This window comes from Cinclus cinclus, chromosome 8, assembly GCF_963662255.1.
Source record: "Cinclus cinclus chromosome 8, bCinCin1.1, whole genome shotgun sequence".
NCBI classification, from domain to species: Eukaryota; Metazoa; Chordata; class Aves; order Passeriformes; family Cinclidae; genus Cinclus; species Cinclus cinclus.
The window spans coordinates 12218219-12290307 of record NC_085053.1 but is presented as its reverse complement, the minus strand read 5'-3'; the positions used below and the strand labels follow the sequence as shown (position 1 = coordinate 12290307).

The 72089-nt window shown below is 38.6% G+C and overlaps 2 protein-coding genes across 4 annotated transcripts; one reads left to right on the top strand and one right to left on the bottom strand.

Annotated features, from left to right (window-relative positions):
- Nucleotides 1-27661: 27661 nt before the first annotated feature.
- On the top strand, nucleotides 27662-54668 carry PALMD (palmdelphin). The gene is made up of 8 exons (XM_062497320.1): nucleotides 27662-28005; nucleotides 33258-33338; nucleotides 38820-38950; nucleotides 44103-44217; nucleotides 45098-45131; nucleotides 45228-45338; nucleotides 46005-47102; nucleotides 51272-54668. Exons 1-8 carry the CDS (start codon nucleotides 27961-27963, stop codon nucleotides 51313-51315), a joined length of 1659 nt encoding a protein of 552 aa, XP_062353304.1. The 5' UTR covers nucleotides 27662-27960; the 3' UTR covers nucleotides 51316-54668.
- A 2443-nt stretch (nucleotides 54669-57111) lies between these two features.
- FRRS1 (ferric chelate reductase 1) lies at nucleotides 57112-71132 on the bottom strand. 3 transcript variants are annotated; one of them, XM_062497318.1, is made up of 17 exons: nucleotides 70750-71131; nucleotides 69840-69987; nucleotides 67115-67310; nucleotides 66748-66884; nucleotides 66020-66114; nucleotides 65136-65286; nucleotides 64134-64313; nucleotides 63217-63315; nucleotides 62545-62692; nucleotides 61907-62023; nucleotides 61002-61117; nucleotides 60630-60716; nucleotides 59611-59708; nucleotides 59379-59437; nucleotides 58490-58633; nucleotides 57340-57401; nucleotides 57112-57234 (listed from the first exon to the last, which is right to left on the bottom strand). In XM_062497318.1, the coding sequence occupies exons 3-17, from the start codon at nucleotides 67308-67310 to the stop codon at nucleotides 57142-57144; spliced, it is 1782 nt and encodes a 593-aa protein (XP_062353302.1). In that variant the 5' UTR covers nucleotides 69840-69987; nucleotides 70750-71131; the 3' UTR covers nucleotides 57112-57141. The 3 variants fall into 3 exon arrangements, with proteins under 3 accessions (XP_062353302.1, XP_062353303.1, XP_062353301.1); XM_062497319.1 differs by having other exon boundaries at nucleotides 70867-70889; XM_062497317.1 differs by lacking the exon at nucleotides 69840-69987 and having other exon boundaries at nucleotides 70867-71132.
- Between the last annotated feature and the right edge of the window lie 957 nt (nucleotides 71133-72089).

The following is a 72089-nucleotide window of genomic DNA, read 5'->3' as shown; positions in this document are numbered from 1 at the left end:
CTGCAGAAAGGAAGAGGTGTCCTTGCAGTGGAATGAGGTCTATGATCTTTATATTGTAGCACAACCACTGAGAAGCACAGAAATCTGCACAGCTCAGTCTCCAATAACAATCTTTTTACAGAAGGAAGGCAAGGACAGGCTGAATACACTTCCTATATATACTGAAAGAGGGGATAGTAGAGTTTCTCATTTGCATCTTAACCACCTTCCCAGTAGTAAAAACTGAATCAAGGCTCTCTCCTCCCCCCACCCCTATTTTTATAGCTAAGAGAGAAAAATATTGGCAATATGGAATGCCAGCCAGCAGCTGAGGCTGCTAACTCAGCCATTATAACCACAATATTTAATAGCTCTCAATTAAAGAGCCCTGATATTTATACGCAGGAACATATATCTGAAGGTCAGTACATTTCATTAATATTTTTGTTTATGAGAGTAGTTTCAGTTTCTAATGCTTTCCAGTTAACAAAGCAAAATTTTGAAGCAGCTATTAGATTGGTAAATAATACAATTTTTAAAATTTGCTTCATTTGGAAAGCTCAGTTTTATTCCAGATTCTTCAAGGCTTCATTGAACTGCAAAGAGGAGTTAATAACGCACTGCTACAGTAGCATCTCTGTGAAGCTTATTTCCTGCTTAAGAGTTCCAGTGAGAAACAAAAGTTACTAGTGTGTTTCACATCTGAAGCCCGTCAAGTATTTTGTGAGCTCAGTTCAAGCCACTTGCTTGGACTGAAGTTGTAACTGGAGAACACTTTTACCACAGATTATCCTAATTCTGTAGAACAATTACCTAAAATATTAAGGAGGATCATTTTATCGCTTCCTTTACTTAGGTGCTAGAGATACACTGACCTCAGACACATTAATGAGTGTTAGCTCCAAACATAGTAACATTAAAACTGCAAGTACTAAATCATGATAAAATTTAGAAAACCAAGATCAATTTAAAATGTCTCTGAACTGTCCTATAGGCACCAGCTCTTTCAATTTAATGAAGATATTTGATCTCAATCTATTCAGATTTGAATATTATGCACTTTCTATTCCAGAGTTCATTGCAATCTACAGAGAACTGCTACAGAGCAGGGCATAAAAGAGGGAGGAAGAAGGTGGCAGAGGGAAACAGACAACACACAGGACAGACAGGACCAAACAAAAACACCAACCAACAAACACACACAAAAAATACCACACCAAAAACAGATTTGAGGAAGCATTAACAATTCAATTTCCTAATGTGTAGCTATGATTTATACCTAAAATCTCTACTACATCACGTGTGTAAAGCTTACTGTTTTCCACAGCATACCTACATCTCAATCTGCAAACTGCTTTTCTAATTTAACCAAATTCAGCCTATTAATAGTATCATATAAAGGGCAGCATTTTCTTTATCGCATTAAAATCCAGAAATTTGCTGTGCTGCCTTGCCATTAAGTCCTTGTCAGAAACATTTCATTGGGACTGCATTCATTCATTATTGAAATACATTTTTCTTTTAGTCTCGCTAAAATCAAGCTTTATCAAAAACACACTACATGAAGAAACATGGTATCTGAAGTTCAGCCTCTATCACTTCTTTTTTTGAAAGGTTTTTGGAAAGGCAAGAAAGAATATGGAAGTGAAAATCTGTCCCAGAAGACTCCAGAACTGGTTATTTATATGACATAAACAGAGGATGATCTATTTTGTCACTTGCAAATCCCCCTTTGTGTCTCTTTCCTCTCCCCTACTTTTGTAGATGGGGCAAACCTGAAGTTAAGCTCCAGAAAGTACCTGGGGAATGCTCTGATTCTGGGGATAATTTGAACCCAAACACAGCTGATTCCAGCTTATCCAGTTTAAGTAAGCAGAACCTCAGCACTGAACAATCTGACATGAACACAGTAAAATCTCAGACTGGGCTCTGGCAAAGACTTGATTTCCTTCCTTCTTCCTTCCTAATATAGGGAAGTGCAATTGGGTGTGTGGCTCCAGAGAAGAGTAATTGTTAAGAGACATTTCCACAAGGACTTTTAAGACCAAAGAGTCAGAGACCACCTCTGCTAAAAGGAACCATGACAAGCCAGAGGCCATGTGCTCATCAGCAAGGACTGGGGTTCACTGGGAGCAGAGCTGTGCAATGAGACACTCTGGTTGGTGCTGATGACCTGAAATGCTACCATGAATATTTCATTAGGGCTTATCTCAAAAAAGAACAAATCTGGGCCTGTTAGGGACTGAATGCAGTCAGTGAGCATTGAAAATGCTCTTGGAAAACATTGTCCTTCTAGTTTAATCTGAAAGAGATCCAAAAAAGCACCCCAAGACTTCTCCATGATATGAATCAAAACACATTTACCAGGGACAAGCAAATTAGCTTCAGAAGCACATTCCTGATCTGAATTAAACTACTAATCTAGACACACTATAAATTCTTCTGCCTAAGATCCTAACAGCACAACATACAGATGGAAAAAAAATTATTTTGTACTATGCTCAGAGATGCACCTTTAAAAACTGGAATCAGGATGCATTTTCCAAAGTAAAGTGATGCTATGTAAAAGCCAAAGAGGCAGACATTTTTTTTTAATCAAAGATAATGGAAGGAGGCAATTTAAGGTAATTTTACTCCCTTTAAGAGAAAAATTGCTTTTACGTTTCAATCAAAAGAGGGCATCTATGCAGCATAAGCCACAGAGCTAAGTACTAAGCAGTATCTCCCCTAGTGTCTTGGATGTTTCTCCAGTGACATTCAGGTGACAGAAGAAAAACCAGGATTTTTAGAGGCTTAAATCTTTGGCACTCTCAGCTTTTTTTTTTTTTTCAATCTAATCACACAAAATTAATTAAAGGTATTTTGACATGCCTCAATGGAAAAAGAATTCTTTTTATTCAGACAGAAATTAAACAAAGTAACAAAACTCCAAAACAATCTATTCTTAGCACTCTTTGAGAGGCTAGAAGACAATAGCAACTGTGTATATTTACCTGGAAATGTTTACAACACACTTAAGAATTTCTCTCTTAGTTAGGAATTTCAAAGTTACTAATGTCAATGGTGATCTGGTGCCAAATGAAACACAATTTTTATCCACTGCAGTTGCTCAGTTCTTAGTGATTATGGGTAATACTTGCAAATCAGTAGAGACTTCAAGTCAAGCTGTGAACTTGCATTTCAATATCTCAATATTTTTACCCAACTTTAAGAAAATCTAAATACACACTGCTCTTAACTGATTAAGTGGCACTACACTACGTAGAAAAGTTGAGACTTTGCACACTTGCTTCTGCCTCTCAGACCTGGCCAGTAGAACAAAAAATAATGCAGCATAGATCCATTAGCTGCCCTGAACTGTTCAGTTATTTTCTATTCCAGTTAAACTGAGCAACAGTGAAAACGATGATACCATAACAGAGGAGGAAAGGGTATTCTTTTGCTTTGAAGTGGTTTTGGGTTAAAATTCAATAGTAGCAAGAGTCAAAAGAAAGTAATCGAGAAAGTTTCATGACATCTGTAATATGGTGTACCAATTCTGGGAACAAAAATCACCTCTTCAGACAAACAAAATTCCTGTAGTACAGCAAATAATATTAATTTCAAGCTACAGACACTACTATATCAAGACAATAGCCTCGGTATAACATGAAGCCAAAGTGGTTAATGGTCCTTAATGGACATGTGCTCATAGTTTTGACTGTAGACCACTGACTGTATGGTCCTGCCTTATGTATCACATAGATGCAGATAATACCTTCATGAATAAACAAAAAAATTATATTACGGGGGCAAATTTTCTTACCAAAGTCTGGTAGGTCCATCACTGCTCCAGTCTTTCCTCAGTATTTGTATAAGTTCATTACATTCTTATCCTGGTTTTAATATCATCATTCAGGCATTTTTTTTTTTACTCAAAATTGACCAAACCGTCCACAGTAGAACAGAATTAAACCTTTGTAATGCTTGAACATGGCACACAGCCAGCCTTATTTAAAAATATAGATACAAGGGATGCATAAAAATTTTATAATTATACAATTCCTTAACTTCTGACCCCCTTTTAAAAAAATCTGACAGGCCAGTAGCCTATAAATAATGGCAGTGTGTGGTTTTGGAGACCAATTAAGAAAGAGTTCCGGAGGGAGATGTTCACAAGCGAGCTGTAACGGGGGAGCCGCCAGAGGGAGAGCTGGGAGCGCCAGAGCGCGGGGAGCCGGGCGGGCGGGGATGGGCAGCAGCGCACACACACACACACACACACACATACCCCCACACCCACCCACCCACCCACCCACACACACACACAGAGAACTCTTTCCAAAGGAAAGGTCTGTCAAATTGCAGCATTCGGCCTCCTGTGCAATCTAAAGATGCAAATCTCGACCAAAGGTGTTAATACTCAGCAGTGTTAATTAGACTTTTAACCTCCTTTAAAATTATTTCCTTACTAGTATTTAACATATTTTTCTTCTCTTTTCCCGAAGAAAAAACTAGGGCAACACAGAAAGGATCTGTAGGAGTTCTACCTGGCCAAGTGAAGAAAGGACATCTACAAAACCCTGTTTTGCACTTCTTTTATGTTTACCAACCCAAAAAGATGGGAAGAAGTCAAGAAGGAAAGCTAGGAGCTAGAGTTCACCAGCCTTCAGTTTCTGCTGGTAGGATGCCAAACTCTATGCTAGTGAGTCTCAAAAGTCAGCAGATCTCCCCATCAGCAAGGAGCAGACTTAATTTCTAGCTGGCAACCTCAGTCAGCAAGAGTTACCTCTGGGAATTGGGGCACTCTGCTGGCAGAACACATCAGCCAAGTTGTGTGGATTTGGTCACAGATTGCCACACAGCTGGTGTTCTGTGCTAACCAAAGCCTGTGCCAAGCTACTTTTGCTCATACTACAAAACATATAACAATATCCCAGCTGGCTTTTGAATATTTCCACACAGCAAAGAGATCCCACATGGCCAAAATGGAAAGAATTACAAAGACTATGCCTTTCTCTTATAGTTCAGAGGATTTACCAGTCCCTTAAATCTTCACTACAAAGGGCTATGGTCCCTCACATTTCTGACGTATTCACTATCTCCCTGCTTCCTGAGCTCTTTGTTTCTGACACATCTATTTAGGGAAGCAGTTTTCCAGATTATTGAATCTGTCTCATATACAACTTGAATAGTTCAAAATTAATATTCGTTTGTCTAAATCCCCTGCAGATTGGATGGAGATACTCTGTGTTATGGAAGTGTATGTGAATCCTGCAGTCTGAAATTTGGCTCAGAGGGCACCCTGTCAAAAACAGGGCCATGTTCCTTCTCGTTCTTTCCACACAACTAAATGGATAAATCCAGGTGTCATGAAAATTGACACAGGAAAATCCAACAGGTGCCATGAAATTATTGCTTTCAAAGCAATTTTGCATGAAGCAAGACATGTATTGATTACATATGAAGTACAGCATTCTCATTGTATCTATAAGAAAATTCAGCATTCCTGATCACAGAAATTCCATTTTAGAATGCGTTTGCTGTGTTTTTTTCCTGAGGATTGTCAAGACACAACTGTTTTCATTGAAAACAGTTCATCATATGAAAGTTTACCACTTTTTTTAAAAAAACAACCTTTAGCACCTGCCTAGCATTTTTATCTGTTCAGAAATTACAGTAAATCACAGTCTTTACCTCACCTGCTGATTTAGCTAGGATATGTCCAGAACAAAGGGCCACAATAAATGCCAAAGTGAGGGCTACACCCATTTATAAATCATACAGCACCAGGTCTCTTAGCTAGCAGGTTAAAAATTTACTCGATTTTAACTGACATACAACACACGCAGGTTCCATCAATAACTGATTTATCAGAGGAAAAGTCTTCAGCAAGTATTCCTTAGTCCACCGTGAACATTCCTAAAATGGCTCTTTTCTTCCATTTATCTTAGCCCCAAAAAACACTTTGCCTGGATAGATGTGTGCATGAAGAAAGCACAATAACATAGCATCAAAAGGATTTATAATCTCTGACTTGTTGTCAATTGCAAAGCAGTGGCGATAAATGTGACATCAAAATGCAGTCTCACACTTTGGTTTCTGAACATCAACAACAAAAAAGGTAAGGTCACTATTTCTTAAAATCTGTTTTCTTAAGAAATGTGTCTATCAAAATCTGTCTTTACATAGTATTTTTGTTCTCCTCTTCATTCTGCTTTTCTTACTGAGAGAAGCTTCCTAGTTTATACATCTACGGTTATAATGTGGATCTGGAGTGTGAGTTCTTATGCTTTCAGATGTGGGAGGAAAGGACAGAGAACTGTTTGTATGAATGTACTATAACTTCAATGCATTTGTGCCAGCTCACAATGGATGAGTATCTATTTTAAAGGTAGAGTTACACAAATCTTAAAATATATGTGGGCATGCAACTGCAGCTATACTTAGGAGACAAGGAGGAAATGGTGAGAGAGGACAGAAAGACAAATCAAGGAGAAAGAAGATGGTGTTATTGAAATATAGGTGGATTGAATCTAATTGTTCTAAACCTGCCTCTGTTACATGAAATAGCATGAGAGTGACTTTGAATACAGAAAAATACAGAGTGGTCACTGTGCTGATTTGTCTATCAGTAAAGCAGCAATGCATAGCAATAATTCAAATTTACATAGATACACAGAGCCTGTGGTTTTGTCCTTAATTTAAACTGTTTTTTTTCACTGTCAGAACAAGAATAATTTATTTTAATAAGCAAGTCTAGTTAGCCAGTTCTAGTTATTTAAAAATTCTGTATGATCAGGAAAAGCATCAAAAAGCAGTGTGAGGAGAGCCATGACCAAGTAACAAATATATATATGTATAACAAACGTATAAACAAATACTACTGCTTGGCTCTGTGCATATTCTTCAGACCTCAGAGCTATGTCCAACAATGGACATAGCTTTAAACACCCCCCACACTGAGTTTCCTTGCTGTCTCATGTGATGATTCCATTATCAGAAGTCACATTCTCATGAAGATTTTGTCTGACCTAACTTCTCAGTCCCTAAACTCCATAAATTACAATTCCTGCTCAGCTTTTCTCACTCTCAAAACTGGTTATTTCACCTTTCAAACACTCTAGAACATTAACTTCCTCTTTAAGTTGCTAAAAAATGTAATTTAAATCTTTTCCTTCTCATCTTTCTAAATTATAACCTCAGATTGAAATAAAAGGACAATCTCAATTTTCTCTGTTGTATTTTGCCCCTCCCCTCCTTAGCCCCCAACCTGTCTATAGATGCCTGCACAGGCAGAGCTTTTCTTTTGCATGAAGGAGACATTTCCCCTGACCTTTTACCTTTCTGTCACACCCAGCTTTAATAGCGATGCACAGAATATTCATTTCAGATTTAAGGCTCAGAAAAGAAAATTAACCACCGTGATTTTTGCCTGGTTGTGGTAAATTATAGCCTTGGACATTCATTATTTTGTATCTGTTTTGGTCAAGACATTTGTCTGTTTTAGGAAAACAAGCAGATGAATTAGGAACTGGTTGAGAAGTTACCAGATTTCTCCCATGCTTTCACTATAGATGTTGGTGGTCATTATTTCATTTAAATCATACACAACATAAGATATGGAAATTTTTTTTTAAATTTTAAAGTTACAAATCAAATCAAAGTGCTCCTGTGCAAATTACCTAGGAATGTAGAATCTCCACCTACTTTTATGGTGGAGTTTGCATATGGAATTGGTAGAATGGCATTTTCCAAAAACTTCTAAAAAATACTGTCATGAAATTAGTTTAATCTCAGGATAACTATCTCAACAAATAACTCCTCCACTAAATTCCTGCGAGAGGGATTAAGTAGATGCAGGTTAATGTAGTGAAGAGTTATATTGACTATGGTTTTAAAAATATCACTTATTAAAAAAATTACAGTACATCCAGCCCCAGGCACAAAGAATGCTGTAATCAAATTCTGGTGATTTTAGTCCAACGAATGGCTATTAATTTCTATGGCCTTTTTTTTTCTTGAGGAAAGGACATATAAAATTGTCTCAGTATTTGTGTGCTTCTGTTGGCTAAATATCATGGTAAATTCCTTTCAGAAAACCATGACCTAGACAAACATAAATGTTTTCCAGATTTTCAGCAGTGCTATAGTACCATTTTTTTCCTAATTTGCATCAGAAAAATGTTTTTAAAAAAAATCCTGGTGGAACTGTGTCAGAAGTCACAGAACATGGCTCTACAGAACAAAAGGCAGAGCGCAAACAGCAGCCCTGTGATTGCCTGGCACTGTCTGTGTCACCTTCAGCCTGGGACTTGTACAAATCAGTCACAACCAGCTCTGCAACTGATAGCAAGGTTTATGTGCACACAGAATAACAGGAACTTGTACGAGTTCACTAATTTAAGTACTTGGAAGCAGGAAAGAAAAGGCATGATAGTCTTGCTGTGAAAGTCTGAAGGTAAAAGGGACCAGGGGAGGGTAGGAAGGCTGGGTGATGAGGGGAAGTCTGGACTGACTCCGAGTGACAGCCTGTTCCACTGCGGTCTGCCAGTGCACACCATTTCCAGCAGCGCTACAGAGCTGGGCTCAGCAGTGGTAATCGGAGCTCAACACCTTTCCAGCTGTTTCCAGGTGCTGGTTTTTGTAACAAAACAGAGTAACTTTATGAAAGCATTTGAATCAGAGTAAACAGGTACTCACTGAACATGTTCACAACTTGAGAGATGCTTCCATTTGTTTAAAGACACTTCAAGTTTTGAAATTCCAGTGGGATTTCACAATCTGCAATGGAAATACAGTGTCACATTCTCCAGTGTTATGCATTTCCATACATGCCAAAGGACAATGTGACTCCTAGCAAACACTACAAAGGTGTGGCTACAGGGTTTTTCCTACCTATAGTTTTCTACATTTTCTACATCTTCACTTATAATTCCAGAAAGTATTCCTCTGCTTATGCTAAAGCAAACACACTTCCCCTATTCCTTTTAATTCCTGCACACCTTGAAGCACCTTTGTCCATGCTGATTACTAAGGATGTTCCAAGAGGCAGGTTTCCTGGAGGCTGATGGCAGGCAGTGAGTACAAAAGGGAAGCTGCCAGTGAGCAGCACTTATCTATTAGCCATGAGCCAGGGAGACTCCCACTCCCATCTGTTGCCTCAGAGAGATTTCAATGGAAAGATTACCCAGTTTTGATATGGAATATTCCCAGCTTGGGAAGGACTCATGCTTAGTAGATGGTAATAATATTAGTCTAATATTTAAAGTGTGTCAAGCAGTTAAAGCAGGTTAAAATATTTCATTATGGATTCATTGAGGTATAAATTAACTCAGGGGTGTTATGCTGATAGCTTAATTCTTAAATTCATATGTAATTTTCTACTTTGGATGGACCAAGAGTTGATTGAAATGGTCAAATAAGGAAAGAGGAGGTGAATTTTTTTCAGGTTTACTGTATAGCACTGTATTTACTTTCAGTCTACAATATAATTCCTGAGATGAGCATACCAAAGCAATTTTCAGAAAATTAGCACATATAGGAAACACTTTGGAGAGATCATTGACACAGCAAATATTTGACAGGCCTGCCAGTCAATGTTCTTATGAAAACAAACACAAAGAAGCTACTGGGAGTTCTTTCTCAAAATGTCTGCTGTGGTCGAGACATCAAGTGATGGCTGACTTGCCACACCCTATTCCTACAGTAATTACAAAGTCCATATAAATATGCAAGTAAACTTATATGAAACAGGACTTTTTGCCGGTATTTTTACTTGTACTTTTCTAGAAAATGCCTCATGGAAACTGCAGAAAAGCATGGTTCCCTCTGTAAGATAGATACACACACACACACACACAAACCATTCAGTTAATAATCCATTTCCATTTTCTAACCAGATTTTAAGGCAGGGACATCACAATATCTTGATACTTAATGATGAAATCTGGTCTGTCTAAAGCTTGTTACAGAAAGCTGGAATATTGAATATTTTTACATGTCCATTTACTTACAGCTTCATTTGTGCAGCTCTATTTAAAAATGTGCAAAACTGCCTTAACTAAACAGTTATTGCATACAGTCAGTGAATCTAAGAAATAACTCAGGATAGCAGCATTTTCTACCCTGAAAAAATTCTGTGCAACTCCAGCTGCAAATTGCAGAAAAGGAATAAACACCACTTGTGCTTTTTTAGGAAGGCTGCCTTGAGAACAAAAAAGGCTAGATTTGTAAGATCCTGAATCCCTGTCAGAAAAATTACACAAGACATCTCTTAAGTAGGTTACAGACATCTTTGTCACTGTGGTTGCACCCATAATACCTGACCCACTCCCAGTTATAGAACAGGATCAACCAACTAAAAGTGCATCAGGACAAAGGCTCAGAGATCCTTGCACTTCAGTGGCTGTACATGGAGGTGGATAAGTGGCCCTTGAGCTCAGTTCTAAAGTTTCTGCTGATGACTACAATGGAATTTGGGTGTGAATCCATTCACATTCAATTCCTCTATCTAGAATGTGATAAGACCAAGCCAAAGATTCAGGCTACAGTTGTGCTTGTACTTAAATGCCTTCTGTTCCCGTTTGCCACATTTCCCTTTTTAAAAGGCCATCCTGTGGGAATAAAGAGGTCAAAAGCAAAATAAAATAATAACCTTTTGCATTTCATAATGAGATGTTTAGAGCACTCATCTTCCTTCACATCACCAAACATTTTTCCAGCTCACAGCTATTTCAAAGATGTATTTGAGGTGTGGGCACAAACAGTGCTTTGTTTCTATAATTACGGTAAGATCTTTGTATGTAAAGATTACAGATGTTTTCCATTTTCAAATAGATGGCATTGCAACTTCACTCAGAAGAAAGTTTCCATTACTCTGGAAATAGCCAGAGTTGGCAGTGCTAGCTGAGTAAACTGGAAAATATAGCAGATGTTACATGAGAGAGAATAAAGTAGGAAAATTAACAAGCATTTGTCTCCAAGCCTGGGCTTGTCCATCAGTTAGTTTCACTGTGATGGGCTCCCAGAAGCAAGTACTTGAAGGCAAGTATTTGTCTGGTACATAAACTGGAATGCCAAGTATTTGCAACTTGCTCTAGGTTGTAAGAGATGTGAGTCAGTCCTGTTGAAATCATTATAACATGATGCTAAACTTGGGATATTGGGAAAAACTATCATAGGGATTATCTGGTACAGAAAAAGCAATTCCCCAAGAAAAAAGGCCATCACAAGGAATACAAGGCAGCTAGTGGAAAAAAAATCTGAACATGGGTTATGCTCTCCCCAGTGGGATCACACAAACATTTATGCAGACAACTTCCCTTACTTTTTGTATCAGCTTAAGATATAGATAAAATAAGTCACTACATTAAGAGTTAGTGGAAAGGGAAACAAATATTTTTCTCTGCCAGTAACCTTGACTGCAACCTAGGTGAAAGATTGTAAAGACACCAGACCTACCATGAGCTTTTACACACAGCAGAGAGGATCAGGAAAGACACAGCAACCAAATCGTAAAAGGAACCCTATGAAGTCTTGGGCATCAAGAGACCTTTAAATGCAATGACAGAAACAAAACATTGTCATAGAAATGCCTTTTACCCTAGCTGACCCATCTCTTCATTTTCCCACAGCACACTGATGGGCCTAGGCATGATTCTTAATTGTTTCAAGAGATGATTCTGGGTTTTTTGTTTGTTTGTTTTGTTTTTGGGGTTTTTTTTGTGTTTCACTGAAAACTGAGAAGAGGCAAAACTACGTGTTTGCAAATGCGGCTTTTGAACAGGTAGCAGCATAACTCATCATGAATAATGAAAAGCCATGCTAAACACTGCAACCATTAGAGAAAAACTCTTTTTGAAAAGGGGATTGTCCTGTGAGATTCAGCACAGTCTTTGTACTAAGAAGTTTGGGACTTAGTACAGTTATAACTCCTCTGGCTTCAAAGATACCCAAAGAATGAATTAGGTCCTGTTTGTTTTGGTAATGGCTGACTAGCCAAAAGCAAAACCCAAAAGGCTCAAGGAATGTCAGGGTAATCTTATTTCCTTTCCCTCTCGTATAGCAAGTACAGAGCTCCCAGCTGATCGCATAGTACCTAGGATGATGTGTCTTGACTGTCATTTGTCAGTGCTGCTGCTGCTGATAGAAATCAAAGATTTATGTTCTCAAAAGAGCTTTTTGGCAGAAACTCCCAATTGTGCTGCAGGGTAACTCAATATCCTGAAGCACATCAATGTAGTTTGTTTTGTGTATTTGCCCCCTGCCCAAATAGTCTTCTACAGACTTAATATTTAGCTGTCATTCCCCATATTCTCTATCTCCAGGCAACAAGCATGAACTTGAATCTGCCCAGACAGATTTTGTAATTATATGATTTGAACAACAAATGCTTAATTTATAGCTGCTCTTTACCTCCTCAGCTCCTGCATTAAAGAGATTACCATGCCCTGGGATTGCTCAATTGAGTCCAAAAACAGTCAGCAAATTCCTTACAACAAGATGAGACCTTTTTCTAATTAATCCTCATATTTCAAGACATTGTTTTGCATAGTGAAACATAACTAAAATCTATCAATGTATTACTCTATTTCAGAATTAGAATTCAGAGATGCTTAAACTAGTAATGGATGATTGCTGTTTTGGTATTTGCATTATGATCCATGCAAAACTGAGCATAAAGATGGAGAGAGTCCATTCCCTAAGTGGTATATTTGCTTGAAGTTCAAGAAATTTTTTTCAAAATAAACACTTCCTTTTCAAGACATTCACAAAGTACTCAGAAATTACCTTCTTGAAGTAGGAATTGCAGAAAGAAGAGATTAATTCTCATCTACCTACCCAGAGTTTTTCAAGGGCTTCCAAGTACAGGCTAAATTCAGGTTATTACTCTCGGCATAACTCTACAACATCTCTCAAAATAAAAGACCATGATAATGTTCTTTACGAAGTCAATGTTGGGGGAGTAAAGATTGTATGTGTCTTTACAATCACACTCACAAGAAACATTGTTTTAGAAAACTACCCCCAGGAGTCTATGAATGAGCCAAAAACTACCTTAAGCATGCCACTGAAAATTACTTCTAGCTTTCCAGGCAATTTTGAGCACTGCAAGAGTAATGTTCCTTTGGCTAACTACCTCAGTGAAGATGAGGTGCTAAACCCTTTGGCTGGCCCCTCCATCAGCCCAAGCTTGCAATATTCCAATGGATGCTATAAAGAAATTACACTGCACAGCCAGAACCTTCTTTAATAAATGTGATCTCTATGAATAATTAATCTATTCCTCCCTGCCCCCAAACCCCAGGAGCAAACTTTATGCTCAGAGGACTAAAGCTCTTTGGAACCTCATGCTGCTTGACAGTCCCCAAAACTAATCACAAACAGACCTGATTCTGTGCATTGTTGACAGAAAAGTGACGGATCCACAAGAGTTTTAGGGGACTTAGATGGGAACTGGTGAACAGACACAGAGGGTCAGGCTCTATAAATTGAAGATTCATAAATTTCAGGTGCCATATATATAAGTCCTAGACACATTGAATTGTTAATAACAATTTCCCCATGATGCAGGCTGGAAGGATCACAGTCACCATGAAGTGTATGCTAGTGCCCACATGGCTCACAGAGTAATGGTGTAAAGCACCTACAGGCACCTCCTTGGCAACATTAGTTTAATCCAGTATAGAAAGCAAAGGGGACTGCTGGGAGAACCATTATCACATCAGGACCTCAAAAGAGGAAGAACCCTCTCTTACATTCGATGCCGTCTCAAGCAGGGTCTTCCTGCTCTCCATAAGTTTCGTGTGGTCTGATGATTGTGTCACTATGTTGTTGCCACACAGCTGTGTCATCCCATACTTACCTGTCAGAACACAAGGCAGCCCTCTTTCATAGGCAGTGAAGGTGCCAGGGTCTGACAGAACATGTCTAGAATCCCCCCACCCACCACAGACAGCCAAGCTCTACAAGCCCTAGCAGGTTTATCCCGGGAGGAATGCCAGTTTCTGTGTTTCCTTTTTTGCAAGTGCTTCCTTCACTGCTGCTGAGCAAGTAATACCAGATGTGCTGTTGGTTAACCTGTCCATGCTCTTAGTTCTCCTGCAAACAGTGGCTGATAGAAGTTTAGTACTGTTTTTACTGATGCCACACCAACTCCTGCTCTATGTCCCTCCTGTAAGTCAATTTCTTTGTCAGAATGAGGTATCAGCTGAGCAAGCCCTGCCTCATTCCCAGTGTGGGAGCTGAACTGCTGATCAAAGAGCTTTCAAGCTTTGTTATTATATACCTGATGAAGGCCAGACAAAAGGCCAAACTATAGATCACAAAACTGCTTCTTCAGCAACTCACTTTCTCACGTATCAGTTAACTTCTTCCTAGTGTTCATCATGATCTCTGAACCTCATATCTTCCCTGGTTTACGTGTTCCTGAGGTTCCAATTACAATTAGCTGTCTTCCAGAAGTTCAAGCATGATCTATTTGAATGTTTCCAGAGGTGCTAAGGTACATCTATAAGTTAGTCATTGACATGGAATAGTACTGCAAATAAAATCAAAGCAAATCAAAAGCAAGTAGCAGACGTCCTGCATGCTTTCCTAATTTTTAATTTTTCTGGTCTTAAATACACTTTCTGGGGTTAATTCTCCCCTCTTCTTGTTCATTGTTAGTACTATAGTCCAGAGAAATGTCCCAATACCAATGACCATTTATCAGAAACATCAGTTTACTCTCACATTTTGTGTTTGGGACCATGACACACTATGCTCTACCCTTCCATTACATTTTATAGTCTTTCAGGTAGTGAAATGTTCTGCATCTATCCCAAACTGGAAGGGATAAGTATTTTTTAGGATTGTTAGGTAAAAACACCATAAACACTGTAAGCTAGGCTATTGCCTAGAATACATACAGATAGCTAAGTCAGAAAAGGATTTATCTAGTTACAATTAAAGTTAAGGAAGTAGAAGGTTAAGTAATTCCAGCTAGTTTTACATAAGGTTTGGTCACAGTAAACATTGAATCATGGTATGGGATTTAAAGTGCATTAAACATGTTTTCTAGCAGCACACTGTGCCTGGTATTAATAAGGTCTCTGACATTATCAGAAAAGGTAGCATGTACAAGGCATCACAGATTCAAAGTCCAGACTTTAATGAAGACTCCTTTAACTTGCTTAGTTTAGAAGCTCCCCACTGGAACGATTGTCTGCCCAAATGTTTGTAAAATACCCAGTTACCCAGTATGCAACACCAGTGATAAAAGTCTGCACAGACTGTGCTCTGTCAGTGGTCAGATCTCTGAATGAATGAGCAGTGAATTTATAGAGATGCACATGTAGAAGAGTATTTATGAATTTTACATTCCTAATACACATTTTAGCACTATGCAGGCCTCATCACTAAACCCAACACCATCATCTGTTAACACATGACATTGGACTGGTTGCTCATTTAGAAAGGACAGCAGATGAGATCATAGAGTCACTAAGGGTTGGAAATACCTCTAAGATCAGCTGAACTATAGCCCTCTGTGAGGATAGCCAGCCTGCTACACTCAGTGTCAGCATGCAACGAACTGAGAAGTCAGCCAAGCCACACAGAGAGACCTTTTTTGAGAGGGACTAAATCACATGACAGGACCTCCCCCTGGCAAATCGACAGGCTGCTTTTAGCAAGGGCAGCTACTCCTGAAAAAGGATGGTAATGGTGTAAAATGATTAACATAGGGGACTGTTCAAGGGCAAGGCACATTTGCTTATGATAGTACATTAGCCTGCTGCTGGGTCCATGCCATCCAAAATAATTTGTTAAAAGGTAAAGATCTGGACACCAACAAGGCACAGAGGCCTATTACAACAGAAACAAATTAGAACAGAGACATCCTTTGAAACAGGCAGCTTATACTTCATTGGGAGTACTTGCTTATGAGTTCCAGGGTTTTCAACAAAAATCAAGCAGATGCTTCCATTCTCTTCTGGGCTGGCCTGGCCTGAATTCTGGTAGCAGAGTTGTGGTGGTATTATTACTGGTTGCAATTATGGCTGGTTTCAATTGTTTTTCTTGGACATCTATAAATCAAAAGGCTGTTCAAAGTCATTTTTTTCCCCAGCATTTATTTTACCAAATGACCAACCATCATTTTAGGTACATTTCAAATTCCAACATCATCTAAATGACTGTGCAAGGAACAGTCCATATTCAACAATGGCACACTTCTCTGTGAGCTAGGAAAGTACCATTCTGCCCATCTGTCAGATGGGAAGTTGGAAATACACAGAGAAGCAGGGTTGATTTTCCTGACTTACAGATTCATTCACAAATTTGCCTTGGCTCATGAAAAGACAGTGAAAAGACACCATTAGATGCTCACATTTCTTGATTCATGACACCAAAAAGAATGGCAAATTCAATCTCTATTTGAAAATCATTGGTTCTGGGTTATAAAAGGTCACTGCTTAAAATGTACAAAGTTCCAAAAGGAAGGCTGCAAGCAAGTGGATCCAGCAGCAACTGTCACATGTCTTGTAAGTACATTCTGTAACTGGTACAGGAAAACTGTAGATGATATTATAATACTGACAGCCAAAATAACCATCTACCCAGGATAAATAGCAAATTGTGAGCTGTTAAAATTTTTAATAATTTCTTCAGGATATGTGGAAAGTCAAAAGAATATGAAAAAATACTAATAAGAGATCTTTTTTAATTTCCCTTGATTAAGCTGTTTTTGTATTGTCCCTCCTAAAAATCTCTTCTTGGTTGCAGTAATTTTACCTTTTAACATCCAGTCACTGAATTTTTTTATCATTTTGCCATTTCCATCAGTTAGAAACTGTGCCTTCCGATAGAACCAATTAACTTTCTATTTAATGAGTTATACTAATTTTGTAGAACATACTTTCTATTAAATTGTTCTATTATTCTTCTCATAACATTCCAGTCAGATTTCAGCATCTTTCTTGAAATATTTCCAGCAAAATTGGATAATCTATTTCCCACAACAGTTGCACCCATCCTCAGCTCAGGAACTCTCAAAACTCTGAGGAACTCTCAAACTCTTTAGAACATTAGCCATTCTAGCCACAGGTTTACTATCAAAATTAATATTCATCTGATGATTCAGTATGACTCCCAAACTTGCCTCAGAACCTTGACGTGTCAGGGCATGCCTTAATCTGAGGAATTTCATCCTTCCTAAACACACAGCCCTGCTTTTGATAGTATTCTTACACATGTGAGCCTTAACAAAAAGAAATAAGATTCGCTTTCTTAGAACTACAAAACACATATAGAGCAGGTTTGTCATTTCTGTATTGCAGAGGGCCACAGCAAAGTTCTATTTGCCACATTCAGGCATCATTGTCAGCGAAAAAATATTAAACACTGCTAAGGAAGAACCTTCATGATACCCAGAAGTGAGAAGGAAAATAGAAATCTTCAGCTATTTTTACATAAGGTTTTGTTATTGATATGAGCCTTGTGAACTAGAGTTTTAAAGAAAAAAAGCCCAAAAAACATTTTTTTTTTTTTTAGCAGTTCTGTATTGTCATTAAACAGATTGGAGGCAGAAGCCATCAAAGACTCTCTGTAAACTTCTGAAGTGCTGAAATTTACCCAGGCATACTATTAATTTAGCCTATAGTTCCAGAATGCATGACAGATCTGAAACTTTATTAATCATCCCACATAGACATGGAAAGAGGCAGCACCTTGTTCTTAAATTATTGTAAGCCTTTTTATTGCCCAGGAGGATCCAGTTATTTGAAATGATAAAGGGACAAAATAATTAAGTAATCAAAGTGGTACAAACCAAAGCATTAAACTAATTCCTATCCCACCTTGTTTCTGAAACTGAGAGCATCTGGATAATAGAGGGAAACTGAAAATTAGAGAGACTAGTCATTGTTCTCAATAGCTAGGACTGTTTCTATAAATCAGGCAAATTTTATTGGCTAACAACTCAAATGTTCAGGAAAAATAAGGAAATTAAAGTCAAAACTAAATTTAGAAAATAAAACTAAAATTATAATGGAGGAAAATAAATGGTGGGATCTAACTGTTTTAGGATTCATTGACAGGATACAAATAGCATTAAAAAGGCAGTGGGGGGGAAGAACAGAACTGAAGAAGAATCCCAAGATGTTGTTTTAGTGCAGGAAGGTTTGTGTCAGCTTCTAGTCGTTTATGTCAAATGCTTTTGACAAGCTCTACCACAGTTAGCTTTTACCTCCAAGAATTAGAAAATCACAAGTGAATAAGTACATTCAAGAAATGTTAATTAAATAATTTAAAGTAATTTTGTGCAAGAGAAACAAGAAGAATCAACAGTCAGGATGTTTTTCTGATTGGAATCTCTTTGTAACCAGGATATAATTCCACTTGCTTGAGCCATGCTCATGATCTTTCCAAGTCTCTACACCACTTCTTGCATTATTCATGTTGTTTTCACACATTTAAATTTCACTAACTCAAAGACAGATCTTTACTACAAGCATTATACTCAACAAAACCAAAAGGACCAGTATGTAAAAAACATTTTCAGACCATCTTACGAGCACTTAGGTGTGCTCTGTGCATTTCATAACTGCTTTTTAGGGACAAAATGAGGAGATTCAAGCTGTGGTCAGTTTTTTGCAGCCTGTCAGTGCAGACAGTGCACACTGGGAGCGGTCACCCTGGACCTTCTTCATCAAATACTGACAGAGGTAGGCAGATTTGCTCAGGGTTTATGGGATTAATATAGGATAGGAGAGAGACTGAGGATTAGGATAATGTCTAGCTGAAGTAGGAGGAGGTAGAAGGGGTTGAGTCTCTCATAAGGTTTTTTTGGAAAGCAGGCATTATCAGTTTGGAGAAGGTACAAGCCAGGACCTGAGGTACTGCAGTCAGTTCTGCTGAAGATATCATATTATAAGGCAAATAAGAAAAAAAAGGTTGCAACCAAAGGAATAAGGACTGGGAGGAAGAGTTACTTTGGAGGCTCCCACCAGGGGCTTCAAAGAGACCCATTCCACGACCAGCATTGCCAATTCCAATTTGCATATGGCAGCACACATGCAGTGTTAGATCAGCTCTGGAAAACCCCCTTAGTGCCAGTACAGGACACACACAGCTCTGAAAACCCCCAACATAAGTATTTGTCAGGTCAAATCTCTGAGTCACTACCTAAACACAGAGAAACTAACTTAATCACAGATAGGAATTGTCATAACGTGTGGAAATGTCTCCTTCTCTAATCTGTTTTTCACTTCTTAAGAATTCAAGCGCATGTTTTATGGAATTGTTTCAGCTAGCTGCAGAAAGCCAGTAATCAGATCTCCTAGCAAAAGGAGCTTTTTAACAAAGTTCCCTGAAGTCAAACGGTTGCAAAAAACCACTGCTTTTGCCATGAGCTGCCATCTCCCAAGAGATCTCTCATTTGCAGAAGTTGTTCAATTTGTGGTGGAAGAGGGATACTCTTAAAAAATGCAAATTCACTGTATTTTTTTAGCCAACCATGATACAGCAAGTATTGAAAATAGAAACCTGAAACCATGGACTGTTTATTGAAATATCTACAGAATTATTAAATTAATGAGAGGCTAGAAGAGTATATGAGAAATATGCCTGTTTGTTTAAAAGGTACTAAGTTACATAAATATGACACATGTGAAGTGAAACTGTCAATCATGAAATACATTCCATGCACTTAAACTGGTAGACAGAATCACTTCAGAATGATACAACATTGATGTAGGACATTTCTTAGAACTAAAGAGAGCTAAGACCCCTCAGCTGTGTTTAAGGTCCCATTTCCTTCAGACAGATGATTAGCTTCCCCCAAAGTGCCTCCCTCTTCCACTTAGAGGTCTAAATTGGTGTTATTGAGGTTTTTGATCCATCTAGCTTTAGCTTTTCGATTTCTGAGCTACAGCATTAAACAAATTAAAAACAAATCACTGAGATTTATGGTATCAATTCCAAGCAATACTAATCTAAATGGCTGTCTCCTAAGAGAATCAAATAATAATATGAACGTACCAATTACTTCATACAACTAGAGAAAGGATATTGCCATAAAGAATGTTCCTGAAACTCAGCAGAAAAGAATATACAAATACAAATAAATTCATTATTAACTTCTACTGGTTTTTGAAATGTAGACTATGTGAGAGGATATTAATACTACTTACACTGATATGTGATATTCCTTCACTGAAAGGACAGATTGCTGTGCCTGCTGCTCATGTTTTGGTTCTTCTCCCATTAATGATAGCCCACTGGAAACTGAGAATATAAAACTTGTCATAGAAGTTCTAAGCAGTCACGACATAATGACAATTTTGATTACAATCCTGAACTGCATTCATCAAAATAAGAGAACAGACCAGCAAAATTAGAGGATGATAGGTGTTAACTAGTGTGGTTAGAGTGTTTCTGATTTTTCTTCTAACCACTGTGTCCAACTCAGTGTGCTTATAAGCAAGAAATGTGAATTACATTACTAATACAAACCCCAAGAACAGGTTTCTTAATGTCTGGCAACTGTATCAGCTGTATGCCTGACAATACAGCTAGATCCATTTGGCAGCAGGCTGTTATAACACTCAGTGAAATGAGAAATTACCTGACAAGCCCCTTTTCCAGATTAACACAGTTCACCAAACCCTTTGAAAATAGTCATTTCACCTACAGGCTACACACTATGGCATTTACAAATTTTCAAAGATTTTGTAAAAGTAGGTCATTAAAATAATATTTAACTCCAGCCTTTGCAGGCCATCAGTCTCTCCAAGTGCATTTGGACAGTGAGAAATCTATAAAGACCATAATAGATCTTCAAACCAACTACAGGTCCTACTTGCCAGGCTGCAGATAAATTTGCAAAGACACTCTTCAGAAATTATATCTAATTAAGCAGTGCCATCTCATGCAGATTAGCTTGGCTCTCCTTAAGTCACTGGGTAAAGAGCCCATTCACATCTTAAGAAGATATGGCTAGAAAAGAACTTTTATAGTCCCCAGAATATTCTTTGCATTCATGAATGGTAATAAAATATTAACCCTTTGATGTGACAAGTGTTTCAAAGGCCTATTCAGCCTCCGGGGGGGGGGGGGGGGAGAAAAGGAAAAGAGAAAGTTTCCACACATTGTGTTACATCGTCTGTAAAGATAAATTTACATTTAACAGCTTAGTTTATCTGACAGTTTACCATCACTTTCCCTTTCTTCCTACTTGTCCCTCCTCTTCTACTGCTCTTCCCTCCTCCTTTGCATTTTCCGGTAGCCACAGTTTCACCTTCTATCCTCTCTCTACCACATTTTGGCACTCCATCAGGCTTCCCTGGGCAATGACTGACTCATCAGCATAGCAATAGCCACCTTTGAGCTTGGTTAGACCTCAGCCAGCTTAGTGAGCAGATTCAATTAGCAGGCAGTCACATTAACTGTGGGAATATGGGATATAGAGGCAGAAGCAGGATGTTTCCTTCCAGCTCCAGAGAGCTGGTATAGCAGTTAAAACTCCTTCCAAAACTTCACCGAGAGCAAATACCAAGCAAATAATAGAATATCACTAAGAGGATCCACTTCAGACTCAGGCGAAATTGAGGACAGTAATATCTTTATGATTAGAAAATGTAATTGTGAAACAGGTCTGCAATCTTGACAATCAGAACAAAACTTACACAAAAAATAAGGAAACTGTAATATACTAAGTTTTTTTCTCTTAGTTAATAATCACCACTCTAAGGTAAAGGGTTAAGTAAACGTACAGTGCTGTGTGAAGCTGTAGTGAAATATTTGAATCTGTTGAAAAACAAGAGTTGGTGACACACTGTCACAGGCATTCGGATGACTGCTCAGGTTCAGCTGCTGGCGCTGCATCGCTTGGCACTCCGCACAGCCGGCGTCAGCTGGCCAGAGCCCCATGTCATTGAGATGACCTCCCTGGCACTGGGAACGAGCAGGGGACAGCTGATGCTAACAGTTGGAGTGACTGACAAGCTGAGAGTTTTTGCTCAGCCACTGCTTCCAAATGACAAACTCCTCAGCAAAAAACAACAAGTCTTCACTGAAGAAACTAGGCCTGTATTTGCAACACGGCATCATCTGACATAAACAATCTTATCACCTCTGCTAACAATAAAGTTTTTGCATAATCTTATCATGTTTGTTTTTTTTCCCCCCCACAAATACTTGGAAAGGCTTACGCAAAGCAAATTGTATGTGGGATATTTTTTGCCCACCCACAGAAGAGTATCTGGAAGTACAGGAAGGATTGCCAGAGTCTGAAGTCATTGTGTTTTCACAGCAGTTTCAAGCTTCAGATAAATAGCTAAGCATAAATGCTTGTCATATATGTCACCATGAGGTCTCTCGTGGTCCCTGGTCCACTCAGTAAGGTAAAAAACCAGAGGTCTGCAAAGTGGCTGAGTTCATCTCTCTGCTACCAGAAGTCACATTTCCTTCATCTTTCTCCTCTTGCTGCTTGTCTCCTGATCAGAATTGGAGTTCTTCTCACTCCCTAATACCATTGTTCCTGTCATCTCCTATTGTGCCTGTTCAGCTCACTGACACAGTGGGTACTTGTAGATTTGGGAGTTTAGGTTTGTTTTCAAGTTTTCTTTTAAATTACTTTCCTGACAGATTAGCAAATATAATTGCTTCACAGGTTAATCAGATGAAGGGAAGTGACAGGAAAATGTGGCTGGAAGTGTGGGAAGAGAAAGCAGTAATTCCTCTTTGCTCTGCTGGGAGTTATCAGATAAGGTTCATCTCATCTTGTAGAACGTCTGAGCTCCAGTGCTACAGGCACAGACTGGTTAGGCAGCTTCTCAAAGGAGCAGCGTGAGAGCTCTGCCCATGCCTCAGGAGAAGGGAGCCAGCTGAGGAAACCCACACAGGCTGCTGAATGGCTTCACCACCTCCAGTCTTGTCCCTGCCTCTTCTACATCACTTTTCTCATAAGGAATTCCTACTTCAGCTCATCTTCTAGAACAAATTGCCTGTACTTTTAAGGCTTTCACCAGCAGCACTTGGTACTGTGGCACTGGTATGCCTGGCACTAAGTGTTCACAAAAATATGTCTGCAAGGCCCTAATTTTGCTCTGCCATCTTACTGAAGTCTGTTAGATCCAAACACCACAACTGTTCTCCAAGAGCATCATAAAATAAGAATCAGAAGAATATGAGATGTAGTTCCCTTACTATGGACAGCATGGTCCCTGTTTGTGTTTTCCTACTTTCTCCAGGATTTGGCTCTGATTATGGCTGTTTGTTTTCACTTAATTAAACATAACCAAACTATGCAATAACTAAAGCTGGTTCTCAGAGCCCTGCTAAAAATTTCCCACACAGTTGGCTGGGTAGGATTTAAAACTCTACCCTATTCTTAGAAGTGCATATCTGCAGCAGTTGGAAAATGCTAACTTGCAAGCAATACATTCCACATGTTTAAAGCACCCATCCTGACTATTTCAGATTCTTTGTAGGTTTACTTGTTTCAGTTTACATTTTAAAAACAAACAAACAAAAAAACCAACCAAACAAAAAAAACCCCACCACAAACAAACACAGTCCTATTACTTATCTGGGCACCTGAACACTTTATATTAAGAGTGTCACATTTGATTTTTAGATGAGACACAACAGTGTTAAAGATGCTTTGGAAAACTTCCCACATCCAGAGGTTCATATAATACACAAGACTAAGAACTGACAAGTCTGGAAACATGAAAAAGGCTACACAAAAAATGGTTAATTGATTAAGAAATTATCAGTACACTTCAACCGAGTTCACAGTGTAATTTTAGAAAATATTTAGCACTTTTAGCTGGGTTTAACTGCACATAAAATAGACCCCTACCACACAAGAGAGTCCTAAGCCCATGCTGCATTCTGAAACCTCTCCATAGCATTGAAAGATGTCTGAGCAGCAGATGTACCATAAAATACTATTTTAAAAATCAATGTGTTAAAAAAAGCTGAAGATAATGACAAATAGCTGTTTCTTAAGTTTGAGTTTAAAGAATTAATATATTTATAGTTATGAATAGCAACAGGAAGGGAGTTGTACCAACTGAAACATAATAGTCCAAGGCTTTTCCTCCCAGAGATTCAGGGTGTGTATCTACTCAAACAAGCAAATAAGGTAGTATTTAGCTTCATAAAACTGTATAAATCTGACATATTCAGATATTGTTTTGCTTCAGTGAGAAGATCCAAGAAATTAATTATGTTAAAAGACCTGCCTAGTAGAGCATTACTGCTCCAAAATTTGCCTTCAAAGCAAAACTTAATCCCTCCTGAGAGCTGGCAGATGTGTTGTTATAAACTTCCTCTAAGATCCTAAAATGCATACAATTTTTAATAGTTTCAAATGTATAATTTGATGGAGGGACATGAGCCTTATTTAGATTTTCAAATTTCTCTTTCTTCCTGGCTTATTTTTAGTTTCTCAAATTTCTATTCCTTGCTGGTTTATTTTCGACCTGTAAAATGCAAACCCATGGTTCTAGCTGGAGAAGAGACTGTCTCTCAATCAACTGAGGCACCCTCGATAACAGACTTTCCAGCCAGCTGACAGGATGGCTGCAGTAAACATTTGTACTGAGACACCTTGAATGAAATTTATCTCCTCCCTATGCCTGCTGTCAGAGTTAAGGCTACACGTAGACAAATGCATAGGGGCAGTACATTTGCCCTCTGTAGGAATGAATATAGAATTCCTTTTTATACTGGGTCCAAAACACCCTTTTTGTGTTTCAAACATTTACCAAAGGCAGCTCATCACAATGAAAAAATATCAAACTAGTTATGATGAACAAAATGTGAATTAATGAACTCAGTAACCACTCTTTCCAGAAAGTATAGGCTATGTTTTCAGCTGATAATCTAATCAACTCCATTCACTTCAAACTCACTTTCTGAAAAAGTGAAAGCTTCTTTCTCCTTACCTTTAATGCGGTATTTCTTCTCAGAGGCAATTGTTTGCTACTAAAATAATCTGTATCTCACTGTACCTTGGGCTAATTGTGTCTCAAAAGAAATCCCAATACAATGAGCAAGAGTGGAACCAAGGCTGGTGTTTTAAGTAGAGCATGGCCAGGGAAAGCCATTGCAGTTCTGAAGACCATTTCAGGACTCAGACATTACTCCAGAAATTAACAACAGAACTTCCATTTTCAGCTGTCAAAGTGCTTCTATGGTCCTCCTAGATTTTGGTTCATGATATTGCATTCTTCTGAATTACCACCCCCTTTTCTGTAAGGCTTCATAATGGAACTCTCTCACTATGTGCTGTGGATTTTCATTATTATTCCTAAATTAGGTACACAGTGCAAAAGGGAAACAAAGAAGTACGTGAAGCCAAGAAATCCAACCTGTATGACCCATTGTAAGATACACAAACATTTTCTGCATCACTCTGAGAAGCTATTCTACCAAAAGAAAAAGAAACTTTTTCTTAAAGTCGCAGAATAGGTAGACAGTTTCCTCTGGATATGTTCCTGGCAAGCAGGTTCTGAGAAACCTTGTTCCAAGAATCCTGCAGACTGAAAACACAGCTGTTCAGATTCACTGCTCTATCCTTTACTCCATGGATACCCCTACTGGTAAGGCAGGCTTACCGGGCAGACAAAATGACAGCTGGTCCATTTCTTCTCTTGCACATAAATCCCAGTTAGAATAGGATTAAGATAACTGGAAAACAACCTATTGACTGAACAACAAATCCTGCCTAGCAAGGGGATATATATGATTCAAACAATTTAAAATATTCAGAGTGGGTTTTAAATACTTTCTTAATAATGGCCATCTGAAAACAAAAGCAACATTCTAGAAAACCTTTTTGGGTTACCTCAATTTAGTTTAGATTGGAAAAAGATGCATTAAATACTTTTCCAGTCTGTAACTACAGAACATCCACAAGCAGGGTTTTAAAAAACAAATAATTTTCAAGCATGTATTTAGGAGAATATTTTAGATCATAAAAATTCTAAGTAATGCAAACCCATTGATTTTAATTTGATCTTGAATTACAGATCTAATTCCTCCACCCATTGAGTGTGGATCCCATTCATTTCAGAGCACAGATTATGGCCCAAAACAGACATTGTTACTTCTGGTGTAATCCTTTCCTGCTTTAAATATTTTTAAACATCCTGAACTCCACGTACACACTTAAAATTTAGGATGGACTTCACAGAGGACAAAGTTAAAATAGGTTGGTTTTGGTTTTTTCCAGTGTTTGGTAAGGCAGGTTATACTAACATATGAAAGCTTAAACAGAAAGACTGTCTCTATTGGTTTCTGCAGTAACAATTTGTTTCTTTTCACAGGGTGGTTGAATTTATTCTCTTATCCATAAACCAAATTTATTTAAATTCCCATGTATATCTGCTCGTGATACACTTCAACATACTTGCCTTTGAACTTTGCATTTGCTTTAATATTGTAATTTTTAAAATTTCAGGTGCTGACCAAACAAAGCATGTATTAATATTTACAAAATAGAAATGAACTCTTCACTGGAGAATTAAAATGGGGTCTTTGCAAGTTTGAGCAAAACCTCAGGGTGGATCAGAGTATGCAGAAAACATTAATTAATCCTTAATCCCCAGTGCAGAGGGGGAAAATCTGCTCATGTATACAGAGGAGTGATGAAATACTAGAAAGGAAGAAATCAAAATTAAATATTGGTTTCTATTGAATTATAAGGCTGTAATTTCACCATCAAATGTTCAATTCCATAGCATCTTAGAATTTGCTAATAATGAGCTTGATTTGCCACTAAGCTTCAGGTCACTGTACCAACATGCAAAATAAACCCTGTCACCAAATCCTGCTGAGTTGAGTCATGTCAGTGAATTAGCAGGAAAAACTCAAACATGCTGACACTTCTGCTGGTGTCCTTACAGAGACTTAACTTACATGATACTGAAGGTAACAAAGGGATACCGGATTCATATTGTGCCTTTATACTGTTTGATTTGCTTAGGATTTTTTCCACAACTGGATTTTACCAAGGCAGTTACACTTGTTCTGCAAGTTTCCTGGATTGATTTTGGATGGCTGACTCTCACTCAGGTAAATGGGAAGGTCAAAATGTGCACCATCCCTTAAGGCACAGAATGCTGTTTTCAGCAGAAGTCTGCAGCAAGTCAGCTGAATAAAAAATCCAGCCTGAGAACCACCAGCATTTTAGATTCATCTCGGTAACACTGCAGTGATGATCCTGAAATCCTTACTTAGACAAAGCTTCTCCTGAGTCCCAGATAGCTGACCAGTAATTGCACAGATTAACACTTGCATTTAATGAAAGACCTGACTGCTTAAAGTTTATCTTACTTCAGGTTAGCAGTTCTAAAACTCTTCCAGCTAAGAATACAGCTTTTGTAAAAATTCCATCTAATAAACTAAATTGAAACAGCCACCTCAGAAAAACTCTATGCCATCTACAATGCTAATATAGCAACAGGTTAAAATATACTGGTGAAATAAGAAAAATAATTTAAATAATAAACTTCATCAGCTTAAATAAATTTAATAAATTTTAAATATCAGTTTGTCACAAGAAGCATAGAAAAAGAGAAGAAAGAGGAATAGAAACATAATTAAAGTTTGCTTCAACCATGGTGCTGTAAGAGTCTGTTTTGGGCATTTAACAGTTAAAGAAGTAATGGCACGCTAACCGAGCACATTAAAACAAAGAGTTGGCAGCTCCTGAAGGAAAAGAGCCTGTGCTCCACTGTTCCAACTTGTCAGTCAACTCATGCCAGCACTCTCCCTGTCTGCCTCTTCTCCACACCCTCATTACATGTGTCTGTCTGGACTGATCTGCTCATCTGTTCAGGGACTCTTCTGACAAATCAAAAATTCTGCCTCTTTCTGCTCTGGAATTGGATCAAATCACCTCAGCTCCTTTTATTTTTTTTTTTTTACCATAGCCCCACCAGGAGGTTTTTTGCTTATGGTCTCATTCTGTTTGCCTTCAATACCTGTCTGTTTTTGATTTGTAGAATGGAGGAAGCTGAACTGCTGAAAGAAAGATTCCAAGCCATAACAGTAAGTGCTCACAGTTATAATTCACTATTAAAAAAAAAAAAAAAAAAAAGCTTAGAAGTAATATTATTAATGAGCTGCTGTGTTTGCTGAGTAATGATTTATCCCAGGACAGAAAAAGAAAATACTTTATGTCTGCTTTAAATTGTTGCTTCATAATTCCAGTTTATAAGATACTGCTTTAAGACAGCTAAGTTGAAGTTGACTGTACTGACTTTATTATGGGTTGTATTGGTTGTACTGTACTTTAAAATTTAATTCAAAGCAGTGAAAGTGTGTGTGCAAATCACTACTGGACAATCTAAAACACACATTACTGTCACCATACTGAATGTTTGCCTGAAGGTCAGAAGGCAGCTAGAGCATCCAGAACAAATCAATTTTCACATTTCACAATGTGAGATTAGAGATTTTTCATTTGCACTGTGGAATTAAATACAGTTTCTGAATTCTTAATGACCTGTCATAAGTATTGCTGCCCGAAAAGTAAAAAAGAACAAGCTTGGATTAAGCAAATTCCAACCTGTCAGTTTTCAGAGGAAGGACTCAGTGAAGTTAATGCTGGAGACATTAGAAAACATTTTCAGTTTCTCTTCTAGAAACCTGAGTTGTGATTTCTAGTGTGTAAAAGGAACAACTAAACTATTTTTAAAGTAATACAGCCTGATGTTATAAAAATTGGCTGAAGCCAAATCCTCCTCTGATTTGAACTTATTCATTTAGAAAAGACAAACTGTAACAAAATTTGGCCCTCTGAGAAGAAAGGAAACCTACAGAAGGATCACTCGCTCTCTTAGTTAATAACAAATAATGGAAACAAAAGTCTTTGTCACACTCCTAATAAAATAGATTAGTTGTAAAACACTACTACCAGAATAAATGGTGGGCAGAATTAAAAAATACCTTCCTGGAATCAAAATAAATGTAAGAAGGCATAACTGGAAATCTATGGGAATCTAATAGGCTGGTTTTTAATTCAGCTGAATTTTAATTATGGCTCTTGATAGAAGCCAAAAGGACCATTTATTGCATATTTACTTGAGACGTGAAACAAGGCCACAATAAGGTAATTTGAAATGTTTTAGAGGGTTTAGAGTACATTTGTTTGTTTAACTGCAATACTGCCTGAACCAGGATCATAACCTGGACTTTGTCTCCAGTGTATGGACTCAAAAGATAACTGTTTTGGCACTCCAGAGCAGTCCAGGCCTCACAATGTTTTATGCACCCTGGGATCCAGGAGCAGGAATAGGGCAGCACTCTTGGCTGATGAGGGCTCCTATGAACATATTGGGATTGGCATCCTCCAGCTGCAGCTTTGCTTCCAAATGAATACTGGAGCAGGTTTTCTTAAGAAACTGGGGCAGCTTCCAATGTCTTGCATTAGGAGACATAGGAAATCATATTTGGGTTCTGCCTATGACTTCATTTATTGCACTTGATGTGTAAAGGAATTGTTTGCTCTCCACTTTCATCAGTCCAGAGCATTCAGTTGAAACACCTGGAGTGTTCTGACTGCAGAAATGAAGTAGCTTAAATAAGGTGAAGTTGACAGCTTTCACGACCTGCAGTAAGAGTTGTCCAGGGAAACACCACACTGGAGTTACAATAGCAAGCTCCTCCATAGCTATGGGGAGGTTTGGCTCCAGTAAGACACCTGGGTATTCCAAGTGTTACCTTCCAGATGTTTGCTGTAAAGGATCTAACAGGATAGCAGGGGGCACTCAGAGCAGTCAACAACTGCACCTGCACTAAGTCTTATTTGGTTTCTGTTGTTCAATACCTGTCTCCTTGACAGCAACAGAGCCAGTAGGAGTTTTCAAAGTATTTTGCAAATCCATTCTCCATATAGCAAATAAAAAGAAAACAAGATTATTGTTTTTGTTCATGAAGTTGTTGTTATTAAATATTTTGATGCTCCCATGGCTCTGAAAAGGAAATTTTTTCCTTTGTTATGTAGCTACCACCTGCTGCTTGTGTATAGAGATTAAAAAAGTAAAAAATCAAATGTCTTCATTTTGTTAGCAAGACTTCCATACTTTAAAATATGAAAGCTTCAGTATTTTTTATGCTTAATGGGTTTTAATATCTGGAAAACTACATGAAAATAAAAAAAATAGCTAAAACATTAGCTGCTCTATGGAATTTGACAGTACATGTCATTTGCAGGGGACCAAGACAACAGACTTTGGCACCACTGTAAAACACTGACACAAACTAATGGACTTGGCAGACTAGAGATCTCACAAGACTGCTCTGTGAATGAGATTCCCTTTCTTTCAGTCAGATCAGTGTAGAACACATTTCATTTCTCTGCACAAAAGTCAGGAAAGAGTCCCACCTATTTCAGTAGAAGTGAAAATTGACACCAAGTCTTACCTTGCATTGATGCACAACACAAAGGAATGGCTGAAAATGCTCTGTCATAAAAAGCAAATCCTGCTCACATCAACAAGAGCACAGTTGATGAGAGAGGGTCCAAGGACTTCTGCCAGCAACAAGAGTATCTGCAGGGGCAGAGCATGAGGTTTAATAGAGTCATGGCTCCCTTAGCTATCCGGGAATAAACATTTATTCCATTAGACTTACAGTCAAAGCTTCAAAAAGCGAGACATGATGTGCAGACAAAACATAGCAGAATGAACTGTAGAAAGTGTTCTAACAGATTTTTAAAGTTACTTTGGCCAACAAGGTTCAAAAAGATTACTCATACTTTTTAGCTACTGGAATAAGACTAAACTATATAGGTATACAGGCTAGACATATAAAAGACAATTTATTTCAGCCAATTTAATCTGGATAACTGTATAATGGAAATATAATACCAAGCAGTGAAATTAAAATATGCTAGAACACCAAAGGATACAAGAAGAAAACTTTTAGAGAAAAAACTCTGGACATAAAAGAAACACGGACCTCTAAAAAAATCAGGCAAAAGTTTCTTTACTGAATAGGTTCCTTATTATACAGTTAGTTTAAAATGTACTAATTTATGCCTTTATATTCAGATTTCTTTTTGCACAGTACTTTACGTACAAATACTCATTTCAGACTGCCCAAACTCTTATTACATCTCCACTGGTACAAAAATAACATTCAAATTGACTTAGAATATTTTTAATAGAATAAACCAACTAAAAGTTCATTCTCTGGCTAAGAATCTTATCCAGAACTTTAGTAAAGACAAAAAGAGTTTTCCCTAAGAATTTTAATAATCGTAAACACAAGCTCTTGTCATGCTGCTCATCTAATGATGGGTTATTTAAAGGCCTTTCATACCATGAGATCAGGAATATTTCCTAAGTAAGCAAAAGTGTGAAGATCAGAGACTACATACTCCATCTTCAAAATCAGGACTCCATCTTCAAAATCATCTCCAAAATAAGAAAAATCCAGCATAGCAGCTTTTGGATAAAGTCTCGCACAAGGGTCATTGCAGAAAAATTACAAATTGTAGGGATCCTACATCAGTAACTTTGTTAATTGTATTAAAGAGCATTGGCAAAACACAAAGCCACTGCAGAGATAAAAAGTGTGTATTTTGAGGAAAGAGCCCCACCTGTTCTGTTTCGAGTATTTATAAAGGCAGACTAACACCACCATCAAGGAAAAATTGTAAAGGGTTTAGAAATAAATCCTATACTTCGCAGACTGGGAGAGATCAGTGACACTCTGATGTTCACCTCCTCAATCCCAGCACAGTATCAGTACTGCCTGGCCAGCCTGTATCCTGTCCTCTGTCCCCACAAAGCTTCATGGCTTCTTCCACTTCCTATCCTATCCTTCAGAAAAGTGTACTCGGAGCCTGTGGCCCCACTGCTAATTTCTAATTTCTAGCAACAGTGAGTGAAGTGATTCAGCCAAGCACACCACATCTCTTCCTGTTTCCAAATCCCAGATCCTAGGGAAATGGTGAAGAACAGCTCCCAGCCTTATGTCCAGCACTTCCTTACTGACTTTCTCCAGTCACTCAGCTCAAGTCTCACTTCACACACAGCCGGTTCCTCAGGTGGCCTGAAAGGTCAAAGCCTTTCCTCTGTTTGTGAAGAAGTTAACTCCTTCCTAAGCCATACTTGTCTGAAAACAGACTTTATAAAAAAGCTACCTCTTCTTTTAACAGGGCCAAGCTGTTGTAATTGAAAGGAAAGAAGGATTAGCCTACAGTCAACAAACATTTCAGCACAGGACAACAGAAAATTCCATTTACTTCCCTAAACTGCATCAAGAAACAAGTACAAATGTTTCTTGATTGGCACATGGCAAGGTGCCATGTCCAATAAAGGAATTTTATGGCATCAAGGCTGACCAAGACAAAAGCCTATTAATACACCTTATTAAAATTACTTTCCTTTGGTATGATTTCTTTCCCCCTGGCTGCTGAGGACACAAGCTACTAAATCAGTGTTTGGCCTCACACAGAGGAGCCACAAGGTCACTCCAAGTGACAGTGCTATCCAAAACCAGGAGAGGCTCAAGCACTGTCAGCATTCAGACACTGTTCACCCATTTCCTTTTTTCTCTAATCTGTAATAAAAAGGACTAAGGTGGCACTATGATAGCATTACTAGGCAGCATTACACGAGGTTTTTACTTCTAAAGATGAGCAGCCATGAAAACAGCCTGTGCACAAGCAAAAAAAAAAAAAAAAACAAAACTTTTAGATTGAGAGGTAGCCACAACATATATGAAGTATATTACAGTTCTCTTTTCTCATCTTTACCATTATTTGACTAACAAAACAAATTTCTAAGTCTTTGTTTATTCCTGTTTATTTCAGCTATTAGCCACAGGATACACAAACTCAGTACTGGATTCAGTGACAGCCCATTTCATCTAGTGATGTATCACAGCTGCTCAGTGTAGACCATGCAGAATCTTCCCTCTCCTAAACCATGTAGGAATTTTGGTCAGGACCCACTTTTAGTCTCACTCTGCATGTAGAATTCTGCACAACTGTACTTTCTTCCTGGTTTTGCACCCCTACCCTTCCCAAGACTAAACTTTTATTTTGCATCATCCCTCTTTTGTGGCCATTAACACATTTAAATGTACTTTAGGGAAACAGCAGTGGAAACCATACCTGTGTAGGATCAAGTTATTGCTGCAAAGAATTATGCACTGCCTAAGCACCACGTAAGCTTTAAATTAAGACTTTATTTGCATGGATTGATCTCACCATACTGAACAACACTTACATAATAATTTTATTAACAAGTCGTTTCTCTAAATAAAGTTTCATTGTTCTTAATTTGTAGGACAAAAGAAAACTACAAGAAGAAATTACACAGAAACGTCTAAAAGTAGAAGAGGAAAAAATGAAACACCAACATTTAAAGGTAAGTAAAGTGTTAGATTTATGTAACTAAAGATAGCCTCAAACCATACAGCATGAATAAAGGTTGGGGATTTTGGAATGCAAATATTCAAGCATTTAAGTCGAGCTTTTACTGTCAAATTTTCACAGCTTTGTGGAGTCTTGCCAGAACTCCATTTGACTTTAATAAGCATCACTCTTTGAAAAAAAATTACACGGGGGAGCTAATGTTACTTGATCCCATTCATGGCATAAAATGAGATCATAACCAGGAAAAACTCACAGATGAAAATTAAGCCTCACATTTCAGACTGGGTGTGTTCACTCCCTAATCCCACAACAGCAACCTCACTTGGTACAGGGTGCAGCACTGAGGTCTAATTGCATTTTTTCCTAGAAAAAAGCCAACCTATTTATTTGTTTGTAGGCTTTTGTCAGCTTGTTTGATTATTCTTTAGTAAAATAATGCTGTTTCCTTGTATAGTAAAAAAAAAAAAAGCAAAAAGCATAAATGTTACAAACATTGTTCTCAAATATGGCCTAGTAAACTCAGATTACAAAGTCCAAAGGTATAAGAAACCTAAAGATCCATCTCTGTCTAGAACTAAAATTACAATGATTTCTGCCTAACACCACTATTCTTAAAATGTTTATAGCAGTTCGGCAGTACATATCATTTAGGGAGATGAGACAAAAATTTATGTTTCTAGAAATATGCAAGACATGGTATTTTACATACTCTTTTCATTATGTGAGCAGATAAACAGTCTCAAGAAAGATACATTGACTCTAACACCAAGAGCGTGGCGTGTCTCCTCCAGCAAATGTGAGAAAAGCATATTTAAAACAGACTCCTCTTCAAAACAGACACTAGATCCTGAGTGTCATCCACCCTTTTCTTTTGTGACAAGCCAAAAAAATTAGAAGCCATGATAAACTAGCTCACTGGGCCAGGCAAGCCAACACACAGCCATGCCCAGGTTTTATTGGAAGGTAGTTACTCCAAGGACAGGCTTGACCATTTGTGTAACATCTTGTCTAAAAGGGAGGGGAATATCCTTTCCAAGCCCTGTAACCTCTGAGCAGCAAACATGTGACTCCTCCATCATGGTACATGGCTACATTGAGTACTGAAAGCTATATTTCAAACTTCCATGTCTATTAATCCAGATGACTCTTTTGCCCTCCTTTATAGAGGGATAAACTGATCTGTTGTAGACAACCAGCTAATCCTCACTACTGCTGTGTACAGACAGAGCCCTAGGGCAGTTTCCTTACAGACTTGGTACATGTTCATAGTTAAAATTAATTGGTTTTATGGAGTTTTTAGAGAGGCTAAAACACTCCTGGAAAAATACCACTGAAATGGTCTTGCTTTGGAAGAGAACAGAGGATGTGACTTGTCTAGCTATTGTATGAGAAATCATACTGCTACCACACAGAAAAGCTTTTAAGTTAAATCAATCCTGTTCCATATACAAGGCAAAGTAAGAATCTGTTGAGGAAATTATTCACTTGGAAAAGAAGAATCAAGCATACATTTAAATATATACTTAGATACACACATGCTGTACAAATACATACATATCATTAGTTATTTGGAGCACACAAAATGTAGACTACTTTTTCCAGCACAGGAATAAGGCAGGTACCTAATATCAAACACAACATTAGTACATCAACATCTTTTGCTTTATGCCCCAGAAGCGTTGTCCCTTAATGAACATTCTTGCTTCAGCTTAATTCAGGTATTTCAACAGAGTCAAACAACAAAAGGACCCATCCAGTGCATAAATTGCTTTAAAACAGATTTAGACTTCTAAGACATTTAAATACTGCTGTAAATTGTATTGAGGGGTCCTTTCCCTAGCGATTCAGGCTGATTCCATTTATACACATACCAGTTGTATGCACGGTGAAATCCAGATATCCATGTTCTATTAACATAACTCACACCTGTCCCCTAGGAAACTATTGCAGGTTAGTAAATCTTACTGCCACAGAGATGTTTGTTGGATGGATATCACTATCCTGTTCATTTTGTCCTTCCTATTTATAACCCTTAGCAACAGGTTTATTAAAAAGTTGTTAGTTTGGTTTGTGGGGTTTTTTTGATTGGAGCTTTTCTTTGGTGTGTTTTTTGTTTGTTGCATAAAGAAGGAAAATTTAACTTCCTTTTTGTGAATAGGAATCCCTGCTCTGGCTTCCCAATGACCTTGTTTGCTGTCCCTAAGCAAACTTCTTACTAGAAAGACACAGATGAGGCACCATGACCAATCTTAGTTACCTGGCAGAAGTGGAGAACGAACATTTATTCCCTATATGTGAACTTCTCTCAGATGAAGTGGAGGGTGTGCAAGCAAATACACCTGTGTGGACAGGGCTTCACAGAACTGCGAGGGGTACTGGGGGCTGCTAGTGTGGGTACAAGGAAGTTTTATCCAGTATTTCTAGATGCACCAACAACTAATCCTTCCTTCTACCTGGAATCCTTCCCACTGAAACAACAAGGGAAAGGACCAGACAGAATTATTTGAAAAAGTGCAGTTGCACTGATTTGCATGTACTTTCTAAGAGTTTTTAGAGTTTAGCTTATTAGTTGGCAGGCTTCTGACATGCCTGAACTCCATTAATGCTACCTTGTAGGTGTTCATCACACTCCTCCTTCCAGTAGTTAATAGTGTTGAACCACTTTTTTTTTTTTTTTTGTGAAAAAACATTAAAATTACTTATGCCTTCCTCATAATGTTGTAAGGTAAACTGCCATACCCCTGGGAGAGCAAGACCCACAGACTCAAACCATCTTTGCTTTTCAGTGAAGAATGAATCTTTCAGTGCTAGTCCAGCCTTGTTAAGGATGGCAGTGGAGTTACACCTGGAGCACACACTGTAAATTATTCACAGAATCTGCAGGATATTGTCATAGTACTTTTGATGTGGCCATGAACCACAAAACAAAGTGATTACCTTCTAGAACTCTGGCCCTTCCCAGGGTTTTATCACATCCCAGCATGCAAGTATCCCTTTCCCTTAACACATGGAGCCTAACACAAAAGGGGAGTGCTTTCATGTCTGTGCTATAATACATGCACAAGTGGTTCTGTGCTAGAGACATTTTGTCATGGAAGGAAATGTTAGACAGCAGGAAAAAAAAAACCTGTCAGGCCCAAAGCAGCTGCTCCTGAACTGGCTTGTGTCACTGCCTGGATGGAACAGACCTGAAACCATCTCTTATTCAAAGGTTGTTTCCAAACTACACAATGCGTCATTCTTTCAAAAATGGTTAATTAAATGAAAAAAAATCACATGGCATTTAGTAGCAGCAAACTGCTCTAGAAACATGCAAAAACAACACTATTGTGTTATGCTTGTATTTAGGGAGTTTGTTTCCTTTGGCCTAACCCTATACATTCAGAAGCTTTTGTTTATTTCAATAGATGGTATCAGTTTCTGAGGTCTACAGTGCCAGCCCCACTCTAAACCTTACAAGGAATTATAAGTTTATTGTTGGAGACATAAGTGCTAGACTAACACTGTTCCAGGCAAGATTAAAAACTCACTTTTCTAGAAGCCCTACTTATCATTAAAATCTAAACAGCTTTATAGAAAGAGAATTAATAACTATACACCCTCCAGCTTGAGAGCACAGTATTTTTTGGTCAAAAAAAGTTGTGCCAACACCAGGCAACCTGCGTCTACCAGATCGTATACAAATATCTGATTAAAATCTGCATTTATTTCATTAGAGCCTAAAACACAGCTATCAGGAAATGCTGCTAAGTGATTCTACAGAGAGTCAAGGCTCAGGACATCAGTTTTGAGCAAACTGTGTTTACCAAGATTTCCTAGGATCCAGTGTTGAGAGGCAGAATACTGTCCTGCAGGCTAAGGTAACTGTAACAGTTACTGTAGGCTAAGGTAACTGTAAACATGGCTCTTACATCCCACAAGTGAAACATTTAAAAGCACTGTAGAGTGAACAGACTTCTCAGCAAGCCTGTTTTAGACACTTTCTATGACATTATACATCAACTGCTTTTAACTGCAATAAGGTCCTACATATATTCCTCTGCCAGCTGGGCCTCCGTAATAACCTCATGGAAAGTACACAATAAATAGAAAAGTGTAGGAAGCAACAGTTTAAGTGACTCAACACAGGATGCAGGCAGGGATTCCATCAGCCCCTGCCAGCAGCACTGAGGTTAATGAAGCCTTCTCACCAGTGCTGGGCACACTCTGCCTCAAGCAGCAGTAGTCAAAACCCAATGTAATCTGCATCCATATCCTGCAATTAACAAAACTGTATAGGGGGAAAAAACCAAAAACTTAACATGGAAATCAGACAGCTTAAGGTATCAAAATTATAACTGGGACACTCACTGTTAATTAAAGACTTTATATGTGTGCTCCTTTTTTTGGCTGTTGAAAGAGTGTTTCTAAAAAGTCCCAACTCCTTCCCCAAGGCAGCAACTGCATTTATGCCCCTGGGTTAGACTGAAAGGAGTAAAAAGAATGCAAGAAAGTTGGCATGGTTTACAAGTTTTAGCATGCAAATATGAACTTATCTCCAAGGATATTTTTTTTATATACCAGGAGTATTTTTGAGAGCTCTGATGACTTTCAGGTACCAGCTCTCCTAGGGTAAAGCAGCTGTAGGAAGTGATCAGTGCATACAACTGTATTTTTCAGAACTTGAAAACACAGCTGAGATACACCTACCTGTGCACATGTAATACACCCACTAGCAAGCCACCACTGCACAGAAAGAACTCCACACATACTTACCAGGTCAGAACCTAAATACCTAATCTCTGAATTGCCCCTGCAACAACAGCTCTAAATACACAGCAGGTCTGCTGAAATAGTAACCAGGCACCAGCTGCCCATGCTCCACCTTTCCACTGCCCCTCCTACCCCACACATCTTCACCAGCTGAATGTGAGTTGACTATCATTAGTACACAAGATCCTCTTAAGTTCCAAGGGCAACATTGCATCACTAACTCCCTAGAGATCTCTTACTCCTATACAATCTTATTTACAGAAACTTCTCATCTTTACACCTCCTTCCAGAATCTATGCAATGCCAGGACCCCAGAAATTAGGGCTGTTGAAATAAAACTCTTGTGCTTCTGACTGGAGCCTTTCACACAAGTCTTACATATATGGTTGTCCAGCTGGTTTGCTTTATTGAAGATACACAAACCACTGGATCCACTTACCCATACTAATTTGTTAGGGATAGCAGCTGACATACTCTGCATTTCTCTTGGATGATCTAATAAAATGGGGCATTGTTCCTGAATACTTTGCTTTTAAGTCAATCTCAAAACACAAAAGTTCTTTAGTTTTTCTCTTCCAGTGACACCCACTGTGGTCAGGTTGCCTTATGCTGGACAGATCACAATGCTGTGGATCACATCTGTAGCATCAAGACAAGTACAGCAAATGGTTAAATACCCTAACTTTTAGCATTCAGTTACTTGTCTATTTTTCCCCATCAGAAAAAGGCCTTGCGAGAAAAATGGCTCTTGGATGGCTTTAGTTCTATGACTCCAAAAGAAGAGGAAGAAATGCAGAAGCAGAATCAGGAAGACCAACAACGGACTCATGAGTTGGAACAAGACATTTTCAGGTAGGGAAGTACCCCTGCCCTTGTGTCTGAGTTAAAATGGTCCCATCTTAAAAGCCCTACCTTCTTTTGTAAAAGAGAAAATTGTCAGGAAGTGCTAAACATATGCAGAGTAAAGCAATTCTTGTTGCATTTTCTAGTCAGTCAGAATCAGAGAATACAGAAGGCAGTTTTCCATACTGTAAATTGTAACAAACTGCACAGTAACTATATTGTGGAGTATTTCTTTCTGTAATTCCAGATATCCTTCCCATGCTGTATTTGGAAGGTGTAAGCCCCAACATATGGGACTTGCTCTGGGATAGCAATTTTTGAATCACAACTTCAAAATAAAAACAAATTTTGAAAGTTCTTCAGTTTCACTAGGTCCTGGCACAGCCTTTAATACCTGACTTACACCATTACAGCACTTCAGAACAGTACAGGCTCCCTAGCCCCATTAGCAACACTTCAGTTTTCTGTGTGTTCTGTACTCAGTTCAGTCCCAGAAACCTGCTATAGCAAAGTCTTTTTTTTTCCTTTCATCAGAGATATTTTTACAAATTTCATTGTATAGTTCTTCCCTATCACACAGGACTAACATTTTTCTGCAGAGACAGTCTCATGAAAGACTCTTATTTACTATGGACATGGTTCCAGGTGCTTTTTAGCTCCAGGCAGCCCTTCTCAAATACCACAGACCTGTGTACACAGTCAGCTTATTCCCTGGGTCCAGGCATACTGACTGGTACTACTCCTTAGCATGCACAGAAAAAAATGAAATATTCCCGTTCCTTTAGATTGTGGGAAGTTTCATAATTCTTTTTCAATGCTTATTCCTCCATTTCAATTCAATAGCATTTTCCTCTCCCCTTTTCTACCACTGTCCTCCTACATATAATCTTTTGGCAAAGCTGTCACCAAGATTACCTTCTCTGAAGATCTCCCATCCTCTTCCCTCCTTACTCCATCTCTGACACAGATAATTCTCTTGGCTGACAGGTAGCAGCCTAGCGCTAGATTGTCCTATAATTATGCTGACTTCTTGCTCAAAAGCACTTTTCTTTAAAGACCATCTTTTTACACACCTCTGCAGGATTCATTGTTGCAGTGGTAGGAGGCAGACAGCATTCCCTGAAAACATCCCAGGAGGCTGTCATATTGAAGGCATGCAAGAGGGGTTCATATGATAGTGTGAGTGCCAGGAAAGAACAGCAGCTAGGGCTAGAATGGGCTTAGGAGCAACAAGGAAATGGTGCTGAGCAAGCATTTCCCCATCAGACCACTGGGAGTTCAGCTCTTCTCTAAGTAGTGAGAGGAAAGATTAGATTCAAAGTCCTGTTGACCATGAGGGAAGCCCAAGCTAAGAATTTAGGCAGATCTATTCACGTCTTCTGCTATAAATTAAATTTCATACCACTGTCTAATAGCTGTTCAGCAAGGGCATCTACAAAAACATCTACATTGCCTTCCAAATAGCATTACATCTTGTTTATACACACCCAGGCCAGTTTCAAACCAGCCAGCAGTGATACAGAAACCTAGGAATAAAGTCCAGTAATAAATATAAAATATGCATCATACAGTTCTTGCACAGTGCTTTTGCTATGCCATAGATATCACCAAAGCTAACAAAAGCCTGTCTGACCTTTGACCTGCCCTGTAAAACAAACATGGCTAAACTGATCATGTAGATACATCATACAGTAGAAATAACAAACTGAGAAGCTCAGTAAAATTCTTTCTTCTAAGCATCTGACTGTTAAAACTCCCTTGATTCAGAGATATTCAGTTCACTCTGTTGATTATTCTGTGTGTTTTATCTTCAGTTAAAAAAATATATTAATCACTTTAATGACTTCTTGATTCCCTTAGACAAGTCTTTTTTTCTTTCTGCTGAGAGGACAATTCCAATTGTTGGCAGATTATTTACAGTAGTGGCATGGGCCTTGCTAAATGGGACCTCTGTTTTGAAGTATTCTTTACTTGGGTGTCAAATTGAGCTGGTGTATGTCTGCTAATCAGTTCAGATTTGAGCATTTTTTTATGAAACTGAGAAGTTCCATTTTTTGTCTCAATGACAAAACAATGAACAGCAAGCAGCCTGGGCCACCTTGGAGAGAAATGCCTGAATGCTCTGGTTACAGACCAAAAAAAATTGCATTTACATTAACAGTCATATTTACCCTCTTTACATGTTAAAAATTTCAGTGAACCAAGTGAACACATCCTTGATCAGGGTACAAGCTGAATGAAGAATTGAGTCCTGCTTTCTCAATCTTCAGCTAATAGCACTCATTCTTAATGGAATTAGTTGCTAAACAACATATTTAAAAATGCAAAACAACTGAGGTCTATTCAATTGCTTGTGATGCATGAAAGCAGACTCAGGCTATACTACAGAGCTGCTGAAGAATTTGACTCACCTCAAAACATGTGAGGACTTGCTAAACTGCCTTTTCCCCTCAGTCCAGAATTCTTCGGGGTGGTATCTCACTATCTGCTTTTTCATTCTCAAGCCATGTACTTTTTTTCTGGGGTGGTAATGATGTCAACTCCAGCAGATCAGCTGATGGCCAGTAGCATCCAGGCATCTCCACAGATTTTCTTAATTCAGCTGCTACTTCAGCACAGAAACCTTTCTTTTAGTGTTTTGTCTTGTAAGGTTTCTTCTCTCATCCACACCTCTGTACTACTTATTTTTCGCCTCTCAAATAATCAAGTGCTACTTGAAAAGAGGACAAATAGTCAAAGGATTTTGTATAATACAGTAGCTATGTCATACTATCATTTCTCTCCAAAAAAAAAAAATTGCAGTGCTGTACAAAAGGTAGTTTCTTGCCCTTATATATAATTGCTATAATAGTTACTAGACCCTTTCAAGGCAAACAGTGATATAACTTCATAAAAGTGTCATTGGTTTAAGTGTTTCTAAACATTTAAACACAACAGAAAGATCCTGGCCTAACTTTTCAACTGCATGATATTATAAGGACTTCAACTATTTTGAACTATACAAATTGCATCTCTTAGAAGTTTTCTTTCCACAAATTTCAGTGTGCACACTCACAAAATGCTCTGAACCACAAAAATCTCTTTTTGCAAGTATAAGTGCAAAAGAGATACTAGATGTCTAGATGCAATTCCCATTACATGGGTATGAGAAGTTTTCTCTAAACCCACAGAGCATTGAATCAGGTCTCTTAATTACCCTATAAAGTGGGTGTTGGTATGGGTATAAGGGCATATATAAACCTTAATTTGTTTCTTGATCACCCAGGTAAATACATGGTGTTTGTAATCCTTGATTTATTTGGGGTTTTGTTTTGTTTTTCCCCACCTCTCTTTATTTAAGTATCTCCAAGATTTTTCCTACTTTTCTTACACCTGTGTGTCTAGGAGTGTTTAGAGCCAAGACTGAAATAAATCCACAGTATAACTTAATGATTTTTCAGCTCATTATGCTTCTGTGAGTTTATAATGATTTTCAAATTATGATAATGTTGCGATCAAGTCTCATCTAAAAATAAAACATCTCAATATATTAAACAAAGACTGTTTCATGAGAAGTACAAAAATATGGCATATGGTCATTACTTTCTTTTGCAGCTGTCCAAAAATATTAATCCCCAAATTTCTAAATTTTAACACTGTAATCTGTACCTTTAATCAGGGTTCTAAGGCCATCTTGCAGAGCTCAGGCCCAAAGTTTGAGCAGCTTCTGAATTTTTCTTAGCTTTTACTTTCATCCTGGAGGGGTTGGTTTTTATTCACGTATCCGTTCTGAGGTCTGTGATACCTTTGTATATCAATAAAGAGGACGTTGTCACCATCAGATAAAAGTCCACGTAGCACCCAGTTAGTGTAGCTCTACATATCTGAGTTTACATAGGGCAAGAGCCATAATGGTAATTCAGATTCCTCACCCACACAGAGGGAAATCAATAATGCTTATCTGTCAACCTGCATTCAGCTTTTCTAGTCTGATAACTTTAAAGGGATGGAAGGCTTAAATCATTCATGGTGACTGTGTGTAATATTGTGAATCCTAGCGCACAGAAAAGAAATCAAAATACTAAAATCACAACACTCCTTTCCCTCTGGGTTAGAGGCAAACCCTTCTCTAACCCTGTCTGTAACTATTCTGACTGCTCTCAGCAAAAGGGGCTATCAGTTATGGCTGCCTTAGGTCTAGAGCCAGTACGGATTTAAAAAAAAAAAAAAAAATATATATATACAGAAGGCATATTACACTCAAATATGTAAGCTTTTGAAATTTCTTTTTTTTTTCTTTTAAAAAGTACCAGGAGGCTAAAGTTATACAGCACTAACCTACAGCATAAGACATTCAGTTCAAGTCACACTTCAGAGTTAAATCTGGAGTTGGATTCTAGATCTTCATAGAAAATTGACTTCCCAACTACTTGGCTAATAAGGCAAATTCCATCTAAAACCCAAGAAATATGGACTTATGTAGAAAAGAGTAGTCTTGACTAGAAAGAATAAATAATAGGAAACAGGACACCTGCCTTGCCCAATAGAGAAAAATTTGACCAAGATATTTTATTTTAGTGGTGTGCTTTATACCCAGACAACCAGGAATAGCTTTCTCCCTCTATGACACAGACATTCAATTTTTTATCTTGGACCTTTCTGTCTAGAAGTGTTTGCCATACACTAAGAATATAAAAACTCTGATCAGAAGAAAAAGATACCTTAATCTTTGTAGTCAGCTTTAACATGCAAGAAAACATACAACATAGACACAACACATAAGAATGGCTGGAAAGGGAGCTCTAACATGCAAACCTACAGGAAGTATCAATAGCTCAAAAGAAATTTTGACTCCTGAGTCTCAATATTCCTTTCACAGTGCAATTAAGGTTTTTAAAAGAAAACATTTAACTCATCAGCCAAGTTCTAACTGGCAAAATAGTTCATGTTTACATGTGGAAGACTTTGTTTGTTGTTGGGTTTGGAGTTTTTTTCTTTTTAAATGAAAATACTATTTCATACTCATTTCCCACTCTGTCTGAAATTGTAAGTTCATCTCATATAAGAGCAAAGTTTGTCAAGGTAAGCAGAACCAGATCTACTAATGTCTATATTCCCAGTGCATCAACACTACAATGTTGTTCTCTGCTTGGTATTAAATCAAATTAAACTGTGATTGCAGACTGGAGAAGGAAATTGAGGCTCTAGAAAGACAAGAAATGGAAGTCTCTGCTAAGGAAGAAGCAATTTTAAAGAAACTGAAGTCTGTTGAGAAAACAACAGAAGACATAATAAAGGTTAGTGCTATATTATTCCAGAAATATGATTTATTATTTCAGAAATATAATTTCTTAATCACCATATTCAGGGAAAGGGGAACTAGCTGGATCCCATGAGTGGTCATGAGCTTTTCTTGAAGTGACAGCAGTTCAAACATGAGAGGGATCAAGATGTTACATTTCTTAAGTGCTCATTTGCTTATTTATGGGGTGGGGGAGCAATTCCTATCTTCACTCATCTGCAGCACGGCTCTAAAAACAGCACTGACACTGACACCCAACAACTTTGCATCTCAGCCAGAACCAGACACACCAGGTACAGAGGCTGGTCTATTCATGCTTCTTCAGGTGACATGCCCAGCTAAACTGCATCATGCTCTCCACCAAGTCCCTGACAGAGATTATGATACATCTTAATGTTATCAGCAATTAATCCTTGTCAAAAGGTAATTTTAATATTTTTAAATCATCTTAAACCATCTCAAAAATCCAGTGATGAAACTAAACTTCAGTTCTCCAGCTGTTCTTACATACTCACATACATTCTCTGAAGATATACAGGGAAATAAATAAAACTGGAATGCCAAAGTAGAACCTTTTAAAAAAATCTTTGATGCCAATCAGGTGGCATCACTGTAGGAGGCTGAGTCACTGTTTAACACTTCATAATATTTTTGTCCTTCCCTGTGTGACTTGGAACCATATTGGCAAAAGACCACAGAAATTTCACTTTCTCACTGGCCATGCTCCAACTGAGCACATTTCACTTTTAGCCCCTTCTCTGTATGAAGCTGGGCACACAAAAGGTTAAAACTATCAGGGAAACCAAAGCACTGTATAGTTAACATCTTAAAAGTAACTATAGTATTTATTGTTAATGGTTCTCTTTCCCACCTAGTCTGTGAAGACTGAAAAAGCTGGATTTGAAAAAGGTACGTTTAGTCAAAAGAATATTTTTTGAAAGGTTCTTATAGAAGCAAGTTAAAACATACTAATGCTTTGTGGATCTGTGGATCTTCTTTACTCAGAGGCAGCAGACTACATATATGCCAGCATCCCTGACCTCCCCAAGTATTTCAGACCTTCTGCACTGAGAAGTACAGCACATGCTGATATGGATGATGAAGAAAAGAGAAAAGGTACTGCTTATTAGTAACTCCTGAAGGTGTCAATATGTACAAAGGCTTCCTATATATTGAATCTAACACACTTTAAGCGAAGAATAGACATTACACAGAAATGAGACATTTGTTCTCATTTAAGCTGTGTTACCAGTTATCAAAACAGAGGTGAGACAGTGGTGTAAAGTATGTGCCACTGAGAATAACTCTCTTCACCACTGACACTTCTTTCCAGCACACAGACTCCATATCATTAATGTCACATTTTCTATCTGCACTTACACCTGTTGGGCAGCCAGCAGTAGTCTGGTTATTTCCCAACTACTACAAAGCCTCCCAACCCTTCAGAGTGCCCAAGACTCTCTGGCATCAAAGCAAATTGAGCTCTTCCAGCTGCTATTGCCAAGCATAACGCCAGGGGCCAAAGTTAAATCTGGACTTCTCAGTCTATCACGTAAGGGAAACTGTCTCTTCAACAGCTGATTTTTCCTCACAGAATGAAAATATTTTTTTCCACAGGATACCAGGGGACATTCAAAATGAGAATCTAATATATTGGTTGTGTATGTGATAATTCGACATATTTAATAATTCATTCTGACATTTGTTCTCTATCACTGTCAGAACCCCTATATTTCTTTCAGCTACTGCATTACCAGTTTAAGCACTTGTTTCTTTCAACAGCATTGTTTGCCATGGAAATTAAGGTTGAAAAAGACATGAAGACAGGTGAAAACACAGTGTTATCAACAATACCTCTTCCCTCAAAGGAGTTTAAAGAGACAGGCATTAAAGTCTATGATGATGGCAGGAAGTCAGTCTATGCAGTGTCCTCAAATGGGAGCACAACACAAAATGGGGTGGATGAACTTGCTCCTGTTGAAGTGGAAGACCTGCTACGGCAGGCAACTGAAAAAAATTCTCAGTCTCCCACAGAGTACCATGAACCTGTCTTTGCAAACAAATTCTGCAGGCCAGTTACTCCTCAGAAAGACAAATTAGTCCCTGGACCAAAACTGGAAGGCACTGACAAAAGAGAGATGAATGGATTTAGCAATCATCAGACAGGGCTCTCCTCCAAAACAGAGCCCTTTATGCAGCAAAATAAAGAGAATGGCCTTGATCTTCCAAAGGTAGCACAACCAAAGCCTCCCTCTCCGGTAATTTCACATACAGAGAAGAAAATGCACATTAATCCTGAGAACAGGATGATTCATAATGAAGAAAGAAATGCTGCACATGAGGAATTAAAACCTTACCAGGATATCATGGAAAGACATAGTGAGACAAGGTTTTTAAATCCCTGTCATCCAAATGAAGCATCCCCTGCACCTCAAGATGAGGAAGATGTTCGGTACAACATTGTCCAGGCTGTGCCTTGTTACGTGGATGAATCTGAGCCTGTCACGATGGTGTTCATGGGTTATCAGCGCATCGACGATGACGATGCAGAAGCAAACCAGAAGCTGTCCCAGTATGATGGGGTTATCCGTGCAGAACTAGTTATCATTGATGATGATGATGATGATGACAGCAAATCTGAGAAACCAGCATATCACCCCATAGGCCATTACAGTCAAGTTTATCAGCCACCAAACAGGAAAACCACAGAAGTCCAACAGACAAACCCTGTGAGCAGTCTGGGTGCAAGCCTGAACAAGGTACCCCACAAAAATTCCATCTCCCTGCAAGAACAAGAGGAACGCTTAAGCTCACCAACACACCATGCTCATCTTCACAGCCAGATGTCTGGAGATGGTACAGAAGATCCCTCGCTAACAGGTAACAGAAAAGGAAAATCATGTCACTGCTGTTCGCTCATGTAGCAAACTGAATTCTTTTATCTGCTGGCAACTGCTTCACTTCTTATATTGTTTGGATTGTTTCAGACTAACATGCTATTAATATTTTTTTTGGCTCTTGTTTGTTAACAAATAACAATCTACATTTTGGATCTGTTGAATTATTTTGTCTTTAGCAATGCACTAGTTACCGTATCAAAATTTGGAAAATAAATTATTGCAAAAATACCATTCCTATAACCCTCAAAGATTAAAAGTCATTCTCTTTCAAGTCCCATTAATACTACCAAAATTAGAAGAATTAGTTTTCATTTCTTGCAGGTAACTAACAGCATTGCTACTTAACAATTCCTCCTCCTTCACTGGCATGTTTTTCTGCCTGTCTGCATTCCAACTACTTCCTAGATCATCCAAGTTACTCCTTAAATAAGAAAGACTGCTTAATAATCAGCTTTACTTTGTATTTTTGAGGAACCAATATTGCCAATATTGTCCTAATAGTGCTTATGCAAAATTTAACATTTTTTTCATTAACTGAAGTTACACATTTTTATAGCTTCTGAAAGATAATGAAACCATTTTCATCACTACACACTGTTATTCCAGTATTATTCCACACTGTTATTCCACGGAGTTATTTTTGAATACTTTTTATATTCTATTAATACACAGAATATCTATTTCTTACTGTGAAGGTTTATAATAAAAGTCTGATAGCAATAGCAAAATCTTCCAGAAACATAGAAAACTCTTCTTTATGATTATGTTGCACTTTTATGCATACAATTAAATTCCATTTAAGTATACTTACATAGCAGCAGATTTCAGACAGTAGTCATATTCCACTTGAGGGAAATAACACTCTGGTTGAATTACAGGAAGATTGGGGTCCTCATGTCACACTGTCTCCCTCCAGACAATTTGCAGCAAAAAAATCTAAGTTTAGACCCTGCCTAAAGCTGTATTGACAGCCTGGGAATTCTTTACACTACATGTAAAAAGCCAGGAGAGAGGATGATCTTTGGATCATGTAAAAAAATTCAAGTATTTTTGCATCAGGCAGTGATTGGGAAGAACTGTTCAGCAAGACTCTCAGCTTTTAAGAGTATGAACATCATGGAGCCATGCACACAACAGCCAGAAATATTTCAGAAGTGCTGCCCATCCTTTCTGAGCAATAAAGCCACTACACTTTTCCGTTACTTAAGAGGAGCTTTGCTTTCCTCAAGCACCTATCCTGCCATCTGTGTACTTCCCTATGTTCTCCCACACCAAGGGCTACTGCCAGCAGCTCTTATGCCAGCAACTTGAAGCAGAAGTACTTAGTACAGGCAAGATAAGCCACTCCAGAAGCTGCTCCAGCCCATTATATTTTGGGGATTAATTCCCCCATCACATAAGTACAGGACAGTGGAGAAGGCACACTCACTCAACCATCAGCAGGTTTCTACTGAAACAGGTCATTCATCCTACATTCTGCTGAGGGGTGCTTCTGAACACATGCTGGGAAAGAGTTGTCCAAGTCATAACTGCAAGCTGGCAGTACCATTCAGGTGGGCTATATACAGACCATGAGATGTTAGCTGAGCACCTCTATCTGTACCAACCCCCACTTATTTTTGTCTCTCAGGAGAAGCATCTGAAATTTCTACATTTTCCCCCTTCCATTCAGACACTTCCCAAACAATCTGGGTTCTCTCTCATTTGAGGTTAGTGGAAAACAAATAGTGACTTGGAAAGGGGACTGAGCACAAATCACAAAAGGTATTTGAGAATCTGTCCTGTAAATCTGTATTTGGTTTCAGCCATTTATTTATAACTATTCCACCAATAAGAAAATGGCCAGTTGGGAAAAATGGCTCCTAGTTAAATTACAAGCAGTTGGGCAATTTGCCTCAAAAATTCCCCCACTCAGCACTGCCTCCAAGTGAGTATCTTCATGCCTAGTAGAATTTGGAATTAAGCCATATTTTTCTTTAGCCCTCTACTTATTTATTGCCACTCCCTGGGACATTTTTAATCAGTTGAAAAAGCCAGGAAGTGACTCAATCTTTCCCAAGCAGCCCTATAATCCTACAGAGACTTATAAAAGGAAAACAAAAGCAGGAAAGCCTCTCCATCTAGAACAATGTATTATACAAAGCTGTTTCTTAGAGAAATATATTGTTTTCAATGCAGTCACTGATGCCCACGCTAGGAGGTTCACCCTAAAGGCCACTAGAGAAAAGAGTGGAGTCAATTACTTTTGGTAGCTCATCATTCATTACTAAAACAACAAACTGTAAAACAGAAAAACTAATCCTCTCAGAATCTAAAGCTTTGGAAAGCACTCGCAGCACTTAAACATGAAGCACTGAGGACTCTGAAAGACAATGGAAAACAAAGAAGCACAGGACAGACCAGCATGATGGCCTCTCATGTAACAATTTTTCTTTAGGAAAGAAATGAGCCTTCAGAACAAGTTACTGAATTAGTTAGAGATGGCCAAGGACAAGGAAGAAGAGACATTGTTCCATGTGCCAATCTATACAGGGACACATGAGATTAAATTAGGAGCTTTTCATGCCCACAATCTTACAACGATGTAGGACATACATCTTTCTATATAGCAGCAATTTTCCTTCCCCCACCAATATCTCAAAGTATGTGCCCTGGGAAAAGCCATACAGAGAAAAGGATGACGATGCTATAATTGGTACACACACATTTGCATTATTAGAGCTTATTTTCTTCTTTAAATTTCAGGCAAATTAATTCAAGTGCAAATGTTTTGAAGATGCAATTCTCATTAGGGAAATGAAAAGTCCTTGGGAGGGAACAAAGGCTAGACATAGTGAAATGAATAAGGAAATGCAAAACTAAAGCTGAATAAGCAGCAAAACCTACTGACAGTGTGGAACAGGCTCTCATGGGATATGAAGGTCCAAGGCTTTTGGCAGCTACGTAGTCCAGATGAGATTTTTTTTTTTCCCTACCACTGGAAGCTTTGCAACCTTCAAAAAACACAATGGAGACAGCTCCATTTGTGTTGAAGAACACAAAACACAAAAAATCATTTTTAATGAAGATTCATGCACACCATCTGTTTTCTGTAATGTATAGAGCAAGACAAAAACAAACTATAAGCTATAAGTGAGGCATCAAAATTATTGTTCTCAAACCATGATCAGGGCTTGAATCCTTCAGAATTCCTCAGCCTATAAAAAGTACACAGTGTCTTTCTAAGAGCTAAGGTTAACATCAGTAGCTCTATGATATAAAGTTGCACTCAAATGCTTCTGTGATTTGCATCGACTTCAGCATTCAAAACATAACTTGATTTGGACACTTGCTGACATGTGTAAATCAAGTAAACAGCTGCTTTGACCCCTTGTGTCTCAGCAGAGAGACACACGCAGGGGGCAGGAATGAGACGTGCTATTTTTGGTGACTCTTCAAACTACCAGGTCAGAGTAATGGAGATTATTCCCATTGCATTCTCAGATCAACAGTGTGCTGGGGGGAGGCTTTTACATATCAAACAACAGCATTATATTGCTGTTCTAAAAATAACCTTAGCATGAAATCACTGGCCTTGCACTGTCCCTTTCCAACCTACCCACATTATACCCAGTTACAGACAACAGCTGCACTAATGTTTATACAGGTACTGTTACTGCATCTGATGAAATCAGGAACATGACTAACTCCCACTCTGACTCACAGCACCAGGAAGAGAGGAAAGTCTTCTCTGAGCATTACAGAAAAGGAAAAGGTTTCCAAACAGTTACAGCTCCTACTGAGGAGTTTAGTTTAAACAAAGAGTTTGTTTAATTATTCACGCGTCCTTTTAATCTGTCAGCATCCAGTCAAGGGCAAAACCAACTATGTAATGTGGTGGTGAAGGTAACAGAGCCAAAACAGAATATAGCTGTGCTAATTTTTAAACAGCAATTATGGAGTAATTTCTTAATATACTCACTATATTGCAAAATTACCAGAACTAACACCTTCTACTGATTTCTTTCTGTAACACTAAAACAATGCTTATTCTGCTGGATTAACCACTGGAGGTATGTGTATTCTTCATTTTTCTAAATAAGGAGATTTTGCTTCAGAAATAGACAGAAAAACTTAAAATGCAATGGCTTTGTTTGTTTATTTTTGCAGCTCTGAGGATGAGAATGGCAAAGCTGGGGAAAAAAGTGCTTTAACAGCTGTAATGACACGGGAGTAAAATCTATCACTCAAAGCAGATAAAGCTAAGAAGACTTTCTTCCACATACTTTTTCTGGATCATAATACTTGGTTTGCTACTCTGTTTCATGGGTTATTTTGCCCTCTGTATAATGCAATGGACTTTAACAGCCTTTCAGATTTGACCAACTGCCACACACACACAAATCACATCCTGGATTTTGTTAAAAGTAGTGGGAAGTTACCTAAGGCCATAAATGCAGTGTATATACAAGTATGAAGAGATGTGCATACCTGTTCTCACAATCAGAAATATGCTGTTGCTATATACACAGAGCAGATAAACACCTATCTCCATGGAACTTCATGGGACATTTTTTCACATTAAAGTGTGCCAATTTATCTGATTTTGCTGTTCCAGCATTCTTTCTGTAAAAGCATTGGCTAATGAAAAGCAAAATATGAGAGAGGAGCAGGAAGAAATGTAAATACAAAAAGTCCTTTCCAATTATACTACCTTGGATGAAATGTAAAGCATTCCTTTTTTTAGGTGATAGCAGAACAAACCAAATATAATTAAGCCAGCATATTTAAATATTTAGCCACCTTCTAGAGCTCCACACTCCATTCACCCTTCTATGTTACATATCACAGCGTAGCCATCCTCACACCCGGCTCTCTTCACCATCCCACAAACATGCTGCCCACCCACAACCTCACAGATCAATCTTGTGCATATTATGAACAGCCTGACCTCCTGAGCATAGTTTCACCTCCCAGCTTGCTGAGAAAGCCCTATTTTTCCAAGAAACTGGTTGCCAGACAGGCAGTGCCTATCCATAAAAAACAAAACAAAACAAAAACAAACAAAAACCCAACCAAAATAAACAGAAAACCCCAACAACAGAAAAATACCCCAACAACCATGGTGTTTAGGTGTCAGTTGGCTGAGGAGCTAAAATCAGCAAGCCTCCTACCAGAAATACTGAGTTGGCAGTAGCTTGTCCTGCAGCTGAAAACAAAGATCTGTTTAAGGTGCAGCCACTGCTGGGCCCAGTTCTCCAGCAAGTTTCAAGGCTCCCACCAAAAAAAGAGCTTGATTCTTTACACATGATAGAGGAGGTATGGGCCCTAAAAGCAGGTTCAACCACACCTAGAAAAATCTCAACCAAGTCAGATTTCCCAGTACATAGTTCTTGGGGAGAAAAAGTATCTCATAGCACACCACACCATTATACTCAAATCAGTACAGCAGCTTTAATTCACTAGGGCCTTAGCCTCATTTGTAACACTAAACAGATAAAGTTCAGGTTGTGTTATTCTGGTATAGCTGACTCAAATTATGCACCAGCCAAAAAAAGAAAAAAAAAAAAAGCTATAATTTTTTGCTGGTATTCTTTTCAAAGCAGGAAACTGAAGTTACTACCTCATACTGAGGCACGATGGTAGTAATTGACTGATTTGTAGCCTCTAAACACTTGGTGGCTCCCAGTCTGATATGGGTAATAATCTCAAATTTTAAGACTTGTCAGAAATGGTTATGTGGAGAATGGAATAGTTAATAAGAATGAATAAATTTTATTATAGTTCACTTCCTCTATGTCTATCCTCTTGTTTGTTGTTGGTGTTTTATAGTGGGTTTTTTCCTTATGCTATTTTTGTTATTTGCTGGTTGTGAGAGCAGGCAGCTTCAGCTTCAACTCTCAAGGATACACCAAGAAACGAGAGTAGGTAAGTGATATGAAGTAGTCACAAACAGCAGTAGATGACTATGGACATTCATTCTCTGCTCCTCCAACAACCTGTACTATTAAATTAAATAACATGGAAAAGGGTGCAATTAACATCGCAATACTAGTCAAGCAGTTTAAAGGAAAGACTGAAAAGTTTTGTTCTTCTGGAAAGTCAGAATGTTCATCATCTGAGTGCTACAGCCACAGAGCTTTCCTGCATCCTGTATCAACAAGAACAGAAATACAAGGCAGCAAATCATCTTTTTAAGGGTCAGTAGAGATGCCATGCAAAACTCTAATTCATCATCAAAGCCAAGTGATTTCTAAGGCCCCACAAGACAAAAGTCTCTGAATCAAAGCTGAAGCTGCAGTCCTTCTTAAGTGCAGTATCATTTGTGTGGGATGATTGCCATAAACAGCTGGTTCAGAGTGATGCAGTTTTGTGGTTTACATTATGTAAAGTCACTTTTGCACAGCACAGGGAAGACCAGCAGAAGCTAGACAGTGGTTGAACTACGTCAGGTATGAACTAAAACAGGTGGTTCCAAGCATGTTCTGAAGAATTTGTTTTGTCAGTTCTGCTGTTCCATTTACATAGGTATGTGCAACAGCTTCCCCCTTCACACAAATCCCTTAGAAAAGTCAGAATCAGAGTTATGTGAGCAAATAATTTCTCAGACCTTCTAGCAGATGACCCTGTTAACCATCCTTCCACCCACTTGGACACTTTTTACTTCAGCCTGCACTTCTAAAAGCATTTGGGTATTAACTTCTGCATAAAAATTCAAAATACTGCAGTTTTTCCTTAGTGAATGATGTTCGTCTTCATTGGTCTTGAAAAGGATATACCCACAAGACAAAAGAACACTATCCATATACCTGCTCAAGCAAAAGCTTCAGCATAGATATCAAACAAACACACATCCCAGAATGTCTATCTGTAGGAGTTGGCTTGAATTTAAGGATTGAGTTTCTTAATAAACCTTGGGAATTTTTCCAATTAGTTCATTTAGGAACACTTCCTATTTTAGAAGATCTTTGCACGTCAACCTCTCACTGACACTTTATAGAAAGCAAGCAAAACAAAAGGGCGGTTACTTGAACAAGGGCGCCACGTAGTGTTACAAACTGATGGAACAGAAAGCAGGCAAGCTCTCCTTAGCCCCCCCTGGGTAAAGGACAAACGGGCCATTGGCACTCAGAGCTGATCTTTGACAGAAAACAAGGTAGCACTCGGTGTAAGAAGGACAAATGAAATACACCTTCCCCTGCTTCATGCTGCAGCCTGAAATATCAACTAGCTAAAAAAAATTACTTAAAGTAAAACAAAGTAGGTGTGAACTCCATTTATATTTGCACCAAGTAATTTTTGTTCAAAGCACAGGCAAAGAACGTGACTTGTGGCTAAGCCAAGAGCACATGACCAGTATTTGGAGGCTGCACCTAACACTCAAAACAGTAACCTGCTTGTGAGACTAATCACAAATTTCTACCTGCCATCAATTTTCCTGCCAATATCAAACCCTTGCACAGATTTCTTTCAAAGGAGTACACAAAAAAATTTGAAAGACACTGGAATATAATGACACATTACTTCCTCTTACTAGTTATGCAGGAAAAGGGCAAGAGTGGTTGTGTGAACAGAAAATATGTAAAATTAGCAAGACTTTAAATCAATTAAGTTACAAAACTGTATGTAAGGGTTCCCATAAGAAACAAGACAATACTGCAAGCAGTGGAAAGAAAAGTTACCCAGAGCAAATGAAAATGTTGCCAATTTTAAAGTTGTATTAGATGTGGAAAAAAAGGAATTTTTTTTCTTCTTGAGGAAAAGAAACTGCTTTAAAAGTAAAAAATTTTAATATTCAATTTCAATAATAGTTTCTCCAGGAAGGATTCACATAGCTGTAATTTATAAAACAACATCTACAAAAACCAGACAATCCATTTTACTCCTAGGCAAGCCTTTTCTAGTTTCCTTTTGATAGCATTTTCATGTTACTAAAAGGGACAAGAACTTTTATTGAGATATTTACATTCTTGTTTTAAAACCCATGTTCATGGTCACATGTAAATGAAACAACCCTCAGTACAGCTATTGTATTACAGAGAGAATCTGGCATTAATCTTAATTTAAAAAAACATCAATCATGCCTAGGTTGAGTGATTTTTTTCTTCTATTAACTTGCAGTAGATGAAAGAGTCCCACAAAACTTTAGCAGTAGATGAGCCTGATATTCTCAGGCTTTTGAGATCAGAGTTCTCTTAAAAAACCTCACACTCACACATTTGGCCCCATGCTTCTTGCCCTTCAGCCTGGGTTGTGACTCATTTATTTCTTCGTGCTCCCCCTTTCCCAACCTGCACATGACTTTTTCTAAAGGAGATGATTCAATTTGGACTCACAGTCAGCTGCTGCTGACAAAGGGATTAATCCCAGCTCCATAAACACCCTTCTGGCTAAATCAGATCTCTGAGCAGCCAAAAAGATCACTGACTACAAACAAACGTGTAGCTCCCTGAATATTACCTGTCCATGCAACAGGCTGCACTGTGGACTTGGGAAGGTGGAGGAAGAGACAGAAGCAGACAGCTTTGGTGACTGCAGAGAACCAGCACCTGACCCACACCTACAAGGATTTTAGAGCTGGCCACACTTGTAGAGATGTTGCTGTAAGTCTATACCGAGTCAGGCCTCACTACTCACTTTTCTATCCAATACTCACAACACCTTCATTCACAGCTAGCTTAGTAGGCCTAGATGAAAAATACATCTTGAATTGTTACAACTCAAAGTAGATACTTTTCAGTAAGAAAAATGAAATGTGTGGGAGCAAGGTGTTCAGAGCGACAAAACACAACTGCAAAGCACTGTAACTGCACAGCATATTAAGCTTTCATTTCTAAAATGCCATTTCAAGAGTATCCTTCCATATTTAGGCAAACTATGAACAAAAAATGTGAAACAATATAGTCTTTCCAGTCTCTGTACCTAGTTCATGTATTTGGAGAGACCTTTTGTTGACTAAAAAATTGCCCACCAAAATTCTTTCAGAACAGAATTGTTATAGAATTCTTATAGTTCTGTCATTTAGATATGCTACCTCAAAGGACTCTCACTAAATACTAACAGAAGCTCCTTTACCTGAAGCCAACCTAGCTCCCAATTTACATTTTACTCAATAGCACAAATACAACTGTAACATTCAGAGCAAGTATTTTCACTTCCATTAATGCATCAGTTGGCATAAATCCATCTTATTCACACAATCAAGAAATTGAGAAGCCACAAGCAACTAAAGACAATTAAAAAAACCCATAAGCACAGCTAGGTTCTTCCTGGTTTGGGTAGATAAGTTACAATAGGTTCTAATGCATTTATATTTCAAATATGTTCTCTCTTTATGATTTAGAAGTATCAAGAGGGATGAGACAGAGCAGTATTTTGAGTGAGGAAAATGGTGGTTTTACTAAAAGACTGAAGTTCCTAAACTCCTGTGCTTGCTGTGTAAGTACACTGCTCTTAAAGCAGACAGTGCTTTTTGCATTTTACTTTTATCTATTTAGCCCATGCATCAACCTGCATTTGTGACAATCTTTCACTAAGTTTCATGGTTTGTTTGGTTGGGGGCTTCTTTATGCACAAAACTGTCAAGAGCAGGAAGCTGGCATATCACATTAGAACACAGTCAATTGGACAGATTTACCCAGAGCAGTCATATCTTACCAGTTCCAATAGTCACCAAAGTTTTAGGGAACTGACTATCCAAATAACACAGCACATCTTCTCAATCTTCTTTTCACCTATAAGTTTCAATCAAGTTAACTAGTGTGCTTCAGAAACAGATCTCATTCCTTAGTCAGGCAAAGGTTCCCATTAAAAGTCCCATCTGAAGACAGCTTTTGTAGGACTGCAATTGACTGTAGGACAATTCCTCTCTAGATTCGAATTCCGGGTCTCCCTAACACTGAGCATGACATGCATTTTTATTGCTGTTCTTCAATTACATCTTCAAGAACATGTTGAGAAAAAAAGTTGTAATAAAAAGTTTTCCTTCCAGATTTTTCAACTGCACGGTATTTTGTCACAAAATTCTTAAAATATTTATTTCATATTTGGTTGATTGCTATCAGAAAGGCAACCAGGAATATTATATTTCCACAGACATAGATGGTTAACACAATCTGTTTAAACAGATGACCCTGCAAGAAAAGGGGAAGAAAAGTCATCGAACAGTCAGTCTTTTTATTGGTTTAAACAAAGAATCCTCCCATTCCACAGCAGTTAGTTACCAAACTGTGACTCACCTCTGCTTCTGCAGATGTGAGCGACTGCAGTATCTGCACTCTGTCATCCTCTATCACTTCAACTGTTCATGGGAAGAAAAACAGAAGTCAAGTGTGCCCTTAGGAGGAAGGGGATTTCATACTATACTGCAGAAGTCTTGATCCTACAACTAAGTCTTACACAGCATCAAATCTGAAAAGGACTTGGGAGTTTCATTTGATATTTCATGACCTGTTACTATCATGCTCACAACACAAATGAAAAACTACTCTTAAAAAGTAAATTCTGAACACTGGAGTCAAAAAACATTCTCTTTTGCTAGACTGAATAATCAAAACACTGAGTTTTGAGCTCTCACCTTTTTCTTTTATATTTTAAGGGAACTGGATTCCATTAAGAAATATTTTCATTAGCCAACATGAGAACACTCATTGTCCAAGCATTTCAGGTTAATTTCCCTATTTCTAGAAAGTAATTACTGCAGTTAAGTTTAAATTCACATCTGTTATAATCACTCCTTCTCCACCTGACACCTTACACAGACTCTTAATTAAATCACACTTCTTCAGTTCTGCAGCTGTCTCATCTCAGCCTTAGACCCAGGTCACTCACATGTGCAGTCAGCTCCTCTCCATGACACCAGCCAGTGAAGATAATTTCTAATGAAGTTACTACCCATCTCTTCCCTTGACACATTGGAGTCAGGATTTCTTATTCCTTCCCCAGTCAGTCAAAATGGCAAGCATTCAAGCTTGCTCGTGCAACAGTTAAATGCATATTAAATCTGCATGAATTAATCTGGACTTAACATACCCACCAGGGATCAAAATTATGGCAAAAAATAATAGTCTCAAAAAATATTTACACATTTCAGTCTGCATATTTCAGTCCCCTATGAACTGTGGTTTGAGAAATGAGAAGCTACTATTTAAAAAGGTACAATCCTCACTCTTCTAGAGCACTTATGTTTTAAAAACTGGTTTTCTTCTATACTCATTTCTCTACAGAAGACAGGACACTATTACTCAAGAGTTACTCCCTTTTAGCTTCCAAGACAGAAGCCAAAGAACACCTCCTGAGATTCAATCCACACTTATGCTTTATGCAAAACACACTTATGTTTTATGCTCAGCAGGCAAGGGGAGAGCAGGACTACTGCTGGGTTTGTACCTTTACGAACGAGACAGTAGCTGTGGATTTCCAGAAGAACATCAGTACCAACATGCCAAGCTACAAAGCCAATCATTGCATAGGTGTCCCACGGGTCTGGCAGGTCGAGTGCTGGCAGATCCATTCCCAAGAACATAGTCACAACTATTCAGTAAAAACAAGATTAAAAAAAACAGTAAGAATGTTGTGCCAATGTGCTTTTAAAATGCTCTCAAATGCTTTTGTAAATATATTTCCCATTAATTACCTAAAACTGCCTGAGGAATGAGGCTAAAGGAGCTCATACAGCTGAAAGTTGTTGAGGGTTTTTTGAGAGGATATAGGGGATTGTTTGGGTGGGGTTGTTTTGGGCTTTTTTGGTAGTGTGAGCACCAAGACAGGAAGAAAAGGCCAAAATGGTTTTTCAACCTGCTTAGTGCCCGATCACATTCCAGCCACACAAACACTAGCATTTGTGACTACCAACAGGACCAGTCAGCACAATATTAGTGCTTAAGGTTGCTGTGGAAGCTTGTCTCTACTACTAGAATGAAACCCAGCTTCTGGATCTATAAATGAAATTCCTGTTTCCCATTCAATAACATTGAACTATGCTACTGTAAGAACACTACTCTCATATCTTCCAAGACAACAAGAAATTTTGAAGGACAGGTCCTCATTACAGAGGAATTTCAGATTTGTCAGTAATTCCTTTGGTTTTAAAGTCACTTTTTCTCTGAGTTGTAACCAATGGCCCCTTAAAACTCACACAAAAATGGCCAAGAAAAAGGACCTTCAGACACACCTGGACTGGATGTACATAGATGTTTTAAATTGGTAACAGCCCAGACAAAGGGCAAAGTTCCTTTAAATCAGTTAAATGGGAGTTACAACTATTACTTCTACTCACCAGCTAATATTCTAGCTGTTGTACCAGTACCCCAGTGAAACCAGTTAAACAGTTGCCTCCTACAAAACAGTGAAACACATTTTATTGATAACACAGCTGGGGAAAGGGGGCAGAAATCAAAGAACATTTTTGCCTAGTTTCAAGCTGTAAAAACTTTTCATTGTAAAAAGATTTTCAAAAAGAAACAGTCACATTTAATTCCTGTGGTTGTAATTTAATGAGTCAGTTGTACCTTGGTGCGTGATGAGATGGTCTGAAACCTGCCATAAGTGGTTGAAAGATTGTCAAAGCCATCACAGCACAGCCAAGATAAGGATGAAAACCTGCTTGCTAAACAGAAGACATTTTTTCTTAAATAGCACAGCTATATAAACAAAGAGAAAAGACACCAAAATATTGCAAATTTTATTAATACTTGTATTAGTAAGTTATAACGGAGCAGCACTGGCAGAGGCAACAGGACACAAACTGCCCTGCAGGCAGATGGAGATTGTTTGCCTTGGTAGCAGACACACTGGTATGTCTGCTTCAGGTTTATCCCACCTTTTTGCTGTATTGAGAAACTCTACCAGCTGAAGAGCAGACTAACATGACTACAGAAGCCATAGTCCAAGCTCTCCAGCCTCAACCCTGTGTTTTCAGGATAGGTCTGTTTTATAACTCATCCCAGCACTGGTCCTCTCATTCACCCAAAAATGTTTTACTCAATTTCCCTAGCTTATACCCATGACCATAGTCTCCCACCTTGAATTCAGATACTCTCTAGACTTTCCAACTTTTGATGTCACGTTGCATCAAGCAGAGTACAAGTGAAAGCAACAGGTATACAATCTCTGTGTAGATACTGCTCCAGACTAAGCTTATCACTCACTGTTATGTCTAAGTTCACCAAAAAACACTTCTTCCCAGGAGGCTTACCATGCTAATGTCAGCCATCACATCCTTACTCCCCTCCCAAGATCATATTCTCTAAGGAAACAGTAAGACCAAAAGAGTACATCAAGAAACTGTGAGAAAATAATTTATTTGGGAGAAAGAGAAAGAAAGGAAGACACTGAAATTTTTCAGCCTGTAGTTTAAAGGAGACAAAATTCTTCTTCCGTGTTGCTAGAGTTTGAAATCAGCCTACCTAAGAACAGCTTTCACAGGAATTTCCTTAGAAATAGTCATAATAGCTGGCAGTGGACTTCCTCATTCATTCAGTCCCACCTTTACCTTTGAGCTAACAAACAAGACAAAGCACACACTTACGTGGCTCCAACCTCTTCGGTATACAAAAGGCAACACAAAAGAAATGCTTGTAAGCATGACTGTGGTCAACATAAGCATACGATGCACCTAGGAAAGTTAAGTTTGCTTTTAGAAACTCTACAGCTTTCTTAAATACATCATGAAAGACATTAAGTAGACCTACAGTTAAATGATATTCTTAAATCCTGCTTTAGACTTTACCTTTAGTAGTAAAGTAGGTGAACTTCTGATTTTTAATTGTTCCACTTTTTAAAATTAAAGAAATGTGTAAATCATACCATGTTTAGTCCATTTCTAGGATCTAGTAGGTTTATAATTCTGCTTGCATTAATGCTAAAAAATACAGCTGGAGATTGTGGAGATTTTGCTCACCTGAAACCACAACTCCTTTCCAAATAGGAATGAATGAGACCAGACAGGTTTGAAGAACCGTGCAACAATAACACCAATACTAACTGTGGTAATCCAAGCAACAAACATTAGTGCTCCTGAAAATAGAAAAAAAAAAAACAAACAACCCAACAAGGTAAATGATAGGTAACTTAAGTACACACAAATACAATTTCCAAGACTATGTAATAGTTTAGCCCATATGCACATGGTCAGAATTTACTAATGATTAAAAACATATCACCTGGTTCAGGCCACAGCTTCACAGCCTTTATCTTGCTAGAGAACAGAAACATCCATGCAAAAGATAATCATACTTTGTCCACACAATACAACAGAGCAGCTCTGGCTACTGCACATTTCACACATGCTAACACACTTTGTATGTACTGGTGAGAGAAACCATTCTGTCACCAACTCAGACATCAGAGAATGAAAGATGGCATTGCTACAATATGTCTGGCAAAGAATGAGTAGCAGTTCTATCATGGACCTGCATTCAAGTCCAGTAGTGTGGGAGAAAAAATTCCCATTAACTTCAGGGACTCCAGACTTCCAGTTGAGTGGTTTCTCATTTCAAATAGAACTAAACCAAAAATGCAACTACAACAACTTGAAATAAAGAGTTACACAAGTCTCAATTATAAATTTAAGGGAAAAGGCAAGGGTGGGTTCATTTTCCTGGGCAAAAAAAAAATTTAAAAATCTTCCAACACTGTTCTTGAAATGAAAAATTATTAACTTCACTCTGCCACCAGAGTATCAGATGTTGCTAGCCAACAGAATATACAAAATGCCAGAAAGACAAGAAGAAATACCAACTCTACAATAGCCTCCAGTCTCAACAAGTCTAGAACTGAGAGACAAAACTAGAAACTGCATCTTACCATGAGCCTTGATAAGGCGTGGGGCCCGGGAACCTCCAATATCCTGAGGAAGGCCTGTGACATCGCACAGTCCATCGGTGACCAGGGGCTGACCACGATGTTTGTATATTAGTCCACCTGAGCAGCAACAAAGTGGTTTATTTCTTGCTAATGAAAGCCACTGCACTTGTAACTGTGCCCAGCCCTCATTCAAACCCTCTTGTGACCGCTGTACATAATCAAACAAGCTAACACACAATATGGTAAGAACCTAACATCATCTAATCCATCCTGCACACTTAATGTACAAACTGCAGCCAGCTATAGGAAATACCTTTTTTCTCCACTACATACACAGGACATGAACAATAATTCTCTTTGATTCTAGTCTCCTTTAAAAGAAAAATAAGTGGCCAGTTCTCAAGAAGCTATTGGTTCCTATGATCAAATGAGCATTCAACACATATGAGTAAATTTGCAATAACTCCCACAAGCAAACCCATGAGCCAAAGAAGCAGTAAAGATGACTGAATTAAAGGCCTGAAACATGGAAACCTTAGTTCAAGCACCAATTCTCATCTAAGGCATATCTTACAGAAGGGTTACTAACTCGTTTGGAGCTGTTAAAAGAAAAGCAACAATACATAAGTCAAGTTTACCTTCACTAGCTTCCCCATCTGCCAGAAAGATGTAGTAACTGGTACCCAGATTAAATCTCCCTGTATAAGCAGGGAGATGAATACTCCTCCTGAAAGAACATTGAAGAACACCATCTGCAAGCCTCCACGACACATCTTCAAGGGCATTCTGTAAAACAGGAGATAATTAATACCCAGGGTTTTCAGACTGGCAGAGTAATTGGCTTAAAAGTAACCTTGCAAAAGATAAGAGTGTCACTGGTGTACGAAGAAAAAAATGTTAATGATCCAGGGAAGGGTGATCCCTTTTAAATTGGCATGCAAGAGGTATGTCAGTAAGTCAACATAGCAACTTAAGTTTTGAACTTATTATCACTAATTTTTACAGCCCATAACAATGTTTAACCCAGGACATACCAGTTGCAGCTGTGGTTCTAGCAAAGGGACAAACTAATAATAAGGACAAAGTTTCTAAATAGACTAAGCTCCTGTCATGTGACTAGCTTTACAAATTAACTTTAGACTTCCAAAGTTAACATCCACAGGAAATAAGAGCCCAGCCAATCACACCTTAGAGAATTATGGATCCACCTCAGTATTTACACCTTCTGTGCAAAACAAAATCAGGAAGCAGCAGCATACCTAACTTCAAAGCTACACCTGTAAAAGTGCCTGAGTTGTTTTAAAAGATACCTCTGAATCCAAGAGAGGATGACTTCGCTCCTTCAAACGGGCAGTGCTCACATAAACATGGTGATCCTCATTAACACACAGATAAGCATCATCACCACCCTGCACAGTTGAAAAGAAAAATATCTATAGCCCAATAAAAAATACTACTGGCAGTCTCCAAAAGGTCTTCAATTTAATGCAGGCAGCAAGACCTGAGAGATTTCTGTAGTTATCAAGTTGTTATTTCCCCTTTTTCAAACAAAACAGTATTATTACTGAGGGACCACACTAAGTCAAAGAGATGACACAGAGAAACAAGCATTATGGTTCACTCTCCTCTCCCAGAGTAACAACCACATAATCCTAAATTTCTTTAATTATTCAGAATTTACTAAATTAACTAGATATGACAGAGATGGATGTTGGAGCTACTTAAAAATCCACTTCAGTTACAATATTTTTTGCCTCCACAGCCATAAAAAAAAAAAAGTGTTGTTAAGAACCAAGTGTTCCTGCAATACGGATACGAATACAAACAGCACTTCTTTGTGTAACAAGTAGTTTATGGATTATGCATCTGTCAACAGCACCATGTCTTCACTTTAACATAAGTCAGAAAGAAGTATCTTTTAACATTTTTAAGACTGATCCTTGAATGTTACTCCGATACAAATACAGATGGTTTTCAGAGTAACAACTCAGCTTCTAAGAGGTAAATTTTTTTTGATGGGTAAATAGAGATTGATTTAACCAGGAATTTCAGTCAGGGTGAATTCTACTGCAGTTATTCAGTCCTAAGCTAAAAGTAAGTATCCACCTATAAGCAACAACCAATGTTTTAGCAGTATGGGAGAGTCACACTTTTTTTCATATGCATTTCCATTCAAACTTTACTAATATCACAAAAACAGCTATGGAAAATAAAACAGAATGCTCACCATCCACCGGTCATGGGAAAATGCAAATGCTAAATATCCTTCACTTGGACCACTCATTTCAATAAAAACTGAGCCCTCCTCTTGTTGGAAGGATAGAAAAAAACAGGAAGCACTTCCAGGATCACAGTTTGTAGGGTTCCTAATGCAGAACTTCGTAATTCCACAACCTGATGCACTAAACTAAACAATTAAGAAAAAAAAACAAATTGTCAGCAATGAGAGCTTCCATTCTCTTCCTCTTTCCTACCCAAGGGAGAAAAAAAGGCATACAAGGAACAATATCATCTATTCTTACACACCCATCTCTTAAACAATGTCTACAATTACCCTAGGACTACAAAGCACAATGATGGTGACTTCCAAGCTAAATTTGAGTTGAATTTTCACTTTAAAGGCATCACAATAGAATAACTTCAAAAAGTCAGCAAGAACTTCTGAAAAAATCTCCCTCTGGTTTAATATTTGGAGAGGTAGTATCAGCTTTAAGATGAGAAAGAAAAGAAAGCAACTACAGCTTTATGCTTACTTTTTAAAGCAGAAACTCCACTGATACACATTGAGAAATGACATTGATTACAAGTCACAGTTATCTTGAATCAAATAGCAGCACTTGCTTGGTCCATTCAAGACTCAGAAGTCAGTAACACAGATGCACTCAGAGAAGAAAGCTTCTAAGCCTGCAGTTGCTAAATAGGAAATTATTTGTCAGGACCAGATGAAGTCTTTTCCCATCTCTCATGACAAGTGTGCACAATATTTTCTGGTTATTAATTTCTAAATGTTGTGTTAATCTTCTGACCTGTGTGCAGCATGAGAACATTTGAACCTGCAAAGTTCAAGCAACTCAGCTAAGGGCAGCTGTCATGTTCTTAGCCTTAGATATCAAAATTACTCATCCATCATCTCTCCTGTTCTGTTAATAGGCTGTATCAGTGTCATCTCATTAAATTCCACTCATCACAAGCATTAAAGATAGCCTGATTTAGCTTTATCTTTACTTACTGGCTTTGATATGTAGGAAACTGAGTGTGAAGTTGACATGGCCTCTGATGTTGCATGCAAAGGTGGTGTTGGGGACAATACATCAGGCTGAGAAACAATGGGACCTGGAATCTTTACCCAGAAAATCCTGTATTTCTTCACAACTGTGGCTCTTAAAAAATACAACACACAGAGTCATTACTGTATGTATTTATAGTTGACTGCTACTTTAAACAAAAAAAAGAAAAGCAAAGAACCTATAGCTCACACAAATTTATAAAACTTTCTCATAAAAGAGAAAAAATATAAAACTCATCTTTATAGAGGCCTCTACTATTTTAGGGATTGAGGTAGGAAAATACCTTAAATCTCAGTAGAAAAAGAATTTTAAAACATAATACCACATAGTGCAGGGGATATAAGAAACATTCATGCCATGCCTATGGCATAGATTAGAACTTCAGAGAAGAGCTGCATTGCTTTTATCCTGTAGTTCCCATAAAGCTAGCAGTGTAACAGGAAGGTGTATATATATATATATATATATATATATATAATTTGGTTAGGTACAGCAAAGAAAAAGACTCTTCACAGTGTATATTTCAGGTACAAGAAGTGAGAAGAAAGCTTTAGCTAGAAAGACTACACAAACCAGTCTCCAAATCCTCTTATACCCTCCCTGGAAGGAAAAAAAAATAAAAAAAATAAAAATTATTCACCTTCAACTCTTCCTAAAAAACAAGTGTCTGCATTAACACAGACTCTGCAGCAAGTAAGGGGTATTGACTTTTCAGGCCATTAGACCACAGGCTTTTCAGCTGCTGTACAATATTTGACACAGACAATGGTACAGGTTTACCTAGTCTGCATTTTAATAAAGTAGAATTGATACTAGATTTACTTACAGAAACTGTACATGTTTTGGAGCATCCCCAGGAGCAATCCAATAAACTTTTATGTCTTTCTTTTTTGCTTTACTTGTGTGACTGACAGCTGAATTCTGAGAACACACACAAATCAAGACTTACACAGCAGATAAACATTTTGTTACTTAACACAGTCAGCAGAGGCTGCAACTAAATCCTACAGAGACACTGCACTGTTACACTGCACAACCCAGTGCAATTGGCTTTGCCCCAGTCAGTCATGATCAGCTCAGGTGAGGTGTAGCACTGCAACTCACTCATATAACAAACTTCAAGACTAAAAGGAACGACTTTCAATCCAGCAATGAGGTAGAGGTCCCTGCAGCATTTATGTAGAAATATTGAGGTTTTCTTAACAAGGAAATGCTCCACTTTTTCACAATAAGAGGATTAAGATACAGTACAGTGGTTCCTTCTTTTAATATTAGGAATACACTAAGTTCATTGTGTAAAAGTAAAATTTATGTTATAAATGCTGCATCTTCCTGCAGCAGTCAGCCTTCTGTCACCAGGACAGTTTAAACAGCTCATAAGAACAGTCCAGAGCTGCAGTGAAGTTGTGCCTCTGTTCTCCAAGCTGGACCAATTTCCCCAGAGACTCACTGAACTCAAATAAAATGACATGGATTAGCTCTGTCCTGTTCCAGACATACTCTGGTACAAGCCCCTCAGTGCCCAACAGATCACTTGAAGGCACTGGACTGTACCTTGGTACGACCACATGTCAGCAGCTGAGAACGCCTCCGGTCAGCTAACACAAAAGAACCAACTGCAGGGCTAGCCAGGTGCTCTGCATCCCGGGCTTGGATGAAAAATCCCTCAAAATCCGGTCCAGACAAGTGAACTAAAGCAAGAAGGAAAATTAAAGGATGTTTAACACTACTCCAGAGGAAGAAGAAAGTATTCCAACAATGATTAATAGATGTTCATTTTACAAGTAATGAATGATGGTTAATGGATTACTTAAACAAGATTCAACTGCTTAGATAAACCCAGTATAGAAAACTGAGGAAAGACATACTATAATACAAAGAAATAATAAATTAAACTCTTCAGCTGTAACTGACACAATACCTTCTATGCTGTCCCCTGGTTTAAATTCAGTCCCATTCACTGTAATGGTGTGCTCAGGTGACAGCTGAGGAGAGCTACCATGACAGGGTACCATGCTAGTACAGGCTTCTCTTACTTTTCCATTTGGATAGCCAGCCACAGATGCATAGAGGAAAACAAACATCCGAACAGCAAGAGCAATACCAGGCAGCTCCATCTGTATAAAATAAAATTTACAGGCAATTAAGCACAATAAATATTGACATTGCAGGTTACCACTCTTCTTCAGAAATCAGTTGAATGGTAGAATACAAAACCATGTCTTAAAAGAGCATTCAAAAGAAGACACCACTCCTAGCTACTGCATAACCTTCACTTCTGATAACTGTCAGGCATTGTTAGAATGTTCAAATACCATATTTCTGGTCATCTACAGGTTATCAATGGATCCCTGTTAAAAATCGATTCATTCCCTCCATGCATTTTGACAGCACTTATTTTAAAATGTCTTTTGCCAATCCTTTTCCTTTTCACTCTCAAAAAATTTTTAAAAAAATGCAACTTAAAAATCAAGTTCCTTAAAAATCTGCCCAGGACAGATAGATCTTATAACAAGCTTCACAGATACGAAAAGGTCGACAGTATTGAGGAACTACATGGTTAGTATCAAGACCACTTTTATTAATCATAGCTTCAAATTTTGCGTATTACAGACTGCCTTTTGTTTCCACAACCCGTGCCTATTTCTTCTTATATGACAAATAATTCCCCAGTAACAAGTTCTCATTTCTGCAGAGAAACTAAAGTTGCCAAATGTCAGAAATAAATTTTATACATGCAAGAGTGAGAATCTGGTATGAAGACTCAGACAAAGAAATATGTGTGCTTGTTGCAGACAAGCACAAGACTTCTCCTTTGCACTCATCCTTTCTGGATATTGGGCCTTCAGACAATTAGTCAAACAACTTTGCTTGATTGCTTATCACACTCTTGTCAATGGAACAGCATGCATGAAAGACATGGGACAGTAGGACCCCAGATCCTAAACAGTTATATGAACTCCTAACCTCAGCTTTCATCATACAATATTTTGCCCCACCACAACACTGTCTCCATAAAACCTGTGGCAATTGTTTTGCTGCTCAGCAGCATGCAGGGCTTATAGCTGTACTGTGGTTTACAGAACACCTTAGCCAATAAAAGAAAGAGTTTCCACATCCAAAAGGCCAGGAGAACAGAGATAACCTTCCTTTCAATCCTTAGGCACAAGAACTGAGTTATCAGCTCTGTGGAACACAGACCAGGCAGCCTTCTGGTAGGGCCATGCCCATTTTGCAGCAAGTGATAAGAAGTATCAGGTTAAGAAATTCCCTGACAGTATGGATGGACATGAAGATAAGAAACACACAGAGCCATTTCAGACTGAACTCTTGATACCTAAAAAGCAGTCAAATGAAGACAAGGCACATCATTAGTCTTACACAACAGGAGTCATTAACATGAACTCTATTCTAAAGTTCTTATACACGGAAATCCACAATTTCCAAGGCAATGCTATATTTGTACTTCAACATCTAGGCTCCCCAGCAACTTTACACCACTAAATAGAAGAAAATAAGTGGTAAGAGGAGGTTGAACAGTTAGGTTTCAAGAACTAGAAAATAAAAACCCAACACTCAACTCCTCCCAAATATTCAAGATAACATGATCATATCTTTAACTTCTAGTTAAAGCATTTCCTTCTAGTTCCAACACTTCTCAAAACTGTCAAAAGTTTCTATCTAATTGATTTTATACATAAGTTAGAGACACTTATAGAAAGCTAAAAACTAAGGTTCAGTAGAATTGTATGTACCAGAGAAATTTTCAAAACAAGAAGAGATAAGGCTGCATATCACAGAGACAAGAAAGAGTAGGGTAATATCCTGCTTTAAGTAGCAGAGGATGTGGTAGGGATGTAAAATGAGACAAAAATATTCTTGTCAGATTCAACTGACTCAAAAAGAAAAAAAACATAAAAGATTAAGTAGAAATTACTAGAATAAAAAAAGGCAAAAATCTGAAAAAGATTTAGATAAATAGAGAGCAGGAAGTTACTTCTTCCTGTGTTGAAAAGAACTTCAATGGACCCTGGAGGTATCAACAGCTAATAAAGCCCTGGTAGCCTGATAGCTCATAAGCACTCCAACTCAGGATCTCTTCATAGAGCTTATCTTTTAGCTGTTTAACTTCATTAGTTTTAGATTTCACACTATGCAGCTAACTTCAGAGAGGAAGAAGAGATGAGACAACAGGCAAGGCATAGATACTGTCAGCTCAAAGGTACAAAGACTCCCATTGACAGAAATTTCTCCTGACCATCAGACAATAAGGCTAACAGAAAAGGAAAGAGCCCCCTGAAGGGGAATAAACTATATTAATATAAAAGGTTTATAACTCATTCCTTCAGAATGCTACAAAGGGAAAGCAGACAGTCATGCTGTCCAAGAGTCACCCTCCCTCTGAATTCATAAAAAAAACCCACTTGGTTTGGCCTCTTCTGCTTGGTTCAAGGTGATCATGACAGCTGGATTGAGCAAGGACAGAAAACACACTCATAATAATTCATTACTTTTAAAATACAAATACACACCCATGCACACAAAACATGCACACCTCAGAATCTTTTTCATTCTAGGAAACAGGATTTCAAGGGCATATATGTTTCAAAATTATTTTTTGTAACAATTCGAGTATAGGCACTTACCTTACAGCCAGTCCTGTTACAGTGACAAAGTCTGAGTAAATCTGCCAATGACTCTCTACTTGTAGTAAAACAACTTCTATTACTTAGTTATCTCTTCTATTTGGTTTGCATCTAACTGTATTAACCTAACTGTATCCAGGAAGCTTGTCTGAAAAAAAACAAACAAACAAAAAAACAAAACCAGCACACACACAAAAAAGTAAGGTTTATAAGAGCATCTTTACTCCAGACACATATTTTATACAACTTTCCCACACTTCAGCTGAAATGCATGAAGCTGTAATGAAACACTGACCCTGCAGCTTCCTTTGCTTTGTCAGACACTTCCCCAGACCCCAAAGAGTTTCATACTAAGTAATCACTTAATCATGTTCTGCAGTGCAGTTAAGGGCTGGCAGGCAGGGATGGGGAAACCCTACAACCAACTTTTGATACCTTCTTCCTCCAAGTATTAGCTGACACAAATTTGCAGAATGATTTCAAAGATCATTATGCATTTACTTTCTAGCAAAGAGACACTTTATTTTAGAAGAACAAACAATTTTAAAAATATGGTAACTTTGTCTTTTTTCCATATATCTCACCAAGAATAAACAGGAAGCAAGGATTTTTCCCTGATCACTTGTTTGCTTTAATGATTGTACTTGGGCAGCTGCTCTGCATAGAATCTTCAAGGCCCTTGCAAACTTTAAATTATATGAAGAACCCAAAGTTGGAGATTGATTTAAAAAGACAGTTTGTTACCCCAACAACTAACTTCAATTATAGCATGAAAATATTCATCACAGAGCCATCTCCTCTGCACGTTAATAAAGAAACAAAATAGGAAACTAATATTCACATAACAGGAAGCAAAAAAGATAGCAGAGGAATGCAGTTGGCATTCCAGACAAAATAAGCCGTAGCTTACCTTTACTCACTAAGGCACACAGGTTTAGTTTTCTCTAAAGCAATTCAGAAATCTTGCATGAAAGGTAACAGCTACAAGGTGCTTTTAAAAACCACCAGATTTTACTTTGCCTCACACCTGCTGCAGATGTTCTATTAAGCAAACACACTTTCCAAAAAGCTCGCAGTATCCACTTCGAGGATTCACCAGCATCACTTTAACCAAAGCACTACTACGAAGGCTACAGCAGCTCCTCAGCCCTTACTCCAGGGAGCCCCGCTCTCCGCTGCGGTGGAAAAGGGTGAGGGGGAAGGCGAGGCCGGGCCAGGTGACCCCACGGTCTGCGGTGGCCTCCCCCGCGGCCGCGGCGCTTTCGCGGCAGCGGTGCCCGAGGGGAGGAGCGGGGAGCTGGGAGCGGTGCCCGAGGGGCGGAGCGGGGAGCTGGGAGCGGTGCCCGAGGGGCGGAGCGGGGAGCTGGGAGCGGTGCCCGAGGGGAGGAGCGGGGAGCGGGGAGCGGGGCCCGAGGGACGGAGCGGGGAGCGGGGAGCGGGGCCCGAGGGACGGAGCGGGGAGCGGGGAGCGGTGCCCGAGGGACGGAGCGGGGAGCGGGGAGCGGTGCCCGAGGGGCGGAGCGGGGAGCGGTGCCCGAGGGACGGAGCGGGGAGCGGTGCCCGAGGGACGGAGCGGGGAGCTGGGAGCGGTGCCCGAGGGGCGGAGCGGGGAGAGGGGAGCGGTGCCCGAGGGGCGGAGCGGGGAGAGGGGAGCGGTGCCCGAGGGGCGGAGCGGGGAGAGGGGAGCGGAGCCGCTCCCGGGCAGCCCGAACGCTCCGGGTGCCGCCCGCAGGGAGCCCCCAGAACCAAGGCCTTAGGGCGCCTCATTTCTGTGCAGCCTCCCAACGCTGGAGGTCTGCACGGCCGTCCCTGGGTTAACAACCAGAGTTTTACTGAGAGATCGGCCTTGTCAAAGCTTACAGAGCTCGCGTTAGCGCCGCTACTCCTGTGCCGAAAGGTGGCCACATATAACAGGCTTGCAAAATCAGGCTTTTCTTATCAAGAAAGCAAATAAATACTGGCTGTAACTGGGGCTTTGCTGGCAGAAACTGCAATTGCTTACACAGGCTTCTCTGACTTCTATACTATTTAAATCCATGTTCTCAACTGCTCACAAAGTGGCGCAAAAAGAAAATTACTTAAAAATCCAGAGGGAACTTTCCCCTGCCACAGCATAGAAATAAGAACCACCTTTACTGGAGAGCTTTAGTGATTCAGTTGCTTACTAATAGTTCAGAGCAGTTCTGTAAATATTAGTACTATCAATTTGGTAATATTTTTTAAAAAAATAGCTATCTACTAAAATGTAAC

What these genes read in the sequence shown, in the direction of transcription:
- PALMD (XM_062497320.1), top strand. Translation starts at nt 27,961, where the DNA reads ATGGAGGAAGCTGAACTGCTGAAAGAAAGATTCCAAGCCATAACA. An exon ending in CAACAGAAGACATAATAAAG is followed by an intron (nt 44,218 to 45,097) that starts GTTAGTGCTATA and finishes TTTCCCACCTAG; the next exon opens with TCTGTGAAGACTGAAAAAGC. An exon ending in AGAAGATCCCTCGCTAACAG is followed by an intron (nt 47,103 to 51,271) that starts GTAACAGAAAAG and finishes TTATTTTTGCAG; the next exon opens with CTCTGAGGATGAGAATGGCA.
- FRRS1 (XM_062497317.1), bottom strand. Translation starts at nt 70,941, where the DNA reads ATGCTGGTGAATCCTCGAAGTGGATACTGCGAGCTTTTTGGAAAGTGT. An exon ending in AACAGCTAGAATATTAGCTG is followed by an intron (nt 58,634 to 59,378) that starts GTGAGTAGAAGT and finishes TTTACTGAATAG; the next exon opens with TTGTGACTATGTTCTTGGGA. An exon ending in CTACTGTCTCGTTCGTAAAG is followed by an intron (nt 57,402 to 58,489) that starts GTACAAACCCAG and finishes TCCCATGAACAG; the next exon opens with TTGAAGTGATAGAGGATGAC.